The sequence below is a fragment of the Protomyctophum parallelum genome, assembly GCF_964188405.1.
Source record: "Protomyctophum parallelum genome assembly, chromosome: 1".
NCBI lineage: Eukaryota > Metazoa > Chordata > Actinopteri > Myctophiformes > Myctophidae > Protomyctophum > Protomyctophum parallelum.
Genome location: NC_139697.1, coordinates 98475061 through 98547149, shown reverse-complemented (window position 1 = coordinate 98547149; position 72089 = coordinate 98475061). Strand labels below are relative to the sequence as shown.

The window sequence follows — 72089 nt, the reverse complement described above, 5'->3', positions numbered from 1 at the left end:
TTGGGTTTAGTCACCTGGAATGTCTTAGTGTCAAGTCTAGTTTTAGTCGACTAAATATCATAGGATTTTTATTAGTCGACTAAATCTACAGGTGATTTAGTCGACTAAAATGTGGGCCTTGATGCCGTCGTAATGACTGTTTTTTACACTTGCTGAAAATAGCCGATCTACAAGCTATTTCCAGCATGCAACCAAGTGTAAAGTGACTTAACGGTATACTGGATCTCTTGTCCACTAGTCCCTTCCTAACATTTTAGTCTAGTTTTTATTTGTTGACGAAATTGTCAGTATATTTAGTCATAGTTTTAGTCATCGTAGCTTAGTTTTCATTTGGTTTCCATTTAGTTTTTGTCAGTGAAAAAAGGTTAGTCGATTTTTCGTCTTGATTTTAGTCGATGAAAACAACACTGTATTGCTGTTGCATGTTGGCTCACTGCTGTTGTGCAACCTTAATTAGTAGCCTATCATTGGTAACACCTTTGTTTACCGTTTACCCTAGTATTTACAATGTAGGCATGTAGTGTTGGGGTCATGCCTATGTTCCCTCAGCCCTATGTTCCCTCAGCCCTATGTTCCCTCAGCCCTATGTTCCCTCAGCCCTAGAGCAGAGGTTCCCCACCACGGTGTTACTTGGAGAGCCAAATATATTCTGAGGTGGTACTTCAGTATAAAAAGCTTGGGAACCAATGGTGTATAGGGTTGGATCAGACTTTGAAGATATGGGGGCACGGTGGCACAGTTGGTAGTGCTGTCGCCTCACAGCACTACCTCCTGGTCCTGGGTTCGATTCCCGCTCGGGACGCTGTGGGTGCTGGCGGCGTGTTTCCTCCTCCGCGTCATCAGTGCCCATACCTGAAGGCGGGGTTGGCGAAAGGGCCTTTCTGTGTGGAGTTTGCATGTTCTCCCCGTGTCCCCTAGGGTAGGTACCCTCACAAAAAACATGCAGTAATCCTGGTCACTAAACTGCCTCCCCCTGGCCAGCCGGGGTGCCTGATGGAGGGGAAAGGAACTGGTTGGAATAACGTATTCCTTCCAAGCGCTACGTCCAACCAGGGAAACTCCCCCCTGTCAGGTGTAAAGGAGCAACTTGGACACTCAGGCATGAAGGAAGCATGAGTTCAAGTCCGTTGCTCTCCCCTTGTCCCCCATATATGGGGACTAGGTTGGCGGAGGGTGTGTAGAGCCCAGGATCACATTAGATGATTGACACAGGGGTGAAAAATGGGTTACAAAATCGTGGGATAAAAAAATATATATATAAAAAAAGACTTTGAAGATATAAGGGTGCCATATACCTTTGGTTGCTTTGTAGGCCAACATTAGTGTATTCATTGTGTTTAATTTGACGTGTATTTCATGTCAATATGGCTACCATGATGAAGGCATGAAAAGTGTTGGTCTGTTGCGTTATGTCCTTGTAGCTATATTATAGTGACCCCTGCTGGTCGGTTCGGCCATCTGTACAAGCAGAGAGGCCAACTGGGAGAGAGTGGGTGAACCTATCCAATAGAAAGTGCTCACTGTGTGAACCTATATCCAATAGAAAGTGCTCACTGTGTGAACCTATATCCAATAGAAAGTGCTCACTGTGTGAACCTATATCCAATAGAAAGTGCTCACTGTGTGAGCCTATATCCAATAGAAAGTGCTCACTGTGTGAACCTATATCCAATAGAAAGTGATCTCTGTGTGAACCTATATCCAATAGAAAGTGCTCACTGTGTGAACCTATATCCAATAGAAAGTGCTCACTGTGTGAACCTATATCCAATAGAAAGTGCTCACTGTGTGAACCTATCCAATAGAAAGTGATCTCTGTGTGAACCTATATCCAATAGAAAGTGCTCTCTGTGTGAACCTATATCCAATAGAAAGTGCTCTCTGTGTGAACCTATATCCAATAGAAAGTGCTCTCTGTGTGAGCCTATATCCAATAGAAAGTGCTCACTGTGTGAACCTATATCCAATAGAAAGTGCTGGCTGTGTGAACCTATATCCAATAGAAAGTGCTCTCTGTGTGAACCTATATCCAATAGAAAGTGCTCACTGTGTGAACCTATATCCAATAGAAAGTGCTCACTGTGTGAACCTATATCCAATAGAAAGTGCTCTCTGTGTGAACCTATATCCAATAGAAAGTGCTGGCTGTGTGAACCTATATCCAATAGAAAGTGCTCACTGTGTGAACCTATATCCAATAGAAAGTGCTCTCTGTGTGAACCTATATCCAATAGAAAGTGCTCTCTGTGTGAACCTATATCCAATAGAAAGTGCTCTGTGTGAACCTATATCCAATAGAAAGTGCTCTCTGTGTGAACCTATATCCAATAGAAAGTGCTCTCTGTGTGAACCTATATCCAATAGAAAGTGCTCTGTGTGAACCTATATCCAATAGAAAGTGCTCTCTGTGTGAACCTATATCCAATAGAAAGTGCTCTGTGTGAACCTATATCCAATAGAAAGTGCTCACTGTGTGAACCTATATCCAATAGAAAGTGCTGGCTGTGTGAACCTATATCCAATAGAAAGTGCTCTCTGTGTGAACCTATATCCAATAGAAAGTGCTCTCTGTGTGAACCTATATCCAATAGAAAGTGCTCTCTGTGTGAACCTATATCCAATAGAAAGTGCTCTCTGTGTGAACCTATATCCAATAGAAAGTGCTCTCTGTGTGAACCTATATCCAATAGAAAGTGCTGGCTGTGTGAACCTATCCAATAGAAAGTGCTCACTGTGTGAACCTATATCCAATAGAAAGTGCTCACTGTGTGAACCTATCCAATAGAAAGTGCTCTCTGTGTGAACCTATATCCAATAGAAAGTGCTCTCTGTGTGAACCTATATCCAATAGAAAGTGCTCACTGTGTGAACCTATATCCAATAGAAAGTGCTCTCTGTGTGAACCTATATCCAATAGAAAGTGCTGGCTGTGTGAACCTATCCAATAGAAAGTGCTCACTGTGTGAACCTATATCCAATAGAAAGTGCTCACTGTGTGAACCTATATCCAATAGAAAGTGCTCTCTGTGTGAACCTATATCCAATAGAAAGTGCTCTCTGTGTGAACCTATATCCAATAGAAAGTGCTCACTGTGTGAACCTATATCCAATAGAAAGTGCTCACTGTGTGAACCTATATCCAATAGAAAGTGCTCACTGTGTGAACCTATCCAATAGAAAGTGCTCTCTGTGTGAACCTATATCCAATAGAAAGTGCTCACTGTGTGAACCTATATCCAATAGAAAGTGCTCTCTGTGTGAACCTATATCCAATAGAAAGTGCTCACTGTGTGAACCTATATCCAATAGAAAGTGCTCACTGTGTGAACCTATATCCAATAGAAAGTGCTGGCTGTGTGAACCTATATCCAATAGAAAGTGCTCTCTGTGTGAACCTATATCCAATAGAAAGTGCTCTCTGTGTGAACCTATATCCAATAGAAAGTGCTCACTGTGTGAACCTATATCCAATAGAAAGTGCTCTCTGTGTGAACCTATATCCAATAGAAAGTGCTCACTGTGTGAACCTATCCAATAGAAAGTGCTCACTGTGTGAACCTATATCCAATAGAAAGTGCTCACTGTGTGAACCTATATCCAATAGAAAGTGCTCACTGTGTGAACCTATATCCAATAGAAAGTGCTCTCTGTGTGAACCTATATCCAATAGAAAGTGCTCTCTGTGTGAACCTATATCCAATAGAAAGTGCTCACTGTGTGAACCTATATCCAATAGAAAGTGCTCTCTGTGTGAACCTATATCCAATAGAAAGTGCTCACTGTGTGAACCTATATCCAATAGAAAGTGCTCTCTGTGTGAACCTATATCCAATAGAAAGTGCTCTCTGTGTGAACCTATATCCAATAGAAAGTGCTCACTGTGTGAACCTATATCCAATAGAAAGTGCTCTCTGTGTGAACCTATATCCAATAGAAAGTGCTCTCTGTGTGAACCTATATCCAATAGAAAGTGCTCTCTGTGTGAACCTATATCCAATAGAAAGTGCTCTCTGTGTGAACCTATATCCAATAGAAAGTGCTCTCTGTGTGAACCTATATCCAATAGAAAGTGCTCTCTGTGTGAACCTATATCCAATAGAAAGTGCTCTCTGTGTGAACCTATATCCAATAGAAAGTGCTCTCTGTGTGAACCTATATCCAATAGAAAGTGCTCTCTGTGTGAACCTATATCCAATAGAAAGTGCTCTCTGTGTGAACCTATATCCAATAGAAAGTGCTCACTGTGTGAACCTATATCCAATAGAAAGTGCTCACTGTGTGAACCTATATCCAAGATCTGCTATTTTCAGCATGCAACCAAAGTGTAAAATATGTCATTACAACAACATCAAGGCCTGTCAAAACACATTTTAGTCGACTAAATCAACTGTAGATTTTGACGACTAAAATCGTATGACATTTAGTCGACTAAAACTAGACTAAACACTAGAACATTCCAGGTGACTAAAATGTGACTAAAACCAAGTGAAAACTATTCAAGAGACAACGACTAAAACTAAAATAGAAATTTGCTGCCAAAAACAACACTGTTCCCCAGTTACTTTAGGTATGTCAATATACTCCAATTCCCTGTAACATAGATAAGATAGATATATTGTTTACCACAGTACAGATTAACTCCTATCTTTAGGGCGTACACACACTTGACTAAACGCTCCAGCTGTGCAGCTCAGGGTCAGATGCTATTTCTGTGCATTTCAAGTTTCCTCTTGGAGGTCACTGACACTCACACACCATCCACATGGAAAGGTAGACGCCTCCTTCGGGCTCTGAGACGTCTGTGTCTCACAGGGAGGGCATAGCTTGCCAAGCTTCCGCATGCGTCACAGAAGGAAGGGGACATTTGGTATAGGTTCCCAAGTTGGACCCCCAAGTTGACACCAATCAGCCCCGCCGCGGACCCCCATTTGAAAACATAATTAACCCATTCTGACCTGAGATCAGATTCTAAAAATGTCTTCTACATCCTGACAGTTTTCCATTCTGACCTGAGATCAGATTCTAAAAATGTCTTCTACATCCTGACAGTTTTCTGAAAAAGCTATGTTTCTAAATGTCAGTCGTTCTTCTTATTTTTCAAAAATAGCAGACCCACAAGCTCGTAGCGCGCCACTCGGTGGCGCGCTATGAGCTTGTAGATCTGCTATTTTTCTATAGCTAAAGCATAACCTAATGCTAACACCAAAAGGGGTTCTCGCCCAAAATGGGTTATGAAAGGGACCCCCCATAAGAGGAGATTTTTACGGCTCTAGCAGTGATTCTCAACCCATTTAATTTCAAGGACCCCCATGAGTTTGACATGCATGCATATTAGTATACGGACCCCCATTGAGTGGCATTTCTATCTCTGAAACCTCAAATGATATTGTAAAATCAAAGTTAATTAAACTTTGAGAGTGTACACATGGAACCATATGGAACACATTGGTTCCATGTGTACACTCTCAGAGTTACAGACCCATAAGGGTCTGTTTGGTTCCAAACTATCATTTAGCTGCGGGACCCCCTGGAACTCCCTCAAGGACCCCTGGGGGTCCCCGGACCCCATTTTGGGAACCACTGGTATAGGGCCAATCAGAGGCAATTTGTTTTCTCATTCCGAATAAAGCTCACAAAAGTATCACTCGAGTATAACAGATCTACAAGCTAGAAATGCAGTGCCAAGATTTAGAATTTGAATCCTATAAAAAGTAACAGTTTGTAGGACATAATGAGACTCCCAGAGACGATACATGTTCAACCGTATCCAGGTATAGTGGTGTCACATATAGGCTAGTGGTCGCACATCACAATTTGCATTGCATGTTGCGTTTGCTCTTTCAGCAAATCAAAAATGGATTTGGATTAATCAATATGCACAATATACATGAAATGAACAGTTGATTACAAGTGTAATTAATGCTTTATCGGTGCGTCGTCGTCCACAGTAACAGTCTTTGTATTGAGTTGTGCCATCATGTGAAACGTACCCATTCTGCAAACAGTTAATAAACACTTCAATCAATCACAATTAAGTCCAACAGTTTCTTCCCCCAAACCATCAGGACACTGAACGCTCGCCACATATTATGCCCCCATAAAGTCCTGAGATTAAAAGGCCTCTTTTTAATGTGTCTATTGTTTTTAAATGTGAAGCATCATGAGTTGTGGAGAACGATATTTTGCTCCCCTGTATGCCCAGTGTATATTGTGGAAGTGACAATAACATCTGATTGATTGATTGATTTATTGATTCAATCAAACCCTATGCTAACTGTTAGGAGCAGCTCAGGGACACTTCGACAAATTGTTTGGGGGGGAAAGAAAACACTGGCTGAAGGAGTCAGCTAAGAATATATACCGTCTCTGTCGGGTGAAAACCTGTCCAAAACTGTTACTGTTCAGGTCAGGGGTCAACATTCAAAAGCAGCAGATCTACAGGTTCGAAACGCATTTATTCGCGCCGCGTTTACAGCTTGTAGATCTGCTACTTCTGGTGGGTTTTAGTGTGGTGCTGTATATGATCGAGTATCGGGCATTCATTTTACAAAGAAAAGAAAAAAAGACAAAAACACAAATGTTCTTATTGGCAATGTAAAACGTATGTTTGCACTAGTGTTTGCACTAGTGTAAAGCAGTAGCTCCCAAAGTGTGGTCCGGGGACCCCCAGGGGTCTTTGAGGGAGTTCCAGGGGGTCCCCCAGCTAAATGATAGTTTGGAACCAAATGGACCCTTATGGGTCTGTAACTCTGAGAGTGTACAAATGGACCCTATAACAGGTCCATTTGGTTCCATATGTGTACACTCTCAGAGTTAAACTAACATTGATTTTACAACATACATTGGGGGTCCCAGAGATAGAAATGCCATTAAATAGGGGTCCGCGTAGACTAATGCATGTCAAAACTGGGGGTCCTTGGAATTAAAACGGGTTGAGATTGAGAATCTCTGCTAGAGCCGTAGAAAATCTTCTCACATGGGGGTCCCTGGCATAACTTTTAAATTGGGGGTCCGCAGGGCTGATTAGTGTCAATATGGAGGTCCTTTTGGGAACCACTATAGTGTAAGAATGCAGGGGGTGGAGGGTTGGGCTGGGGGGGGTGGAGGGTTGGGCTGGGGGGGTAGTGTGATGCCTGATGCTTTGTATGGACACAGTGATGTCATGTCCTTTTCCTTCACGGCCGCAGAAAGAGAGCTTTGTTTTGGAGCCGCGAGGCCAGGATGCCCTGGTGGTCTGGTCATCATGTTCTGTTCCATGTGACATTTAGAACAACGTCTATTTAAGACGCAAGCAGAAAAATGGTCGCCACTGTTTAACCCAATTTAGACCTGATTTAGACGATTTCTACAAATGTCTTCTAAATCATGACAGTTTTCTGAAAAACCCCCATTTTTCTATATTATGTCAGTCGTTCTCAACCTTTTTCATGTCAAGGACCCCCAAAAATATATGTATTTGGCCGCCGAGCCCCATCTGAAAATATGTCGTTCCAGGGACCCCCCCAGAAGCTAATATTTGAGTAAAAATGTGTTCGCTCTGAAAGAATAATAATATATATTCAAAGATTTGCACCACATTTTCACGATTTTTCAAAAATAGCAGACCTATACAAGCTCGAAAAAGTCTTCATTGAAGCATTAGAAGTATTTGTATTGTTGAACAGCTCCGACGAGAGATATACATGTAGTTTAGAAGCTTGTAAACGCTGTGAGGTGAAATTCTATAGCGGAGAGAACCATTATAAATGTAGTACTCCTACCACAGGGCTGTTAACAGCGCACACACACACACACACACACACACACACACACACACACACACACACACACACACACACACACACACACACACACACACACACACACACACACACACACACACACACACACACACACACACACACACACACACACACACACACACACACACACACACACACACAGAGTTTAGGTTTGCCTTTTCTCCCCCAAGGTCAGGCACGTTTATTGGCAAGACTTAAGAGGCTCTGAAAAGACTTGGAACACGAGGAAAAACTAGATACTGTATATAAGGACATAGAAAGCAACGGCCGGGCAATTAATAGATCATTTTGAACGCCGGACATTCAAATCATGTGGAGAAAAAGAAAAAAGTTATAATTTGGTATTCTTCATTAATAATGATGTATACATTTTGAAACATCCGTTCTTGAACAACTAGACCCCCCCCTGCCGCCCCCACATTTCCCATCCTCAAGCCTGTGATGTCATGTCATGTGTACACTACTCATCCAAGCTTCATATATAAACAAAGTACTGCAAGGACAGTTACACAACGTACACAGTTATGTAAATATATAAACAAGTACAAGGACAGTTACACAACGTACACAGTTATGTAAATATATAAACAAGTACAAGGACAGTTACACAACGTACACAGTTATGTAAATATATAAACAAGTACAAGGACAGTTACACAACGTACACAGTTATGTAAATATATAAACAAGTACAAGGACAGTTACACAACGTACACAGTTATGTAAATATATAAACAAGTACAAGGACAGTTACACAACGTACACAGTTATGTAAATATATAAACAAGTACAAGGACAGTTACACAATGTACACAGTTATATAAATATATAAACAAGTACAAGGACAGTTACACAATGTACACAGTTATATAAATATATAAACAAGTACAAGGACAGTTACACAATGTACACAGTTATGTAAATACATAAACAAGTACAAGGACAGTTACACAATGTACACAGTTATGTAAATACATAAACAAGTACAAGGACAGTTACACAATGTACACAGTTATGTAAATACATAAACAAGTACAAGGACAGTTACACAATGTACACAGTTATGTAAATACATAAACAAGTACAAGGACAGTTACACAATGTACACAGTTATGTAAATACATAAACAAGTACAAGGACAGTTACACAATGTACACAGTTATGTAAATACATAAACAAGTACAAGGACAGTTACACAATGTACACAGTTATGTAAATACATAAACAAGTACAAGGACAGTTACACAATGTACACAGTTATGTAAATACATAAACAAGTACAAGGACAGTTACACAATGTACACAGTTATGTAAATACATAAACAAGTACAAGGACAGTTACACAATGTTATATAAATATATAAACAAGTACAAGGACAGTTACACAATGTACACGGTTATGTAAATATATAAACAAGTACAAGGACAGTTACACAATGTTATGTAAATATATAAACAAGTACAAGGACAGTTACACAATGTTATGTAAATATATAAACAAGTACAAGGACAGTTACACAATGTTATGTAAATATATAAACAAGTACAAGGACAGTTACACAATGTTATATAAATATATAAACAAGTACAAGGACAGTTACACAATGTACAGAGTTATGTAAATATATAAACAAGTACAAGGACAGTTACACAATGTACACAGTTATGTAAATATATAAACAAGTACAAGGACAGTTACACAATGTACACAGTTATGTAAATATATAAACAAGTACAAGGACAGTTACACAATGTACACAGTTATGTGAATATATAAACAAGTACAAGGACAGTTACACAATGTACAGAGTTATGTAAATATATAAACAAGTACAAGGACAGTTACACAATGTACACAGTTATGTAAATACATAAACAAGTACAAGGACAGTTACACAATGTACACAGTTATGTGAATATATAAACAAGTACAAGGACAGTTACACAACGTACAGAGTTATGTAAATATATAAACAAGTAAGTACAAGGACAGTTACACAATGTACACAGTTATGTAAATATATAAACAAGTACAAGGACAGTTACACAATGTACACATAAATATATAAACAAGTACAAGGACAGTTACACAATGTACACAGTTACACGTTTAGTTAGGATCATTGGGTCCTTTTGAGCTGCATCTCATACATATCTGGCACACAAAAACAAAGGCTTTAACCCATTCTGACCTGAGATCAGATTCATAACGAGGTTTCCACTGGACACACACTGGTCTGATTAACCCATTCTGACCTGAGATCAGATTCTAGAAATGTCAGTCGCTCTTCGATTTTTCAAAAATAGCAGACCTACAAGCTCATATCGCGCCACTCGGTGGCGCGATATGAGCTTGTAGATCTGCTATATTTCAATAGCTAAAGCATAACATGATGCTGACACCAAAATGGGTGCCCATTCAGAATAGGTTAAAGGAGAATTCCATACTAAAAGGCTTTCTTACCTTTCTTTGTAGTTGTTACGTCCCCACCAAAGAGGTCCAGGTGTTATTTTGTGCAAAAGCTCCTTATTGGCTATTTCCCCTACCATAAGCCCTCAATGAATTGCATTGAATGGGAATTGAATGGGGCTATGGGGTGTTGTGCTAATTCGCTTATTTCCATCGCTCAAAATTATAATTTCTTTGTATATATCCTCTCTTCATAATGTAAATAATATCCCAAGCGGCACACTTTACTACTTCTTTCGATGGAAATAAGCGAACTAGCATAACACCCCATAGCCCCATTCAATTCCCATTCAATGCAATGCAATTCATTGAGGGCTTATGGTAGGGAAAATAGCCAATAAGGAGTTTTTGCACAAAAAAACACCTGGACCTCTTTGGTGGGGACGTAACAACTACAAAGAAAGGTAAGAAAGATAAGAAAGCATTCTAGCATGGAATTCTCCTTTAAGCAACTAGTTGACTATTCAACTAGTCGACTATAGTACATACACTAGTCGACCTTGGTGGTACTAGTTTTTGTAGGCCTCAAGATCAGCTAGATTATAGTTATAGTCACCAATGTACACCGTTTGTAAATGTACAACTAAAAATAAAATAAAAGGTATAGGCCTAGGACACACTTTACTCAGACCAGCAAACGTTTTCATGTCAACGACTCCCAGATTGATTTGTTAGGCCACGGACCCCCATTTCAAAAGATATGCCACATTGCAGGGACCGCCCCCCCCCCCCATATTTTTTATCTCTGGGGCCCCAATTTATATTGTGTAATCACTGTTAATTTAATTCCATTTGTTTCCATTTGTTGACTCTCTGAGTTCCTATCTCTAGCTATCGCAACAGTGTTGTTTTCGTCGACTGTCTAAAACTAAGACGAAAAATGTTCGTCGACTACCTTTTTCCACTGGCAAAAAACGAAATGGAAACTACATGAAAACTAAGCTATGACTAAAACTAAGACTAAATATACTGACGATTTCGTCAACAAATAAAAAGTAGACTAAAATGTTAGGAAGGGACTATATAGTGGACAAGAGATCCAGTACAAGTCATTTTACACTTGGTTGCATGCTGAAAATAGCTGATCTACAAGCTTGTAGATCTGCTATTTTCAGCAAGTGAAAATAAACTGTAGATTTAGTCGACTAAAATCTCATGATATTTAGTCGACTAAAACTAAAAACATTCCAGGTGACTAAAATGTGACTAAAAACTAAATGAAAACTATATTCAAGAGACTATGACTAAAACCTGCTGCCAAAAACAACAGTGTATTAATTGCAACCCCCTGGAACTCGCTCAAGTAGGTCATCAGCGCTGGAAGGGGGGTGCGGAGGGTGCTCCAGCACCCCCTGCTGGTGGAGGAGACATGTCTGTCAGAGCGTGCTGAATGCAGAATGCACAGCAAGTGAGTTGACAGATAGACACAACATGACGAGACAGCAAAAACCTATTGTAGTTTTACTTTCACCTGCACCAGGTTTAAAGAAATCAAACCCAAACAACAACACAATAAGAGTCACATACTGTTATTATGATTAACTCGGTTAACTAGGTCCTAAATAAGTAATTATTAGGCCAATTATACCCGAATAAGACCCGAAATGTATCCCTCCCACCCTTCAGCTCCCCCTGGTATAAATACCTTCCAGCGCCCCTGAAGTAGGTATACCCATATAGGGGTCCCCGGACCGCACTTTGAGAACCAATTTGAGAGACAATACAAAAGACAAACAAACGCTTTACAAGACAAACAAACGCTTGTTGTCGCACGCCGCCAGGCCACAGAAAACGCCCTTTGCATGCAATAAATCACCGTGCAAAACTGCAAAACAATGGCTGACACACGCACGGTGGTGCACTGGTGTCTCAGTCAGGACTAGTGGTGTGGCCCGGGTGGCATCAGAGAATGGGTGTGTCGACATGATGGGACCAGATAATGTCCCCCTTTGCGTGGAACAGCTATATAGTCCCTCATTTCCAAGACTTTTTATTTAACCCAATCTGACCTGAGATCAGATTCATACGAGGTTTCCACTGGACACGCACTGGTCTGATTTACCCATTCTGACCTGAGATCAGATTCTAAAAATGTCAGTCGTTCTTCGATTTTTCAAAAATAGCAGACCTACAAGCTGGGTAAACATAGTACCTTTCCTTTCCTTTTGTCTGTTGTAAAGGTCTCAAATCAAATACAGTAGTTTCCTGCACAAGTGCACATGTTTGTACCACTTGTATTTTTTTGTTTGTTAGACGGGATCGTATCAAAGGTCGAGTCCTTCCTAAGCCATGAGGCACATTTGATCGAAATGTCCCACGGCAGATCTACAAGCTTCACAACGTGTCTCGACAGACATGACGAAGCAGTGTGGGCTTGTAGATCTGCCGATTCCCTCCGAGAAAGAGATTTGATGTCGAGCGGATGAAAGGAAAGCCCCCCCCCCCCTCCCCCTCGGCCCCAAGTAGCCTAGATAGCATAGATACCGGCCCCTGGGGAACCCCGTTTGCTCAACAAATATAGGCCTATATAGGCTTTAAGTGGCTAAAACTCAGCAGTATACAGTGAGTGAGGGACGTCAAATACTACACAAACCATCAATCTCTCAGCGTCCACTTTCCACATCCTCTTAATCCTCTTTGAAGCGACCGATATGAGCCAATGTTTTGGCCTGCAGTGTTTGGTGTGTACGGTGTCGTGGTATGTGGTCCGGCTTAAAGCAAGAGAGGGATAGAGAACTCTGCAAGCAGTTAGTAACAAGAACCATGTGTCAAACCTCCACCCCACACCCCTCACTCTCCCCCCAAACCCACCCCATCCCCCCACTTCCCATCTGTGCCCTTCAGGCCCTCTCTCTCTCTCTCTCTCTCTCTCTCTCTCTCTCTCTCCCTCCATATGCAGTTGCCTCCCTCCCACTTCCTTCTTCCTCCCGAACAGAACCAGAGAGCCTGTTATTGTTTTTCGCGAGTTCTCCTGCTACAGGAAATTGTGTACTTTGGGGAAGCATTCAGGAAGGCAGCGTTGAGCAAGCTGCTTTTTCCCCTACAGGGAAATGTAGAAGGCCCAGTTTTATTGCCAGCAGAGAGAGAGAGAGAGAGAGAGAGAGAGAGAGAGAGAGAGAGAGAGAGAGAGAGAGAGAGAGAGAGAGAGAGAGAGAGAGAGAGAGAGAGAGAGAGAGAGAGAGAGAGAGAGAGAGAGAGAGAGATGGATGAAAGGGGTCAGACATTTCTAAACCTAGCGAGAGAATCAGAAGTCAGCTGTTCACCCTCCTATAGTCCCACACACACACACACACACACACACACACACACACACACACACACACACACACACACACACACACACACACACACACACACACACACACACACACCACACACACACACACACACACACACACACACACACACACACACACACACACACACACACACACACAGGCCCCTAAAAGAAAATAAGTCATGGTCCTGAGATAATGTGCTTCAGTCCACTTGATGCATGCATGTTTTTTTAGGAGGACGGGGGGGGGGGGGGGGGAACGGTGAAGGAGTCAGTGAAAGGGGTGACTGTCTGTGTGTGTGCGTGCGTGTGCGTGTGCGCGTGTGTGTCTGTGTGTGCGTGTGTGACTGTGTGTGTGTCTGAAAAAAGACGGGCTGGGGTCGAGAAAAAAAAAAAACCCCAACAGGAAACCACCAGGCAGGCAATGCTGATGCTGTTTCTACACAGCCTGGAGAGATAACACGCCAGTCGGTCTGTGTGCGTGTACGTGTGTGCGTGTGCGTGTGCGTGTGCGTGTGCGTGTACGTGTACGTGTGTGTGTGCGTGTGTGTGTGTGTGTGTGTGTGCTTGGACACTCCTCTTGCGCTTCAGCTGTTACACGAGGACTCTATAGAAACATCGTCTCCTTCTTCGATAACTCGGCATCTCTTTGGGAAAGACTTGAAAAGATATTTTTCCCCCTTCTTGTAAATGTAGTTTTGTTTCCCACAGTGACGTCATTTCTTGCTCTCTCTCTCTTTACACAAGCCTTTTTTCTTTCCCCTCCTCCTCGCCTCTCGGCCGTGCGTCAGTCAGTCACTCAGTGTGGGGGTTCGGCAAGATGTGAGCGGATGCGAGGAGATCTTTGGGAGTTCTCTGTGTGCGTTGGTCGGTTGCTCTTTGGCCTGTCTGTCTGTCTGTCTGTGTGTGTGTCTGTGTGTGTGTGTCTGTCTGTATGTATGTACAGTATGTCTGTGTGTCTGTCTGTGCGTGTGTGTCTGTGATCTGACTGCCTTCTCGGAGGTCATGTGGATCGATCGCTGCCTTCATCATCTTCCAGGATTTTGTCTCTTTTGGAATACTATCACTGGGACCTACTATCAATCCACATGAAGAATAAAGGCAACAAGCAGACGAGGGCCAACAAGAAGAAGGAGAAGAGCGACAATGTGTTTGGATGTGACCTGACAGAACACCTCCAGAGCTCAGGAACCCATGGTAAATGTTATGTTATGTTCTTAGAGCTCAGGACACTATGATACATGTTGTTATGTTATGTTCTTAGAACTCAGGACACCATGGTAAATGTTATGTTATGTTCTTATATGGATGTGACCTGACAGAACACCTCCATAGCTCAGGACACTATGGTAAATGTTATGTTATGTTCTTATATGGATGTGACCTGACAGAACACCTCCATAGCTCAGGACACTATGGTAAATGTTATGTTATGTTCTTATATGGATGTGACCTGACAGAACACCTCCATAGCTCAGGACACTATGGTAAATGTTATGTTATGTTCTTATATGGATGTGACCTGACAGAACACCTCCATAGCTCAGGACACTATGGTAAATGTTATGTTATGTTCTTATATGGATGTGACCTGACAGAACACCTCCATAGCTCAGGACACCATGGTAAATGTTATGTTATGTTCTTATATGGATGTGACCTGACAGAACACCTCCATAGCTCAAGACACCATGATACATGTTGTTGTTGCCGTTATGAATGAAATGACAAAAAAACACTCCCTCACATACATGTATATACCTCACATACATGTATATACCTCGTATACATGTATAGCTGTCCTGTTAAAAGTATAGAGCTCTCAAAACTATATACACACACACCGGCTTACATCCTGTGTTCACGGCTGGACGAACGGACACACACACACACACACACACACACACACACACACACACACACACACACACACACACACACACACACACACACACACACACACACACACACACACACACACACACACACACACACACACACACACACACACACACACACACACTATATAGCTGGGCGCCCCCCCCCCCCCCCCCCCCCCCTCCTGTTTTTAACTCTAAACACCAAAACAGCGTTACTGAAAATATAGCTAATATCTACTCACGACATGTCTGTCGCCTTGTTGAGCCCTTGTAGACCTTGTAGATTTCTTTTTTTTTTTTTGCCTAATGTTTGCCACCCAGAATAGACTATATAGGCTAGGGGGGGGGGGGGGGGGTTCCTTCCTTGGCTAATTTCCCAGAATACCCACACGGGAGACGGGGCGACATCATATTAACTTGGTAACGTAAGCAAACGTGATGAAAATGTCAGAGAGGGTTAGCATCGCAAAGGCTTTTATCCGGTATAACAACCGATGAATTGAGTGCTGTTATAGCCTACATGTATTGGGGGTTTTTTGGGGGGGGGGTTTTGGGAGGGGGGGGGGGGGGGTTTGTTGCATGAAGTAAAACAAGTCATTGTTCCATTGCCTCTATAAAAGAGGGAATTGTGACTCGGGGTGTGGCTGGCAGTGTAGACTCTTTTTTTCTGGTCAATTTCCCTGCCTCGGTCACTGACTGCAACAACTTTTTATTTTTTCTCTTCTTGGAGAGGAAAGGATGGGCGGGTGCTGCAACAGAGAGAACAGACACTGTAATGAGCGCCACTACAGTCTATACTCTCGTAAAAGGAACCAAAAACAAAAAGACGAAATGTTTAGAAGTCAGTGTTTATGTTTACACGTATAAAAGTTGTGAAACGAACACAATAAGAGGCTTTCGTTTCTTTTTTTGTTTTCCCCCGCCTGCTGCCACCCCATCCTGTTTATATTTCCCTTTGGGGTTTATTCTCGTTCCGTCTCTCTCTCTCTCTCTGTCTCTCTCTCTCTCTCTCCCTACAATATTCTGACAAGATAGAACATGGTTGTTTGGACCACATGCAGAGCTGATGTGGGCACTGGGCATCCCACATCATGTGAAGGTTGACATTAACCCTAACCCACTGGGCATCCCACATAGCTGCATGTGAAGGTTGACATTAACCCTAACCCACTGGGCATCCCACACAGCTGCATGTGAAGGTTGACATTAACCCTAACCCACTGGGCATCCCACATAGCTGCATGTGAAGGTTGACATTAACCCTAACCCACTGGGCATCCCACATAGCTGCATGTGAAGGTTGACATTAACCCTAACCCACTGGGCATCCCACACAGCTGCATGTGAAGGTTGACATTAACCCTAACCCACTGGGCATCCCACATAGATGCATGTGAAGGTTGACATTAACCCTAACCCACTGGGCATCCCACACAGCTGCATGTGAAGGTTGACATTAACCCTAACCCACTGGGCATCCCACATAGCTGCATGTGAAGGTTGGCATTAGCCCTAACCCACTGGGCATCCCACATAGCTGCATGTGAAGGTTGGCATTAGCCCTAACCCACTGGGCATCCCACATAGCTGCATGTGAAGGTTGACATTAACCCTAACCCACTGGGCATCCCACATAGCTGCATGTGAAGGTTGACATTAACCCTAACCCACTGGACATCCCACATAGCTGCATGTGAAGGTTGACATTAGCCCTAACCCACTGGGCATCCCACATAGCTGCATGTGAAGGTTGACATTAACCCTAACCCACTGGGCATCCCACATAGCTGCATGTGAAGGTTGGCATTAGCCCTAACCCACTGGGCATCCCACATAGCTGCATGTGAAGGTTGACATTAACCCTAACCCACTGGGCATCCCACACAGCTGCATGTGAAGGTTGACATTAACCCTAACCCACTGGGCATCCCACACAGCTGCATGTGAAGGTTGACATTAGCCCTAACCCACTGGGCATCCCACATAGCTGCATGTGAAGGTTGACATTAGCCCTAACCCACTGGGCATCCCACATAGCTGCATGTGAAGGTTGACATTAGCCCTAACCCACTGGGCATCCCACATAGCTGCATGTGAAGGTTGACATTAGCCCTAACCCACTGGGCATCCCACATAGCTGCATGTGAAGGTTGACATTAACCCTAACCCACTGGGCATCCCACATAGCTGCATGTGAAGGTTGACATTAACCCTAACCCACTGGGCATCCCTATAGCTGCATGTGAAGGTTGACATTAGCCCTAACCCACTGGGCATCCCACACAGCTGCATGTGAAGGTTGACATTAACCCTAACCCACTGGGCATCCCACATAGCTGCATGTGAAGGTTGACATTAGCCCTAACCCACTGGGCATCCCACATAGCTGCATGTGAAGGTTGACATTAACCCTAACCCACTGGGCATCCCTATAGCTGCATGTGAAGGTTGACATTAACCCTAACCCACTGGGCATCCCACATAGCTGCATGTGAAGGTTGACATTAACCCTAACCCACTGGGCATCCCTATAGCTGCATGTGAAGGTTGACATTAACCCTAACCCACTGGGCATCCCACATAGCTGCATGTGAAGGTTGACATTAACCCTAACCCACTGGGCATCCCACATAGCTGCATGTGAAGGTTGACATTAACCCTAACCCACTGGGCATCCCACATAGCTGCATGTGAAGGTTGACATTAACCCTAACCCACTGGGCATCCCACATAGCTGCATGTGAAGGTTGACATTAACCCTAACCCACTGGGCATCCCACATAGCTGCATGTGAAGGTTGACATTAACCCTAACCCACTGGGCATCCCACATAGCTGCATGTGAAGGTTGACATTAACCCTAACCCACTGGGCATCCCTATAGCTGCATGTGAAGGTTGACATTAACCCTAACCCACTGGGCATCCCACATAGCTGCATGTGAAGGTTGACATTAACCCTAACCCACTGGGCATCCCACATAGCTGCATGTGAAGGTTGACATTAACCCTAACCCACTGGGCATCCCACATAGCTGCATGTGAAGGTTGACATTAGCCCTAACCCACTGGGCATCCCACATAGCTGCATGTGAAGGTTGACATTAGCCCTAACCCACTGGGCATCCCACATAGCTGCATGTGAAGGTTGACATTAGCCCTAACCCACTGGGCATCCCACATAGCTGCATGTGAAGGTTGACATTAACCCTAACCCACTGGGCATCCCACATAGCTGCATGTGAAGGTTGACATTAACCCTAACCCACTGGGCATCCCACATAGCTGCATGTGAAGGTTGACATTAACCCTAACCCACTGGGCATCCCACATAGCTGCATGTGAAGGTTGACATTAACCCTAACCCACTGGGCATCCCTATAGCTGCATGTGAAGGTTGACATTAACCCTAACCCACTGGGCATCCCACATAGCTGCATGTGAAGGTTGACATTAACCCTAACCCACTGGGCATCCCACATAGCTGCATGTGAAGGTTGACATTAACCCTAACCCACTGGGCATCCCACATAGCTGCATGTGAAGGTTGACATTAGCCCTAACCCACTGGGCATCCCACATAGCTGCATGTGAAGGTTGACATTAGCCCTAACCCACTGGGCATCCCACATAGCTGCATGTGAAGGTTGACATTAGCCCTAACCCACTGGGCATCCCACATAGCTGCATGTGAAGGTTGACATTAACCCTAACCCACTGGGCATCCCACATAGCTGCATGTGAAGGTTGACATTACGGACAGCTTTGGGTGCAGTGGTGGAAAAGTATAGAACTAAGTGCTCGAGAGTATACTGTACTTAATCCATTCTGCGGGCGGGAACCCCCTTTTGGTGTTTTAAGCATTACGTTATAGTTTAGCTATTGAAAAATAGCAGATCTACAAGCTCGTAGCGCGGCACTCTGTGCCGAGATTGTAGGTCTGCTATTTTTGAAAGATCGTGAAAATGTGGTGCAAATCATTGAATATAATTATATCCTTTCAGAGCGAACGTTTTTAACTCAAATATTTGCTTCTGGGGAGGTCCCTGGAACAACATATTTTCAGATGGGGGTCAGCGACCAAATACATATATTTTTGGGGGTCCTTGACATGAAATAGTTTGAGAACGACTGACATAGAAACATGGGTTTTTTCTGAAAACTGTCAGGATTTAGAAGACATTTTGTAGAATCGTCCTCAGGTCTAAAGTACAATTAGAGGTACTTTTACTATAGATTTTACAGATCATTTTATACATCTATATACTTCACACCTCAGAGGCAAATACTGCACTCTCTTTTTACTCCACTATAATTATTTGACAGCTCTAGTTTGCTTATTTGGCTATTTAAAAAGAAATACCCTAATCTACAAACTCACAACGCGAAGCAATGCGACGTGTCGTGAGCTTGTAGATCGACATTTAGGCCTATACACACATTTTGTTTAAAATGTGTGAAATGGGACATTCTGCATAATGAATACTTTAATACCTTTCGATGACCAACACGTTTGAATGTTTTTGCTCAAGTAAAAGTTAATTTGAATACAGAACTTTCACCTGTAACGGAGTATTTTGTACTTTTTCTACTTTTTACTCATAAGTAAAACGTCTGTGTACTTCTTCCAGCAGTGGTTCCCTTTTGGTGTTTTAAACATTATGTTATGCTTTAGCTATTGAAAAATAGCAGATCTACAAGCTCATAGCGCGCCACCGAGTGGCGCGCTACGAGCTTGTAGTTCTGCTATTTTTGAAAAATCAAGAAAATATTTATTTAAGAAAACTGGAGGATTTAGAAGATTCTTTTAAAATTCCGAGGTCAGGCCTAAATGGGTTAAGTGCAGCATCCAGTGAAGGATGTCCAACGTACTCATAGAAATGTCCAGGAGACAAACAGCAGCTTTAGATTGGAGGAATGTTAATACTGATCATACTTGCTTGTCAAGCACTATAGGTGCTGTAATGCAGTGGTTCCCAAAGTGTGGTCCGAGGACCCCACTGGGGTCTTTGAGAGAGTTCCAGGGGGTCCCCAGCTAAATGATAATTAGGAACCAAATGGACCCTTATGGGTCTGTAACTCAGAGAGTGTACAAATGGTACCAAATGGACCCTTATGGGTCTGTAACTCAGAGTGTACAAATGGAACCAAATGGACCCTTATGGGTCTGTAACTCAGAGTGTACAAATGGAACCAAATGGACCCTTATGGGTCTGTAACTCAGAGAGTGTACAAATGGAACCAAATGGACCCTTATGGGTCTGTAACTCAGAGAGTGTACAAATGGAACCAAATGGACCCTTATGGGTCTGTAACTCAGAGAGTGTACAAATGGAACCAAATGGACCCTTATGGGTCTGTAACTTAGATAGTGTACAAATGGAACCAATTGTGGACCCTTATGGGTCTGTAACTCAGAGAGTGTACAAATGGTACCAAATGGACCCTTATGGGTCTGTAACTCAGAGCGTACAAATGGAACCAAATGGACCCTTATGGGTCTGTAACTCAGAGAGTGTACAAATGGTACCAAATGGACCCTTATGGGTCTGTAACTCAGATAGTGTACAAATGGAACCAAATGGACCCTTATGGGTCTGTAAGTCAAAGAGTGTACAAATGGAACCAAATGGACCCTTATGGGTCTGTAACTCAGAGAGTGTACAAATGGAACCAAATGGACCCTTATGGGTCTGTAACTTAGATAGTGTACAAATGGAACCAAATGGACCCTTATGGGTCTGTAACTTAGATAGTGTACAAATGGAACCAAATGGACCCTTATGGGTCTGTAACTTAGATAGTGTACAAATGGAACCAAATGGACCCTTATGGCTATAGGGTCTCAGAGTTAAACTAGAGAAAGTGCCCCTCGGGGCACAGGTCTCCACCAGGGCAGGTCAGGCTGTGGCCTCCTGGTGGCGCTATAATAGGACAGGTCTCCACCAGGGCAGGTCAGGCTGTGGCCTCCTGGTGGCGCTATAATTATGCCAATGTGACGTATGCCAATGTTACGCCTTGGATGGAAATTGGATGATATGATGCATTTTGTTCCACAAATGTGTTTTGCAAAAATCCACCTGTTGGTGGCGCTATAACAGGCCAATGTGAAAAGGGTGGGATATATTCCTCAGCCTAGTAGGAACGTCCGTGAAAGACTTCACATAAATTGCACAATGCGTTCTTGATGGACTGCCTTCCATCAAGGACACTGCGCACAACCGCTGTCTGTCTAGGGCCAACAACATGAGGAATGACCCCACCCACCCACACCAGGGACTGTTCACTCTGTTGCCTTCTGGCAGAAGGTATCGAAGCATTGGAAGTAAAACAGCAAGATTTTCCAAGAGCTTTTTCCCCCAAGCCATCAGACTTTTGAACAAGTGCAATATCCCCTAACCTTTCCCCCTATATGCTGCTATAAGGACTCCTGTTGTGCAATATCTGTCTCTAATTTATTTGTTTTTAAAAGTTGATTTTAGATTTTAAAAGTATTTTAGCTCTTTTAACTAGCATACTAAAAGCCAGTGAAACGACATTTCGTTCTCTTATGCATTTTATGTATCTGCTGAATGACAATAAAGCTATCTATCTATCTATTTGAGGCTTTTTGTTCAAAAAGGGGCCAATCCAGCAAACTTTGAAAGCCAATGTTAGCCAAATAGGATGAAATATCGGACAGATCCGTCTTGAACACAGGACTATAGAGATAGTGTGTAACGATTTGTGGGATCTTTGGACAGAATCTGGAGGAGTAATATCAAACAATGTGTTTTACAAAAGTCAGTGGCGCTATAACAGGCCGTTCTGGAAAGTTTGGGGGCAGAGGTTCATCATTGGCCTCCAGGGAGTGTGCGTGCAAAGTTTGGCACCGACCGGGTTAACGGTGCCAGAGATTAGCTTGTAACAGACGGATGGACACACACACACACACACACACACACACACACACACACACACACACACACACACACACACACACACACACACACACACACACACACACACACACACACACACACACACACACACACACACACACACACACACACACACACACACACACACACACACACACACACACACACACACACACTCCCCCCATGCCTTCGGCCTGGTGGAGACAATTAACTTTGCTTTTACAATATACATTGAGGGTCCCAGAGATAGAAATGCCATTAAATGCGGGACCGTAGCCCCTAATTCAGGTCAAACCCGGGGGGTCCTTGAAATTAAATCTTCTCTTATGGGGGTCCGCAGGCTAATGAGTGTCAAATTCATTAAAAAGAAGTTTGAGAACCAGTGCTGTAGTAGAGTACAAGCCTGCACAAGGGCTTATAGTTACATCAAATCTTTCATATTTAGCCAGTTACTGTATTTGGGGAGGGGGAGTGCAGGGGGAAACCCAGGTATGTGTGCCTCAACATTCTAAACATGCTGTCAAGCCAAGAGAAACACATTTGTTTGCCTTTGCATATCCCTCTGCAGGCGCACACGCACGCACGCACGTACACACGCACGCACGCACACACGCACACCATCCGATATAAATGTCATCACAGAGGTTACTTATGTTTCCACCTGGATGAGTAACCACACATCTCAGCCAATGGGAGAAGCCCGGCCTCCTGTCAGTCACCCCCTCCTCCTGATCAGCCAATGGGAGGAGCCCCCTGTCAGTCACCCCCTCCTCCTGAATCCGCCAACTCACACAGCACACTAACTCCACATCGCAACCTTAGATATACTCTAAGATCGCAACGCATTGGCAAGATTTTAGAACAGCTATTTTTGCATTCAAAATCAAAAAGTATTGGCAGGTACCATTCTGTACATTTCACCACGGGAGTACAGCCCCATGAGTACAAACAGTTAGCCGTATACACGGGAGTACAGCCCCATGAGTACAAACAGTTAGCCGTATACACGGGAGTACAGCCCCATGAGTACAAACAGTTAGCCGTATACAGGTACCATTCTGTACACTTCACCACGGGAGTAGAGCCCCATGAGTACAAACAGTTAGCCGTATACATTCCATTGCAATGCTGACCTGACATTCCATATGTTGAACTGACTTAATCAAACCCTGTACACTCAAGCCCCTTAGAGTATATATGAATAGAGACGGCACCCAGAGGAAAACCTGAGGCCAAATGGACATAGTGGCCGAATGAAGGTATTGCAGCCTGGCCCCAAACACATGAACGCGCTGTCCGTTGACTATCATTGTACACGTTCACGACGGACGACGCTCGTGCGCGTTCAACGGCAGCGCGTTCATGTGTTTGGGGGCCACTCACCATTGCAATCCGTCCCAGAATGCACTCTGTTCCTACCAGGAAGGAGGAGTGAATCCGCCTCATGCGCTTTTGAGCAACTTAATGCAAGTGGATGGGAGGAGAACTCGGGTGTCTTCTCTATTCATATATACTCTAAGCTCAAGCCACGCTCCATATCCTATATGGCCAGTACAGAATTCATTCCTTCCCATGCCAAAACGCCAGCGTTCGCCCAGCAGTCTGCCGTCACCCAGGCGGATAGCCCTCACGCCTCACGTCTTACTGGTATTATAGAATATTATATACAGTATTATTTATGATTACATTATATCTCTGCTGTTTATTTTTCTGAAAATGACAAAATATACATTTTTCAGGAAACTGAAGAAAATCGTATATTTTCAAAACAAAGCAATACTGCCTCGTCAATGTTGGTGTTGTGACTCTATATAGTTTATATACCATAGTGTCAATGACTTGCATGAGAGGGGGAGAGGTGGTGGAGTTAGTTGCTTTATTAGCAGACAGTTTGAGGGTCCAATGGAGTTAAGAGGTTTTGTCCGAAGCGTTTTTTTTTATACTTTGCATTGGTTCAATATATTTTTACCGACACAAAAGGGTGTTCAATAACCACTGATTTATGCAATTATGGAGTTAGGCGGTTTCCTCCCAACAGCAACGACGGATTATGGATTATGTCACTTGGCTGCATTGCATTGCTGCACCGCCGAATCGCGATGCATTTCTGAATCTCACTGAGGAATCCAACTCAGACATTTGGGAGAGTCATGATGTGACTAACATCGGGTTATAGTAACGTTTCGAACACCGATCTGGAATCGAACCACGCCAAGAGAAGCTAGCTCCCTTGGAGGAGCAAGCTACGCCTGGGTCTTTTTTTCAGGTTGGTTACGTCGTACACTACCCCCTCCTTTCTGAAGCACGCTCCCCTCAGGTTGGTTACGTCGTACACTACCCCCTCCTTTCTGAAGCACGCTCCCCTCAGGTTGGTTACGTCGTACACTACCCCCTCCTTTCTGAAGCACGCTCCCCTCAGGTTGGTTACGTCGTACACTACCCCCTCCTTTCTGAAGCACGCTCCCCTCAGGTTGGTTACGTCGTACACTACCCCCTCCTTTCTGAAGCACGCTCCCCTCAGGTCCGTTACGTCGTACACTACCCCCTCCTTTCTGAAGCACGCTCCCCTCAGGTTGGTTACGTCGTACACTACCCCCTCCTTTCTGAAGCACGCTCCCCTCAGGTTGGTTACGTCGTACACTACCCCCTCCTTTCTGAAGCACGCTCCCCTCAGGTTCGTTACGTCGTACACTACCCCCTCCTTTCTGAAGCACGCTCCCCTCAGGTTCGTTACGTCGTACACTACCCCCTCCTTTCTGAAGCACGCTCCCCTCAGGTCCGTTACGTCGTACACTACCCCCTCCTTTCTGAAGCACGCTCCCCTCAGGTTCGTTACGTCGTACACTACCCCCTCCTTTCTGAAGCACGCTCCCCTCAGGTCCGTTACGTCGTACACTACCCCCTCCTTTCTGAAGCACGCTCCCCTCAGGTTCGTTACGTCGTACACTACCCCCTCCTTTCTGAAGCACGCTCCCCTCAGGTCCGTTACGTCGTACACTACCCCCTCCTTTCTGAAGCACGCTCCCCTCAGGTTGGTTACGTCGTACACTACCCCCTCCTTTCTGAAGCACGCTCCCCTCAGGTTGGTTACGTCGTACACTACCCCCTCCTTTCTGAAGCACGCTCCCCTCAGGTCCGTTACGTCGTACACTACCCCCTCCTTTCTGAAGCACGCTCCCCTCAGGTCCGTTACGTCGTACACTACCCCCTCCTTTCTGAAGCACGCTCCCCTCAGGTTGGTTACGTCGTACACTACCCCCTCCTTTCTGAAGCACGCTCCCCTCGCGCTTCTCCATTCACTCCTGGAGTCCCTCACGTCCCTCCAGTGTTGTTTATGGCAGCAAATTTAGATTTTAGTTTTTGTCACATAGGGCCGCTCCATCTTGCGTCCACCTCCAGGTATCCTGTTCCCTGGAATAGTCTAATCTAGTGATGCTCGAGTCTTTTCGTTTCAGACAGCCAGTTACGTACATTATAGGCCACACTAAGCTAAGTTCAGGGTTAAAATGTGCTCAGAGTTACAGACCTACAAGGGTCCATTTGGTTCCCAACTGTCCGTTATTTAGCTGGGAGTTTTGAAAACAGCCAGAGAGAGAGAGAGAGAGAGAGAGAGAGAGCACAGTTGAGTGGTGTTGTGATATAGCAGTTTGAATTGAAACCTTTAGTTGTTCTCAAAAAGAGCATTGTGAGGTTTACCCCTCATTTGCAACGCTGTCGAAATTACACACGCATACAAAACCAACAATTAAGACGCATGCAGATCTAAAAACACAAACAACCAAATGAGACCAATAATATAAGACAACTAGTAGGTTAAAAACAGTTACATGGCGAGGTTAGGGAGGGTTTAAGAGCAGGTTATTAAATTGTCCATGGCATATGAGGGCATTAATTTGTAGCGCGAGTTGTAGATTGTTCCACGAAAATGCAGGAGCATCGTAGCAGAAAGCGGACTTTCCCAGTTTAGACTGGACAAGTGGAACCTCTAGTGTAAGGCAGGCCAGTTGTTTGAGCGAAGTTAAAGGACCACTTCACCACTTTTCAACCTATCTTCATATAATAGGTCCTCACTAATAATCATGAAGAAATTCGGTCTGTGTCTCATAGGAGGGATGTGGGCAGTTCAGAAACCGTCTTCCAGTGACATCATCGATGGGGAATACAAGTTAATAGAAACTAGTCCTGAAAAGTTGCAATGCGAAAATGGAAGCCATCGTTCTCACGATAAAGAAAATCTAAACATTTTTGTAAAAAATCTTGTTTAAAAAAAAATCTGCCTAATCATGATGTCACTGGAAGACAGTTTCTAAACTGCCCACAGCCCTCCTATGAGACACAGACTGAGTAGAACAAAATCATGCCATTTTATCATGATTATTAGTGAGGACTGAAGATGGGTTGAAAAGTGATGAAGTGGTTCTTTAACCATGCCACGCAACAGTGTTGATTTAGTCGACTTCAAACTAAGACGAAAAAGCTTGGAGATCAGCTATTTTCAGCAGGTGTAAAAATGTCATTAAATGCATTCAAATGCATCAAGGCCCGCCAAAATGCATTTGAATCGACTAAATCAACTGTAGATTTAGTCGACTAAAATCTTATGATATTTAGTCGACTGAAACTATACCAACCCTAAAACATTCCGGGTGACTAAAATGTGACTAAAACTAAATGAAAACTGTTTGAGACTAAAAACTGAAATCTAAATTTGAAAATTTGAAAAAAAATTATGAAATGTTTCTTTAAGAAGCATTACATAAGGAAACATATTGTGAAACAGAAACTATAGTCAGTGTAAAGTGAGGTCAATAATGTACTAGCATTTAAAACTTTGGCCATCAGCGAAACACACAAGAAGAATGTATTGTGGTTTGCTTTCTCACAGCAGTATACAGTTTCAGGGAGTTTTCACATATCCCTTAAGTTTGTGTACACTTTCACCAATCCAACTCCTTGAATCACCTTGCAACATACTGTACAAGCAACTCCTTGCAACACCTTGCAGCTTACTGTAGGCTACTTGCAACCATTATCCCCAATGACAGTTGCGACTAGCCTAACACTAAGGGTTTTCTTGTGCAAGACTTACTTTGACTTAATCCTCTTTAGCCCGTCGAGGGGCATAGGGCGTCCACCAGAGCTCTCCATCTCACTCTCTTCTGTTTCCTCTTCCCCTGTGGAAGAGAAGAGCGTAAGAGAACATGTTAACTACCATAGCAACTATTTTCACAACGTTTGCCTCTTTCGTATATTATTTGACATGAGTGTTTGATCCGTTTTTACGGTGCTAGAGCGGTGCCCGGCTGTAGAGCACAGCGTCGGTACCGATGGAAGTCTGGAGATCCATGACCCACCCGGGCTATGCAATACCCGTTGTACCCGTGTCAGAGTACCCTGCATTCCACCCTTTTATGCCCATACGTATATGGAGATTTCTGTATCTGTCTCTCTGTCAGGCATGCCCAAATATGGAGTGTTGTGATGTCAGAACAGGCCAGCTCCATTAATTTATGGAGCCTGGGCAGGGGCCCTATAGCTGTCCCCGAGCCCGGACAGGGGCCTTCTGTGGCGGGTCTGGACAACCGTGGGTCCGACCGACTCGACAACCGGGCACTGCACCCCCTGTGGTGGGGTGGAACGTGCGTGTGGAATTTGAGTTATACGTGCATCACAGCCGTACACACGTACTGTACGTACAGACGTTCCAAGATTTGAGTTAACCCATTCTGACCTGAGATCAGATTCATATGAGGTTTCCACTGGACACACACTGGTCTGATTAACCCATTCTGACCTGAGATCAGATGCTAAAAATGTCAGTCGTTCTTCGATTTTTCAAAAATAGCAGACCTACAAGCTCGTAGCGCGCCACTCGGTGGCGCGCTATGAGCTTGTAGATCTGCTATTTTTCAATAGCTAAAGCATAGCATAATGCTAACACCAAAAGGGGTTCCCGCCTGAATGGGTTAAAACGTTTGCTCTGAAAGAATATATATATTCAAAGATTTGCGCCCAACAAATTACATACAATTTTCTGGGGTCCTTGACATGAAATATTGAGCACCAGACTAGAGAGCATTTTATTAGATACTGTAGTTTGTTGATTACTTTTGATGCTTTTCAGATAAAGTTCCGCAAGCGACCGTTTGAGACTGCTCTATACACACACACACACACCATGTCACTGCTGACTAATACTTTGACTTCTCATGTATTACTGTAACTAATACTTGTAATCAGAACACATCGCCCATTGATGAAGTGGAATGCTCCGTACAGTACATGGTGGTTAAAATGTAATCCATCAAGTGAGAGAGAGAGAGAGAGAGAGAGAGAGAGAGAGAGAGAGAGAGAGAGAGGTCCTAAACAAGCAGAAGCATTGGGCTCAAAGTAAACCAGTGACTGTGAGAGAGTCCCCCCCACCATGTCACCACAGGCATGCTTGCAGCCCAGAATGCCTCTGAAGGTCTTAACCATGAGAACCAGGGGAATGTTGTGTTTCATACATCTCATTATGCACACGCATAATGATTTGTCTGTTTTAAAGTATAAACGCCTTTAACCACGCCATAGCCCTCGGTGTTTATACCTTCAGGAATTCTTCAGAAATAGTGAAAATAGCTCTCGTGCATGCAGAAAGCTTGTAAATTGGTTTGTGTTTTTTTTTTTAGCTATTTAGGAAGATTCTCGAAATGTTTTGCAAATTATTTTGACAAATATTTAGGAGTTTTTTTTAGAGAATTGGAATGACATAGCCAAAATAAGGAGGGATGCCAGGTTGGAAGTGCTTAACATTAAGACCTGAGGCCGATTCTACAAATCTCTTCTAAATGTGTTTTCCGATAAACCTATATGTAATGTTTCTATATCAGTGGTGCTCAAACCTATTCATGTCAAGGACCCCCAATTGTGTTTGGCAAAATAATTGTTCCAGGGACTCCACAGAAGCAAATATCTTTGTTAAAACTTTCGACTTTAAAATAATATATACTCAAATATTTGCACACATTTTCAAGATTTTTCAAAAAATAGTAGATCAACAAGCTCATAATAGTCCAGCACAAAATGAACACGCTATGAGCTAATAGCCAAAAATAATGCTTTTTAAAATCTAAATCTAAAATGGCACAGATGGTCTTAATGGGTTAAGTAGCCAATTTGTTCACATTTCACCATTTGCACTAAACACACATTTGGGTGCCACTGGGGACATTTAAAAGTCATTTAAAAACCTAACAACAAAAACACACAAGTTGTTTGTTTACTCGGTGTGAAATTACGAGCTCATCTTGGCCGAGTGTGGAACAAAACCTTGACGCCTGCGTTTTCCTGAGCAGCAGGAACATGACATTACTGTCAAGCTATGCAGACTGAGAGAGAGGCAGTGGAAAAGACTGGACGCTCGCTGCGTAAACACACATACCACACACACACACACACACGCACACACCCTCACACACACACACACACACACACACACACACACACACAGTCCGATACACCGTGCTGTGCGCGTCACCATGAGACCGTTTGGGATGATAGTAGGCCTACGCTCACTATCCCACTGTCCCAGACGTTTTTATTTCCAGGGGTCGAGTCCACTTCAATTCGGCATACAGTAGCACAAACGTCGCTCACTTTGCACCCTTGTTAAATTGACGCACACACGTACAGTACACACACACACACACACACACACACACACACACACACACACACACACACACACACACACACACACACACACACACACACACACACACACACACACACACACACACACACACACACACACACACACACACACACACACACACACACACACACACTCCTCTCTCTCTCTCCGTTAGTCTCATGTCATGCAGCTGTGTGTAGTTTTTCTACTGTCAATGCGCCGGCTCCCTCGATGGAGCCGGGTTTGGAGACAATTATCCTCCTTTAAGCAATTGTGTGGTGGACAAAGAACTCAACTCCTGTACTTGAGTCAAAGCGGAGATACTCCTGGTCAAACATTATACTCAACTACAAAGTGAAAAGTTGCTTTATAGTCAGATTTGTAATTGAGTTTGGAGGGTCCTTTAATTTCAAGTAACCCAGTTTGATGTGTATCATATCAGGCCCTGGACCTGGACCATTTGAAACCTTTCCTACCCTAATCTACACTGTGTTAATTTAGCTCAGAGTTACAGGCCTGTAAGGGTCCATTTGGTAACATTTGAAACACTCTCAGAGTTGCAGGCCTGTAAGGGTCCATTTGGTAACATTCGTAACAGTAAAATTTTGGGGATCCCATGCCCAGGTTTTGGAACCACTGGTGTCGGACAAGCAGTGCCTGAAGATCATAAGACCAATGATTGGTTGGTTGATTGATTGATTGATTGATTGATTGATTGTTCTTTGTGGTAAAGAACCATGTGTTAGAATCCTGGGTAGGTTATGAAAACAGCTTTGATGCTTACATGCTTTGATGGGAGACACATCTGTCTCAGAGGTAATACTATCAACCCTCTATGGACCGTAGATTTAGAAAGCTCTTCTGCAAGTTTATTTTGTTCATTATATTATATATTATTATCTATAATTATACAATTTCCCTTCGGAATAATTCCTTCACACTTTGCACGTCATTTATCTAACAGACTAAAACAATGGGGTCTCTCAGACACGGCCAGGGTTGTGGATGGTGCTCTGGAAAGAATGCTAGTGAAAGGGATTCTTATAAAGTTATCCGTCATGTGGATGCATGCATTCACACGCCTCTGCAGCGCGCACACGCACACACACACACACACACACACACACACACACACACACACACACACACACACACACACACACACACACACACACACACACACACACTAGGGCTTTCACTTTTTTAATAGTTGTTTAACTAGGCCTACCCATTATGTATGTATTTTTAAATATTAGTATGTACATTTAAAACTGTCTACATTGGTGACTATAACTAACTATAATCTACCTGATCTTGAGGCCTACAAAATCTAAAAAAGAAAAGAAAAATCGTATCAACTAGTACTACCAACAAGGTCGACTAGTGGATTAGTCGACTAGTTGCTTAAAGCTTTAACGCGCACACGCGCACACGCACACACACACACACACAAGCGACGTTAAAAAAAAAGCCTTTGACATTTTTGTCCTTTGATTTGTGTGAAGTATGTGATTTTTATTCACTTTACTGCCCGAGCTATACAACCGAGTGCGTGTGTGCGTAATACGCGGATAGGCAAGCGGCCCCTACATATACGCAGACTTTAAAAATAGGACTGGATTTCAAAAGCCTGGTGTGTGTGTGTGTGTGTGTGTGTGTGTGTGTGTGTGTGTGTGTGTGTGTGTGTGTGTGTGTGTGTGTGTGTGTGTGTGTGTGTGTGTGTGTGTGTGTGTGTGTAGCTGGGCTGTTATGTGGTTGGTTTGATGCGGTCTGGTAACGGCCGGTAACCACATGCTGTGAAAGCCATGGTTCATTGTTGTTTAAAGATGGAGTGCCACTTTTTTTCCCACCCTAAAACATGATCATCAGGTATTATTACAATATAAGGGAGAAGAACTTTTTCCAAAAAGTGTACAGTATTTGTTAAAATCATGCTTTTATGTGGACACGCCCACCACTTCATTAAGTATGCCTGGTTTGCCTGGTGGGTGGTGATGGGTGGCGATCCACCTGAACTGAAGCCGCACCCACAGCTGTAGTTGTATGATAAAGGGGGAGGGGTTAGGGGAGGGGCTGATAGTGTGGTGTCACTATATTACTGTTTATTTCATTGGCCCGTTTGACTGTCAAGGGTTCAGCCTCCAGGAAGAAACCCTAAATACAAAGTCAATAGAGCGTCACAGTCCCTCCCCCTTTCAGAACAACGAGTGGCCCAGGAAATGGTTCTCCATTCATTTTCACCATACAGTAGGCGATTCCTAAATTATCTATTTAAAGACGGTTACGCCGCGGACAAAGCCAACTCGGATCGTGACAAATCATGACAATGAACACAATGTTTTGGGGCCGATGAAATAATTTATAAGAAGAAAAATAACAAAAAAAAGTGTTGTAACCTGCCGTTTTTTTCTACTTTCTAATTATTTGTTTGGCCCAAAACATTGTGTTCATTGTCATGATTTGTCACGATCCGAGTTGGCTTTGTCCGCGGCGTAACCGTCTTTAAATAAATAATTTAGGAATCGCCTACTGTATGGTGAAAATTAATGGAGAACCATTTCCTGGGCCACTCGTTGTTCTGAAAGGGGGAGGGACTGCGACGCTCTATACACCAGTCAGTGCACATAAAAACAACTCCAGGGTGTCTAATGAAGTAGGACTGTCACCTCATAGACACATGAAAAACTGGAAAAATACACAAATTGTGGCACTCCATCTTTAAGTACATGTGAAATAACACTGGGATCATAAAGCAACAGTGTGCATTTCACTATATCAGTGCTTCTCAGGCTTTCCAGGCCGTGACCCCTTTAAAAAAAGGCATCTGCCACTTGAATTAAGGCGACTTGACTTTTGACATCAAAATGGGCCTGTCAGCTCAAACCCACAATGCAACAATATCTATGTTTTCAAAAGTGTTGCGCACAAACCTCAGTAGCATTACAAAGTTATATAGGCCTACTAAAAAAAAAAACCAATTCCATTTCCACCCTTCTATTATTATATATTATATTATGTGACATCAACGCCACTATTCCAAACAGTGGCGTGCACAGACATTTAGAGGGGCAGGTGCTCAAGTGAAAAAAAGGGCACCTTGTGCAGCGCATTTTCGGGCTGGAACCCATTTTGGTGCTTTAGCTATTGAAAAATAGCAGATCTACAAGCTCATAGCGCGCCACCGAGTGGCGCGCTACGAGCTTGTAGGTCTGCTATTTTTCTTTAATCGAAGAACCACTGACATAGAAACATAGCTTTAGATTGTGGGGGGCCTAAATAATATAGTGGAAGCGTTTTTTATCAAGATTTGATCAATGTCACCGCATGGTCCACACACTACAAATTAAGAAAAATAATTTAAGAGCAAAATTGCCAAGAGGGCCTAGTGTCTATCTGTGCACGCCACTGATTCCAAAGGTACTTTAAAAAAAAAACTATTTTCAGCAAGATATTTTGGGGGATTTTTCCGTTTAGCTTGGCATTTTGAAGGTAGCTCTCAAGTCAAAGAAGTGTGGGCGGCTCTGATCTAAACCATGGCATACAACATAAGCTGGTCTCACCACCGTCACCTAATACATCAAACAGTGGCGTGCACAGATAGACACTAGGGGGTGCTAGAGCACACCCTGGCCTTTTGGCAATTTTGCTCTTACCATGGTGACATTGATCAAATCTTGATCAAAAACTACTATATTATTTAGGCCCCCACAATCTAAAGCTATGTTTCTATGTCAGTGGTTATTCGATTAAAATAAAATAGCAGACCTACAAGCTCGTAGCGCGCCACTGCTATTTTTCAATAGCTATAAAGCACCAAAATGGGTTCCCGCCCCAAAATGCGCTGCATAAGGTGCCCTTTTTTTCACTTGAGCACCTGCCCCTCTAAATGTCTGTGCACGGCTGCACGCCACTGCTAACATCCATCTAACAGTAGAATATCTGTACAATTAAACTATAAGTACAGAATATAGACTATAGAATGCCATGTCTACATAAAACGCTATCTAACTAAATGTAGCCATTGTATATATATATGCCTGCAAGTTCATCGAGGATATCTACAAGCTCACAATGCCTCGCAATGCTTATAACCACAATACTTGACAGTATACCCCAGGTCCACTCCCTTTTCCCCTCGACACCAAACCCCTGTGCTGAGATTATCTGATCTACAGGCTCACAGCGCTATGTGGCGTTTCAATATGCAAACATTGGAATCCAACAACGACTAATTAGAAGTTGGTTTTGGAGCAACTTCTAAACTGCATATATCCAATATCAAAGTATCAAAGTATAACTCTTCTGCTGCTTGAGAATAACATATTCAATTGCTCAAAAACACTACTGCCCGTGAAACTGCTAGTCTTTAGTAATTCAACTTGTGATCATTTGTATCCTTAAAGGGGGTTTAAGTGTTTGTTTTTTAATCCATTCATGCAGGATGGGAACCCCTTTTGGTGTTTTACGCATTATGTTATACTTTAGCTATTGAAAAACAGCAGATCACGTATGAAACAGCGTTCACGTGTCATCATGAACGTGCGCAATGATAGTCAACGGACCAGCACGTTCATGTGTTTGGGCCCAGCGCTGCAATGCCAAATTCGGCCACTATGTCCATTTCGCCTCAGGGTTTCCTCCGGGACCTGTCTCTATTCATATATACTCTAACTGCGGGGCTCCACCGGGCGCGTTGCGTCTCTGTCGCATGCGTCAAAAAAAGAACTGGGGCAATTTGAATGCAGTCACGCAGTGGAGGGCAGTGGAGCCACCACTATTAAAAAGGGAACATTCCCTGACGGTGACGGAGACGCGACGCTGGCGCGCCCGGTGGAGCCCCGGTGTTAGGTTAGCACCTTACCAGTAACTTATATGGTAAGATGGCCGCGGTCTGCATATGGAGAATAGGGTCTCTCATGTGGTTTGACTTATCTCAGGACATCTTTTATGGGCCAGATTAGCGGCTTTTAGCAGTCAACAACATACAAAGCAGCAGAAAACATACGCGAGCTTTAGCTATAAGCACTGCTGTTTTTGGCATCAAAATTTGATTGAAGTTTTAGTCATAGTCTCTTGAATATAATAGTTTTAATTTAGTTTTAGTCACATTTTAGTCACCTGGAATGTCTCAGTGTTAGTCTAGTTTTAGTCGACTAAATGGCATGAGATTTTAGTCGACTAAATCTACGGTTGATTTAGTCGGCTAAAATGTATCTGCGACGCGTTGTGGGCTTGTAGATCGGCTATTCTCAGCATGCAACCAAGTGTGAACTGACTTATACTGGATCTCTGGTCCACTAGTCCCTTCCTAACATTTTAGCCTAGTTTTGAATCTGTTGACTAAATTGTCAATACATTTAGTCTTAGTTTTAGTTAGTTTCCATTTAGTTTTCGTCAGTGAAAAAAGGTAGTCGACGCACATTTTTCGTCTTAAGACAAAAGCAACACTGTATAGCCAAGGGCCAGCAGACGGACAGGCGGTGTATAGTCTGGGTGGTCACATTTCATGAGACCTTCTTCTATTAGAGGAAATGTTGCAAGTAATACCCCCCACTACAAGGACAATACCCCCCCACTACAAGGACTATGGGTGTGTCAGCCTTTTCCTCTGAAACAAACAAACCATTTTTAACTTCCTGTTGAATTCCACCTTCTCAGTAAAGCCAGCCATGCAGTGGAATACAGAGCACTATAGCTAGCCGCCCCGCCATGCAGTGTGGAATACAGAGCACTATAGCTAGCCGCACCGCCATGCAGTGTGGAGTACAGAGCACTATAGCTAGCCGCCCCGCCATGCAGTGTGGAATACAGAGCACTATAGCTAGCCGCACCGCCATGCAGTGTGGAGTACAGAGCACTATAGCTAGCCGCCCCGCCATGCAGTGTGGAATACAGAGCACTATAGCTAGCCGCCCCGCCATGCAGTGTGGAATACAGAGCACTATAGCTAGCCGCCCCGCCATGCAGTGTGGAGTACAGAGCACTATAGCTAGCCGCCCCGCCATGCAGTGTGGAATACAGAGCACTATAGCTAGCCGCCCGCCATGCAGTGTGGAATACAGAGCACTATAGCTAGCCGCCCGCCATGCAGTGTGGAATACAGAGCACTATAGCTAGCCGCCCCGCCATGCAGTGTGGAATACAGAGCACTATAGCTAGCCGCCCGCCATGCAGTGTGGAATACAGAGCACTATAGCTAGCCGCCCCGCCATGCAGTGTGGAGTACAAAGCACTATAGCTAGCCGCCCCGCCACACTGCAGCGCTCTATGCTCATGTTGTGTTGCAGTGAGTGCAGCGTATGCACGCACACACAAAGGCGTTTTCTCATACACTTACGGACCCCCCATTTCATGGCATTTCTATCTCTGGGACCCCCACATTTATATTGTATAATCAATGTTAACAAAGTAATTTTAAAGATCTGGATATTGATATCCTTGATATTTCAGTGATATTATGGAGGCTGCCTTTTAGTTCATGTCACATTTGTTATTCTTTCTTTTTTTCTGTTACTTTTTAGCAAAGATAATGTGTGATATATTGCATTTAGTAATGAAACACTGTGCGTACAGTACAGTACAGTACAGTACAGTACAGTACAGTACAGTACAGTACAGTACAGTACAGTACAGTACAGTACAGTACAGTACAGTACAGTACAGTACAGTACAGTACAGTACAGTACAGTACAGTACAGTACAGTGCATGTAAAGATAAGCTGATGCTGGCATCATAACAACACAATTATTTCATCTCAGTCCCTCAGGTTCTGAAGAAATGTGCAGAGTTTATCGAACAGCATGGAGTTGTGGATGGAATATACAGACTGTCTGGGGTCACCTCCAACATCCAACGCCTCAGGTAAGAACATACAGACTGTCTGGGGTCACCTCCAACATCCAACGCCTCAGGTAAGAATAATTACCGACTGTCTGGGGTCACCTCCAACATCCAACGCCTCAGGTAAGAATATACAGACTGTCTGGGGTCACCTCCAACATCCAACGCCTCAGGTAAGAATAATTACCGACTGTCTGGGGTCACCTCCAACATCCAACGCCTCAGGTAAGAATATACAGACTGTCTGGGGTCACCTCCAACATCCAACGCCTCAGGTAAGAATATACAGACTGTCTGGGGTCACCTCCAACATCCAACGCCTCAGGTAAGAATAATTACAGACTGTCTGGGGTCACCTCCAACATCCAATGCCTCAGGTAAGAATATACAGACTGTCTGGGGTCACCTCCAACATCCAACGCCTCAGGTAAGAACATACAGACTGTCTGGGGTCACCTCCAACATCCAACGCCTCAGGTAAGAATAATACAGACTGTCTGGGGTCACCTCCAACATCCAACGCCTCAGGTAACAATAATACAGACTGTCTGGGGTCACCTCCAACATCCAACGCCTCAGGTAAGAATATACAGACTGTCTGGGGTCACCTCCAACATCCAACGCCTCAGGTAAGAATATACAGACTGTCTGGGGTCACCTCCAACATCCAACGCCTCAGGTAAGAATATACAGACTGTCTGGGGTCACCTCCAACATCCAACGCCTCAGGTAAGAACATACAGACTGTCTGGGGTCACCTCCAACATCCAACGCCTCAGGTAAGAACATACAGACTGTCTGGGGTCACCTCCAACATCCAACGCCTCAGGTAAGAATATACAGACTGTCTGGGGTCACCTCCAACATCCAACGCCTCAGGTAAGAATATACAGACTGTCTGGGGTCACCTCCAACATCCAACGCCTCAGGTAAGAACATACAGACTGTCTGGGGTCACCTCCAACATCCAACGCCTCAGGTAAGAATATACAGACTGTCTGGGGTCACCTCCAACATCCAACGCCTCAGGTAAGAATAATTACAGACTGTCTGGGGTCACCTCCAACATCCAACGCCTCAGGTAAGAATATACAGACTGTCTGGGGTCACCTCCAACATCCAACGCCTCAGGTAACAATTAGGAGTGTTCTTTTATTTTATTTCATGTTAACCTTTGTCTTACATTGACCCATTTTGGGCAGGAACCCCTTTTGGTGTTTTAAGCATTGTGTTATACAAGCTCATATGCCGCGTTTTAGGCATAATTTACTTTAGGAATAGCAGGCTGTGCCGCCGGCTGTACGCCTGGGGCGAGTTGTTACAAGAGGTGAGTTTTTTTGGTATTCTGAAGGAAGCCAAACTAAAATAAGTTTTACTCTTAATGTACCTGTACACAAGATGCAACAATAAAGTACAACCTTGAACCAACTTACAGCGTGGCACAAAAGCATCAAAAGTAGCAGATCTGCAGGCTCAAAAGTTTGAGTTTGTGTAGATCTGCGTCTTTCGCTATTTTTGCTATTTGAATCCTGAAGTTTTTTGGAACCAAAAACAGAGACGATATTTTGAAGCCCCAAACTTTCTACACGATGCTGGAGAAATACTCGGTTAAGAAGTAAAGGCCCAGCATTGCATAATCCTACACTGTGAATCCTTTTCTATTAACACTTACAGCACGTAGGACGCCTGAGAACGTCATAGGATAGAGTAGAGTAGAGTTCTAAGGACGTGTGAGGACGTCCTAGCGACATCCCAGCGATGCGGGGCGAGATATTAATATTCAGAATTTTTCCTATTTATTTTTTTGGCATTTCGCTTTTCGCTTGCCGTATGCTAACGCTCAGTGCAACTATTAGCTTGTCATTGACTCCCACGTTAGCGAGACGGAAAGAATGACTCGTAGCTCCTAATCCAGGGCGCTCTCCGTGGTGATAAATAGAGCGATATGCTGGCGCTTCATTTCTGCTCCTCATCCGTCTCTCCCGCAAAATATGAACGCTTTTTGGAGCGTAAAACAATATATTAAGATGATCGGGGATGTTGAGGTCACTTTGTAAAGTCAACTTTTTTAGGAAAGTGTTTCCGGTTCATGGCTTTCAAAGTAAAAGCGATCAGACACCTCCGGTATTCTATAGCCTATATTTTGAAGGCAGTCGGCGTACTCAATGTGTTAAAACGAGCGGGTTTAGTTGAGATGGGATTATGTGTGGTTGGTCGAGGCCTGCAGTGGACTAATATAATAATAATAATAATAATACTGTAATGCACCGCTTTCATAATAATCCTCCTAAGATAAATGTTTGAGTCACTCAAAGTCCAAAGCGTGACCTTTTTTTCGTCCAATTTTGATTCCACCGAAATAAATTAAAACGCTGACAAGCCTATCATTGTCCCTCATCGCTTTAACCCATTTAGGCCTGACGACATTTAAAAAATGTTTTAACTTTCTTCTGGAAAAACATCATGTTTCTATATCAGTGGTTCTTAATATTTCATGTCAAGGACCCCCAAAGTTATATGTAATATGCCGCCGACCGCCATCTGAAAATATGTTGTTCCAGTGACCTCCCAGAAGCAAAGATTTGAGTTTAAAAACTGAAACTCTGATATTCAAAGATTTGAGGCACATTTTCACGATTTTTCCAAAATAGCAGACCTACAAGTTCATAGCGCGGCACCGAGTGCTTGTAGATCTGCTATTTTTCAATAGCATAAAGTATAACATAATGCTTTTAAAACACCAAAAGGGTGTTCCCGTCCAGAATGCATTAAACACGTCGACCTATTTATGGAAAAGCACTTTGGAGAGCGTGTTTTTGCATATGTGTGGTCGACTGAGTCCCTAATCCTCTGGGCTGGGAGTCGGAGCCAAACCCCAGCTGTTGATGTGCACACTGCACAGGGAATCACCACAGTATCTGCTGTGGAAAGTACTGGAACTATAGAAGTACTCAAGTATACTGTACTTTTTGGTGTTTTAAGCAATTGTGTTATACTTTAGCTATTGAAAAACAGCAGATCTACTGTACAAGCTCGTAGCGCGGCACTCGCTTGTAGGTCTGTTGTTTTTTTTTTAATCGTGAAAATGCGTCGCAAATCATTGAATATGATATTCTTTCAGAGTGAACGTTTTTAACTCAAATCTTTGCTTCTTGGGGGGTCCCTGAAACTACATATTTTCAGATGGGGGTCGGCGGCCAATTACATGTATTTTTGGGGGTCCTTGACATGAAAATGTTTGAGAACCACTGGTATAGAAACAGGGTTTTCAGAAAAGAAAAAAAAAACTCATGATTTAGAAGACATTAAGTAGAATCAGCCTCAGGTCTAAATGGGTTATTATTAAGTACAATTTTGAGGGACTTTTACTTTACTAGAGTATTTCCACTTTCCAATACTTTCACTTCTACTCCACTACATCTCGGATCCATCTCGAGAACATATTTTTTTTGTTTTACTCCACTACGCTTATTTGAAAACTAACATGTCTTTTGATTATTGTTACAAAACATACATTGCTTCAGCCCCGTATATATTTCGGCCATTTGAAAATAGCCGATCTACAAGTTCACAACATTCTGAGCTCCTATAGATCTGCCATATTCAAAAGATTGTTTTTATACATAATAGTAAACTTTCCTTTTTGGTACTTTAGGTGGTTAAACGGTTCTATTCACTGTGTGTAAGTATAGTTGAAAGTAGAATTATGCAGTTAAGGCTCATTTATGCTGTGGCAGAAAAAAGTGTTGCATCGACTCTTTTCTTTTCAGGTGAAAATATGTCATTTTGACATTTTTTCAACAGTGCATAAGAGAGTGTTTCCGCACCATGCAGAGATTATATTTGCAGTGGTGGAAAAAGTATACTCACTTTTTCTTAAAGCGCAAATAACATGCATTTTAAAACTGCTTTTAATATTTAATAATCATATGGTCTATGTCCCTCAAAGTTATTTCTAATGGTTTGAGCCTCAATCACCACTCTGATATAACCAGGCCTTTCTTTCTGGACTTTGAAAGCAGTTTTAGCTGCAGTACCACAATGTCCTGAGGTGGAGAGGGTGCTGATATGCAGATTATTTAATATTTGAGTCATTATAATACTGACGCTAGATAAAACCAGGCTTGTTTCCAATCCATGCCAGTTTGGAAAATCAACAATGGTGGACATTGTAAACAAAGTGGAAATGCAAATTTGGAACTCAAGACTGAAGAAGAGGAGGAATTATACAAAGTAGGGTGACATTGATGACATCACGATGAGGCCAAAATCAGTTGAGCTGTTCCTGAGAGCAATTTCCATTAAAACACCCGTATGACATGAAGGCCTGATTGTTCAAAATTGGTTATTTGTGGGGATAGAAAACACACATGGGAGCCCCAAAAAGGGGTCATTTAAGTAAGTAAAAGTATATCAATAGTGCATTGTAGGCCCAGGCGGTGGTGTAACCGTCTGGGCACCCGACTGGTAATCCAGTCGCAGTGTGCCGCGGGTTCGACTCCCGAGCCCCACACGGCCTTTACTGCATGTCATCCCCCATCTCCTGTCAGCCTACTGTCTGTCCCTTCAAAAAAACAATAAAAGGCGTAAGCCGCAAAAAGATATATTAAAAAAAAAATAGTGCATTGTAGAAATAAAAGTAAAAGTCCAGCATTCTAAATGTACTTGAGAAAAAGTACAAAAGTACTTGCATCAAAATGTACTTAATTAGATTCTATTTCAATTTATTGTCACTGCACAGAGTATACAAATACTTAGACAATGAAATGAAAAAAGCTGCTATAAGCAATAATATGTCAACATTCTAATTACCTTTGTTTAGTTTTTGTTTGTTTTTGTGGACAGCCATGCAGCAATGAGTAAAACGCTCCCAAAAACAACATAGTCTCTGTGACACATCATGGGGCCACAATCTGCATTCAAAGATGTTCCAAAGATGAAGCTTTGTCATTTGTTGGCGGGGGAAAAAACGGTCGAAATGACTAACCAATCAGGAAGTAGACAGGCCAATCGACCAATGACAAAGCTTCTAGGAACATCTTTGAATGCAGATTGTGGCCTCTAGATGTGTCTTTTTGGGAGCGTTTTACTCATTGCTGGCTGTCTGGATACCAAAAGAAACTGAAAAAAGGTAAATAATTATTATTGCTGATAGCAGCTTTAACCCATTCTGACCTGAGATCAGATTCATACGAGGTTTCCACTGGAGACACACTGGTCTGATGAACCCATTCTGACCTGAGATCAGATTCTAAAAATGTCAGTCGTTCTTCGATTTTTCAAAAATAGCAGATCTACAAGCTCGTAGAGTGGCGCGCTATGAGCTTGTAGATCTGCTATTTTTCAATAGCTAAAGCATAACATGATGCCAACACCAAAATGGGTTCCCGCCCAGAATAGGTTAAGCCCTACATTGGCTAATTCAACTCTAATAGCCGATCTAAAAGCTCATCACAATGAGTTATAATCTGTGTATTTAAACGTGTCACATTACTCACAATACAATTTACTGTTCAGAATTAGTATTTATTATCCCATTCAGGGCGGGAACCCCTTTTTGGTGTTTTACTTTTAAGCATTATGTTATACTTTAGATCTACAAGCTCGTAGCGAGGCACTCGCGCTACGAGCTTGTAAAATCAGCTTGAAAAATCGTGGAAATGTGGCACAAATCTTATATCTGAATATATATTCTTTTATAACGTTGTTTTACTCATATCTTTGCTTCTGCATGGTGGAACAACATATTTTCAGGTGGGGGGCCGGCGGACAATTACATATCATTTTTGGGGTCCTTCTTGCCATGAAATAGTTTGAAAACCACTGACATAGTAGGAGACATTTGTAAAATTAATCTCACTTTATTTTCAGATCTTTTTGTTTAATGTTTTATCTGTCAGTGAATGGTTACTGATGTCACACAAAACAAGACAAACTGCAGGTTGATGTTTGCTGTTAGTTTCCACCTGACGCTATACTTTTCTTGATGTCTTTGCTTTGTATAATAGTTGTAACATATCTTTGTATAATAGTTGTAACATATCTTTGTATATTAGTTGTAACATATCTACTAGTGGCCTAGCTGCGCCTACGGCACTTAAGTAGCATGGAGGAGAGAGTTATGTTATGATTCACACACACCATCTTACGACCAAGTATACTGTAAATAAGCTTTTACACAATCAATTCATTCAGAGTGTGTGTGTGTGTGTGTGTGTGTGTGTGTGTGTGTGTGTGTGTGTGTGTGTGTGTGTGTGTGTGTGTGTGTGTGTGTGCGTGCTTGTGTCTATAAACAGGCAGGAATTCAGCTCGGAGGCGAGCCTTGACCTCACGAAGGAAGTGTACCTCCAGGACATCCACTGTGTGGGCTCCTTGTGCAAGCTCTACTTCAGAGAGCTGCCCATCCCCCTGCTCACCTACCAGCTGTACAGCAACTTCACTGTGAGTATACAGTACATTAATGTATATATATATATATATATATATATATATATATACACACACAAATCCCCCTGCTCACCTACCAGCTGTACAACAACTTCACTGTGAGTATACACACTATATATACATATATACACACACATCCCCCTGCTCACCTACCAGCTGTACAACAACTTCACTGTGAGTATACACTATATATATATATACACACACACACATCCCCCTGCTCACCTACCAGCTGTACAGCAACTTCACTGTGAGTATACAGTACATTAATGTATGTATATATATATATATATATATATATATATATATATACACACACACACACACACATCCCCCTGCTCACCTACCAGCTGTACAGCAACTTCACTGTGAGTATACAGTACATTAATGTATATATATATATATATATATACACACACACACATCCCCCTGCTCACCTACCAGCTGTACAGCAACTTCACTGTGAGTATACATTAAATGTATATATATATATATATATATATATATATATATATATATACATACATACACACACATCCCCCTGCTCACCTACCAGCTGTACACCAACTTCACTGTGAGTATACTTATCTCTGCTGCGTATCTCTTAGTATACTTATCTCTGCTGCGTATCTCTTAGTATACTTATCTCTGCTGCATATCTCTTAGTATACTTATCTCTGCTGCGTATCTCTTAGAATACTTATCTTTGCTCCAAAACGTTCCACGAGCTGGGAGAGAGGTGGTGGAGTTAGCTGCTTTAGCAGACGTTTGAGGGTCCAAATGGAGATAAGGGGTTTTGTCCAAAGCACTTTTTACTACTTTCCATTGGTTCGATATTTTCAAAACAACACACAGACGTAAAGGGTGTTCAATAGCACTGATTTATGAAACAACACACAGACGTAAAGGGTGTTCAATAGCACTGATTTATGAAACAACACACAGACGTAAAGGGTGTTCAATAAGCACTGATTTATGAACCAACACACAGACGTAAAGGGTGTTCAATAGCACTGATTTATGAAACAACACACAGACGTAATGGGTGTTCAATAGCACTGATTTATGAAACAACACACAGACGTAAAGGGTGTCCAATAGCACTGATTTATGAAACAACACACAGACGTAAAGGGTGTTCAATAGCACTGATTTAAGCAAAAGAAAAAACCTAAAAAAATTAGTTATGAGGTTTCCTCCTGACAGCAAAAATATATAATAATAATAATTTTATATATGTATATATATATATATATATATATATATATACACACACACACATCCCTCTGCTCACCAGGGACGTGCACACATAGACATCAAAGGGGGCTCCAGCCCCTGCCCTTTTACCCATCCGAAAAACAACTGCCCTTTCCAGACCACAAATGCAGCATTTACTACATGGTGGAAGAAATGCAAATGCCCTGCACTCCTTTCCACGCCCATACCGGAAGGCATGCAGCATTCAGGACAATTGCTTTTTTTTCCTGAAGTCTCCGGAACTTGAATGCAGCATATGTTGCGTTGAACAAATTTGTTTAGTAATCCATGTTGTTACACCGCACCTCCACTAGCTAAAAGAGTGCTGGGTTGCGGCCCGAAAATAGCTGATCTACAAGCTTTTTAGAATTCTTTAGAATTCCTTCGAGAATCGGGCCGACTGCGAGTATACTTTTACATAGATTTATGTAAGCTAGTCTCACTAGCTTACTGTGAGTATACTTTTACATAGATTTATGTAAGCTAGAGCTATACAACAAATTCACTGTGAGTAGCAGTGTTGTTTTTGGCAGCAAATTTCTATTTTAGTTTTAGTCATAGTCTCCTGAATAGTTTTCACTTAGTCTTAGTCACATTAGTCACCTGGTCATAAGATTTTAGTCGACTAAATCTACAGGTGATTTAGTCGACTAAAATGTATTTTTGCGGGCCTTGTTGCCGTCATAATGACTTATTTTACACTTGCTGAAAATAGCCGATCTAGCTTGTAGATCTGCTATTTTCAGCATGCAACCAAGTGTAAAATGACTTATACTGGATCTGTTGTCCACTAGTCCCTTCCTAACATTTTAGTCTAGTTTTTATTTGTTGACGAAATTGGCAGTATATTTAGTCTTAGTTTTAGTCACCATAGCATAGTTTTAATTTAGTTTCCATTTAGTTTTCTTCAGTGGAAAAGGTAGTTTTAGTCGACGAAAACAACACTGCAGTGAGTATACTTTTACATAGATTTATGTAAGCTAGATCTATACAACACATTCACTGTGAGTTTACTTTTATAGAGAGACACCAAAATGCTTGCAACGCTACCGTCGATCCCACAATGCAGAGGGCTTTATACTGGCCCACATGAGGAGGAGAGAAGAGACAGCAAAGAGAGACGTCTGCACTCAGAAATAATAATGCTTTCACTGTTTTACTAGCCTCACCGGGGAACACACAGCAGACACATTTGGACTCAGACAGAGTCACTCTAAAGTCTAAACGATCCCATTGTGTGTCCCGTAGAGGCAAATAAAACATGCAGGGTCTACAACACTGTATACCAAAGTTGCGATCATCACCATGGGTCCAAAATGGACCCTTACAGGCCTGAGTGTATACAATGGAACCAAATGTGGACCCTTACATGTTGTACACTGTCAGAGTTACTGACCTCTAAGGGGTCCATTTTGTTCCATTTGTACACTCTCAGAGAGTTACTGATCTGTAAGGGTCCATTTGGTTCCATTTGTACACCCTTAAGGGCCATGCATACTCCAGTTTTAGGTGGTGGTTGGAATACTACAACATCGACGAGCTGTGTGATAAGAGACTAGTGCTCACCCAAACACATGTTTTTACTAAAACTATGACGTCACAGAGCCGCGGTGGTAAGAGACTCACCGCTCACCCAAACACTTCTCTGTTTTGACGTCACAGAGCCGCGGTGGTAAGAGACTCACTGCTTGCTCACCCAAACACATCTTTGTTTTTTACTAAAACTACAACATGACGTCACTGAGCCACTGTGGTAAGCGACTCACCGCTCACCCAAACACTTCTTTGTTTTTTACTAAAACTACAACATGACGTCACTGAGCCGCTGTGGTAAGCGACTCACCCCAGCACTTCTCTGTTTTTACTAACCACCGTCTCGCTCATGAGGGAGGCGGGGCCCTCCTAAACCACTGTTTAGGTGATGGACTATATGAGTGCCTAGTATCAGAACCACTGTTTAGGTGATGGACTATATGAGTGCCTATAGTATCAGAACCACTGTTTAGGTGATGGACTATATGAGTGCCTAGTATCAGAACCACTGTTTAGGTGATGGACTATATGAGTGCCTAGTATCAGAACCACTGTTTAGGTGATGGACTATATGAGTGCCTAGTATCAAAACCACTGTTTAGGTGATGGACTATATGAGTGCCTAGTATCAGAACCACTGTTTAGGTGATGGACTATATGAGTGCCTAGTATCAAAACCACTGTTTAGGTGATGGACTATATAGTGCCTAGTATCAAAACCACTGTTTAGGTGATGGACTATATGAGTGCCTAGTATCAGAACCACTGTTTAGGTGATGGACTATATGAGTGCCTAGTATCAGAACCACTGTTTAGGTGATGGACTATAGGGGGAGAGAGAGAGAGGGGAGTTGCACCACTCGGTTCACACGGGTGTGATTTTTAAACCTGGAGCTACTGTACAAATCCATACGTTTTATGTTCCCCGCCCAACCGAGAGAGAATGCAATAATGTCCAGTAAAGATCTAGTCTTCTTATAGTGTCCAAATGGTCTGCTTCAAATAACGTTGTTGACATTGTCAACCATGTCCTATACTCAGAGGGCGAGTACAGACCACCTCCAACAGCTGCACATGCAGGCTATAGTATAATATTAACATGGCAGTTATAAGTTAACTAACGTTAACTTATGTCAAGTACTGTACTTTGCACTGCAGTTGTATAATTAAGCTTTATCATTAGACTGGAACTCACCTATGCTTTCTATGGCATAGGCAGCTCCCGGTAGGATCCGCCGGGAGAAACTAGGCACAGCTGCTGGACATGAGACTACCGTAATTACTTAGAGCGACAGAGAGAGAGAGAGAGAGAGAGGAGTGTGTGTGTGTGTGTGTGTGTGTGTGTGTGTGTGTGTGTGTGTTTACGTGTGTGCGTCAATTTAACAAAGATGCAGACAATCAGAAATCAATTAATCAACAGAGTGAGCGACGTTTGCGCTACTCTATGCCGAATTGAAGTGGACTCGGCCCCCTAGACTTATTTTTTTTCTCCCTATAGAAAAAAAACAAAAAACGTCTGGGTTTCCGAGGCTGCTTTATCATTACCTCACCCTAAATAAATAGTCTGGCACAATAAAGCACCGTTGTCGAGTCAGTGTAATCATTTCCTCTTCCTTCTACGTCTACTTCCTTCCTGTCCACACAGGAAGCTGTGTCCATCCAGGACGACCATGAGAAGCTGCTACGTATTCAGGGAGCCATCAAGGAGCTGCCCGTGCCCCACTTCAGGTGAATGAACCCCTCAACTCTCAATCCATTCTGACCTGAGATCAGATTCTAAAAATGTCTACTACATCCTGACAGTTTTCCATTCTGACCTGAGATCAGATTCTAAAAATGTCAACTACATCCTGACAGTTTTCATTCTGACCTGAGATCAGATTCTAAAAATGTCTTCTACAATCTACATCCTGACAGTTTTCATTCTGACCTGAGATCAGATTCTAAAAATGTCTCCTTCATGTCAGTCGATTTTTAAAAAATAGCAGACCTACAAGCTCATAGCGCGCCACTCTGTGGCGCGCTATGAGCTTGTAGATCTGCTATTTTTCAATAACTAAAGCACAACGTAATGCTAACACCAAAATGGGTTAATATGCTAGCTGGTTCCCAAACTGTTTCATGTCAAGGACCCCCAAATTGACATTCATTAGCCCCCATTTGAAAACATATGCCAGGGACCCCCATAAGAGAAGGTTTGTACGGCTCTAGCAGTGATTCAAGGCCCCCCTAGTTTGATATGCAATAGGGTACACGGACCCCCATTGAATGACATTTCTATCTCTGAGACCCCAATTCATATTGTAAGACCAAAGTTGATTTAACTCGGGAGGTCGTACAAATGGAACCAAATGGACCCTTATGGGTCTGTAACTCAGAGTGTACAAATGGAACCAAATGGACCCTTATGGGTCTGTAACTCAGAGAGTGTACAAATGGAACCAAATGGACCCTTATGGGTCTGTAACTCAGAGAGTGTACAAATGGAACCAAATGGACCCTTATGGGTCTGTAACTCAAAGTGTGAACACAGCATTTTGCATTGAACACATTTGTTTATAAATCCATGTCGTTAGACCGCACCTCCACTAGATAAAGAGTGCTGGGTTGAGCCCCGAAAAGAGCTGATCTACAAGCTCTCAACGCATCAGAGCTGGGCGACGCGTTGAGAGCTTGTAGATCTGCTATATTTTTGTCCAAAAGTGCCCTCTTACGGAATGTCAGCCCCCTGCCTCTCTAACACTCTCTACTTAGTTCCATTCCAGCACAGAGAAACCGTAGCAGAATGTTTTATCTGTGTGAATTCTTCTCTCCCCATGTTGCCATGCAGGACTCTGGAGGTCCTGGCCAAACATCTGGCCCACCTGGCCACCCTGAGCTCCCAGACCAACATGCACGCACGCAACCTGGCTCTGGTGTGGGCGCCCAACCTGCTCAGGTCAGTGCACTAAATACCAGCACTTAAGTTCTGAAAGCGCGGTCTGGGGAGTCAGCTAGGTCGGGAGGTAACAGGGGGTGCACGGCCCAAGAACTAAGACGTTTGGGGGCCGCTGCGATCTGATAGTAATGGTTGTTTTGAGTGTTTTAACAGTGGTCTCCCCATCTCTCCATCTCTTCAACACTTAGTATATTAAAACAATTGCCGATATACACGCTCATAGCTCGGCACGATGCCACAGGTTGTGAGCTTATTATATTTCGAAATGTTGTGGAAAAATCTTGAAAGATTATGAAATGTCTTCTCTTGGCACAATTTTTCGGATGGGGGCTCCACAGCCAAAAATACATATTGACATTTGACATTGACTTGAAAATGATGTCAACATGTTATGCAACACTGGATAAACACATGATGCCAAATCACTACAAACATTCCTTCATAAAATCATAGTACGGTTCAGTCAATCAATATAATATTCAATTTCTAGCTTTTGTGTAATAAAACAAAAGCTATACTCTAGAACAGTGGTTTTATTTATTCATCATTTGAGCCACAGACCACACGCCTCTCAGACCCAGGATTCAAACTCGGGTCCCCCGTGTGAAAGTCTAATATCTTAACCACTAGACCAAAGGGATATGCCTATGGACTGGAGCACGGGAGATATATCTACATTGTTGTCTCCACCAGGCCGAAGGCATGTGGGGAGAGTATGTTTTGCACTCCGTCCGTCCGTTTGTGTGTCCGTCCGTGTGTCCGTCCGTGTGTCCGTGAACAGCTAATCTCGGCCACCGTTAACCCGGTCGATGCCAAATTTTGCACACACACTCCCTGGATGCCAACCATGAACCTCTGCCCCAAACTTTCCAGAACGGCCTGTTATAGCGCCACCAGGAGGCCGCTTTGTGCAAAACAACCCGGTCGATGCCAAATTTTGCACACACACTCCCTGGATGCCAAGATGAACCTCTGCCCCAAACTTTCCAGAACGGCCTGTTATAGCGCCACCAGGAGGCCGCTTTGTGCAAAACAAGTTTTTGCACAGTACACCTACAGATTTTGTCCAAACATCACGCAAATTGGTACACAGTCTCTCTAGAGCCATTCAACGAAACCGGTCTTTCAGATTTCTCAGACTCCATCCTGATTGGTTAAGATTGGCTTCCAAAGTTCACAGGAGTGCTCAGTTTCAAACAAAATGCTGCAAATCATGAACACATCGCGTGATTTCCGTGAAATTGTGCACCCACATTCCCACTAGGCCGAGGACGAAATGCCACATGAACAATTTCAACTCAGCCTCAAGGTGGCGCTATAACTGGCCGAAAAGTGTTTTTACCTCTAACTGCACGGATCTGTGGATAACCTGGTGGAGACCTGTGCCCGGAAGGGCACTTTTTCTAGTTTTTCATTACATCAGCGCTCGCACACTGACTTCTACATCCAATTTATAGTTTATTCTCAGTACATTAAATCATCCACAGATTATTCATTGCGGTCGCAGCATTGGGTGTGGTTTAGTACTACGGTATTAGTGATTTACACACATGTATTACACAACAACTTTCTGTCACTCGGTAGAAATGTGCGTTGGTGACGTTGTGTTATAGGAGAATATGAACACACCGCCAGCAATAGCAAACTGCACAGGAACGGTGGTGGAAAAATGTACTCACATGGTTTACTAAAGTAAAAGTATCAATACTGCAATGTAGAAATACTATACAAATACATAGTGTGGAATACAAAATTCACTCGAGTAAAAAAGTACAAAAGTATTGGCATCAAAAGGTATTCTACCTATATGGGAAGCGAGCTGTTTGCTTCCATTTGCGGATTTCTGTTAACCCATTCTGACCTGAGATCAGATTCTAAAAATGTCTTCTACATCCTGACAGTTTTCCATTCTGACCTGAGATCAGATTCATACGAGGTTTCCACTGGACACACACTGGTCTGATTAAACCATTCTGACCTGAGATCAGATTCTAAAAATGTCAGTCGATTTTTCAAAAATAGCAGACCTACAAGCTCGTAGCGCGCCACTCGGTGGCGCACTATGAGCTTGTAGATCTGCTATTTTTAAATAGCTAAAGCATAACGTAATGCTAACACCAAAATGGGTTCCCGCGCAAAATGGGTTAAAAAATGAAATAAAATAATCACTCCATTCCCATTGACAATGACATGCATTGGCAGAATCCATCCTCATAGGTAGAATAAATGTGCGGTGTGAGCCTGCCCTTTCAAAAGTTTTCAAAATGTATAAAATATCTTTTGAAAATAGCAGATCTACAAGCTCACAGCAGCCTCACAATCGCGACCCATTGCGAGCGTGACGAAATGTCGGCTGATGTGTGTTTAGTAATAATAATCAAAATCTACAAAGTAAAGAAGTGACGTAAGTTTTAAAATAACTGTTTTGGAGTCAAAGTATAATATTTGCCTCTGAGATGTAGTGGAGTACATGAATTAAAAACCCAGGTCTAATCATTGTACAGTAAATGTACTTTTGAAATGTAAAGAAACTAGGTGTCTAACGTGACCAGCCGTCCATGTTGTTGTTGCTCATCTGTGAATATTGTACGCACACACACACACACACACACACACACACACACACACACACACACACACACACACACACACACACACACACACACACACACACACACACACACACACACACACACACACACACACACACACACACACACACACACACACACACACAGAGAATGCCTAGAGAATTGTTAAAAAATATGCTAGTGGTCCAGAGCTAAGAAAAGACAAAAACCTTACATCATACAAAAGACTAACACAGATCACACGTTATATTCAGCGTTCCTCTCACTTAACCCATTTTGTGCGGAACCCCTTTTGGTGTTAGCATTATGTTATGCTTTAGCTATTGAAAAATAGCAGATCTACAAGCTCATAGCGCGCCACCGAGTGGTGCGCTATGAGCTTGTAGGTCTGCTATTTTTGAAAAATCGAAGAACGACTGACATAGAAACATAGCCTTTTCAGAAAACTGTCAGGAAGTAGAAGACATTTTTAGAATCGGATCTCAGGTCAAAATGGGTTGAAAAGAACACCATCTCTTCTTCCTTTCATGTTTTTCTTTCTTTTCTTGCAGATCTAAAAGTATCGAGGGTCCGTCGTGCAACGGAGACATGGCTTTCCAGGAGGTCCGAATACAACAGTCTGTGGTGGAGTTTATCCTCAACCACACAGAGCAGATCTTCAACCACGCCACCATGACACCCAGACCCAACGGAGGTAATACATATCAGATCTTCAACCACGCCACCATGACACCCAGACCCAACGGAGGTAATACATATCAGATCTTCAACCAATGCCACCATGACACCCAGACCCAACGGAGGTAATACATATCAGATCTTCAACCATGACACCCAGACCCAACGGAGGTAATACATATCAGATCTTCAACCACGCCACCATGACACCCAGACCCAACGGAGGTAATACATATCAGATCTTCAACCATGACACCCAGACCCAACGGAGGTAATACATATCAGATCTTCAACCATGACACCCAGACCCAACGGAGGTAATACATATCAGATCTTCAACCATGACACCCAGACCCAACGGAGGTAATACAGATCAGATCTTCAACCATCTGTGCCGAGAGAGTCACCACATGGATTTGCTTTGACAAAATGACATCCTCGCGCATATACTATTAACCCATTCTGACCGGGCACCCATTTTGGTTTCAGCATCATGTTATGCTTTAGCTATTTAAAAATAGCAGATCTACAAGCTCATATCGCGCCACCGAGTGGCGCGATACGAGCTTGTAGGTCTGCTATTTTTTGAAAAATCGAAGAACGACTGACATTTTTAGAATCTGATCTCAGGTCAGAATGGGTTAATCAGACCAGTGTGTGTCCAGCGGAAACCTCGTATGAATCTGATCTCAGGTCAGAATGGGTTAAATCATTGCTGTCGGACAGAAACTTCTTATCACCCATTATTTTATGTTTTTTTTAAATTCCGTAAATGAACGCCCTGCTTGATCATAACAGCATCAGGAATAGCAGATCTGGCATGCTCGAAATGTGTCACAAAGTGCCGCGGTTTGAGCTTGTAGATCTGCTACTTTTGATGTTTTTTTGAAAAGCAACCGTTTTGGGCCTCTGAGGTTTCCACCCGACAGAGACGATATACCGGTATGCAAACACAGGGTGCCTAAACTCAACTTATCAGGAGTTTTATTTTTATTTTTAAACAACTGGTTGCCTCGTTCTCTCTGTATGAATGAATGTGTTTAATAATAATGAAACTGTCAGGATGTAATAGACATTTTTAGAATCTGATCTCAGGTCAGAATGGGTTAATAATAATGAAACTGTCAGGATGTAATAGACATTTTTAGAATCTGATCTCAGGTCAGAATGGGTTAATAATAATGAAACTGTCAGGATGTAATAGACATTTTTAGAATCTGATCTCAGGTCAGAATGGGTTAATAATAATGAAACTGTCAGGATGTAATAGACATTTTTAGAATCTGATCTCAGGTCAGAATGGGTTAATAATAATGAAACTGTCAGGATGTAATAGACATTTTTAGAATCTGATCTCAGGTCAGAATGGGTTAATAATAATGAAACTGTCAGGATGTAATAGACATTTTTAGAATCTGATCTCAGGTCAGAATGGGTTAATAATAATGAAACTGTCAGGATGTCATAGACATTTTTAGAATCTGATCTCAGGTCAGAATGGGTTAATAATAATGAAACTGTCAGAATGTCATAGACATTTTTAGAATCTGATCTCAGGTCAGAATGGGTTAATAATAATGAAACTGTCAGGATGTAATAGACATTTTTAGAATCTGATCTCAGGTCAGAATGGGTTAATAATAATGAAACTGTCAGGATGTAATAGACATTTTTAGAATCTGATCTCAGGTCAGAATGGGTTAATAATAATGAAACTGTCAGGATGTAATAGACATTTTTAGAATCTGATCTCAGGTCAGAATGGGTTAATAATAATGAAACTGTCAGGATGTAATAGACATTTTTTGAATCTGATCTCAGGTCAGAATGGGTTAATAATAATGAAACTGTCAGGATGTAATAGACATTTTTAGAATCTGATCTCAGGTCAGAATGGGTTAATAATAATGAAACTGTCAGGATGTAATAGACATTTTTAGAATCTGATCTCAGGTCAGAATGGGTTAATAATAATGAAACTGTCAGGATGTAATAGACATTTTTAGAATCTGATCTCAGGTCAGAATGGGTTAATAATAATGAAACTGTCAGGATGTAATAGACATTTTTAGAATCTGATCTCAGGTCAGAATGGGTTAATAATAATGAAACTGTCAGGATGTAATAGACATTTTTAGAATCTGATCTCAGGTCAGAATGTGTTTAATAACACTGATCCTTCCATAGGACCGGGTGTTGGTGGTGGTGGTGTTGGTGTTGGCGGCGTGGTGGCGTCATGCGGGGGGGAGAAGTACGCCACCCTGCCCCTCACCGCGGTGGGCCTGATGGGTGGACCCATGAAGCTGATGAGCCTGGAGGAGGCCCAGGCCCGCTCCCTGAGCCCCAACCACCCTCTGCACCGGGAGAGACAGAGAGAGAACAGTCTGCCCGACACCAGCAAGGCCCTGCTCTACCACACTGTCATCGACATAGGAGACAGCAAGTAAGACCACACTGTCATCGACATAGGAGACAGCAAGTAAGACCCCACTGTCATCGACATAGGAGACAGCAAGTAAGACCCCACTGTCATCGACATAGGAGACAGCAAGTAAGACCACACTGTCATCGACATAGGAGACAGCAAGTAAGACCACACTGTCATCGACATAGGAGACAGCAAGTAAGACCACACTGTCATCGACATAGGAGACAGCAAGTAAGACCACACTGTCATCGACATAGGAGACAGCAAGTAAGACCACACTGTCATCGACATAGGAGACAGCAAGTAAGACCACACTGTCATCGACATAGGAGACAGCAAGTAAGACCACACTGTCATCTACATAGGAGACAGCAAGTAAGACCACACTGTCATCTACATAGGAGACAGCAAGTAAGACCACACTGTCATCTACATAGGAGACAGCAAGTAAGACCACACTGTCATCGACATAGGAGACAGCAAGTAAGACCACACTGTCATCGACATAGGAGACAGCAAGTAAGACCACACTGTCATCGACATAGGAGACAGCAAGTAAGACAGCTGTAATGCAGATGTTTAACAAGAGCGTAACGTAAAATGAAACCAAATGGACCCATTAGGGTCTCTCAAGAGTTAAAGATAAGGGTCCATTTGGTTACAAACCCCCCTTCATTTAGCTGGAACACCGTAAAGGACCACCGGACAACTGGTTGAAAACCACGGCTTTAGTTATACATTTTCAGGACAGGTTCGTATGTTCAGGAGAGGAAACTCATACCGGATATAAGAATAAAGAGCAGACAAAATTGGGACTTGAACACTATCAAATTGAAGCTGACAAATAGGTTCTCTATATATGGATGAGATTGATGTCCCATCTGAGAATGTATCTTCTGTTTACTAAAGAGTTGGAGAAATAGGGAGACCAATACGAAACAAACACTAGATGACTGAATATGATCTGAATATACAGCTTTAACTTAAAAAAGGCTTAAAAAATCACTTACACCGATCTCTGAAAATAGCTGATCTACAAGCTGTACACCAAATCTCTTCAGTGACAACAGCAGATCTGCAACACGGTGTGTGAGCTTGTAGCTCTGTTTCTGCCAAATGTTGGCCTGTTACGACATGCTGCAGAGCAGGGACGTTATAGGGTTAAACATTCTGAATCTGTCTTCAGTGTAGGGCTTTAAGCAACTAGTCCACTATTCAACTAGTCAACTAGTAAATCAACTAGTTGACCTTGCTGGTACTAGTTGACTAGTTGATAAGGTTTTGTTTTTTTAAGATCAGCTAGAATGCTAGATTATAGTCACCAATGTACAGTTTTTAAATGCATTTACATAATGGGTAGTTAAACAACTAGTTGACTAGTAAACTAGGCAACTTGTCAACTAGTAAAAATCACTAGAAGTGAAAGCCCTACTTCAGTGTAGTGTGGCGCTTGTGAGAAACACCAGTATCACCTTACAATACATTTGCCAGTATTGTGTAAGGTTTAACTCACTATAGAATGGAAGTCATTTCAGAGAGATAAATACAAGGTAAAACGTAATAAATACACATGACAGGAACTGTGTGTGTGTCTTGTGTATTCTTGATTTTCCCAGATCCAGTAAAAAAATAATAATTCATGATTTCAGGCATTGGACCTATACCTCTAGTTCTCAGGATAAGAATGATTTCAACATTAATTGTTATTGCGATGCAAGTGTGCACGTCTTAACGTTGTCTTCGTCAGTGGTTTTCAACCTTTTTCATATCAAGGTCCGTTATTTATTCTGCATTTGAGCCACGGACCACCATTTGATGACATTTAGCCTCTAGACCCTAGACAGTAAGACTGAAGAATATTTTGTTGTCGTGAGATACGATTTTGTCCACAATTCCATGGTGTATTGATACGGTACGTCGGTACCATATGGTAACAGGCAAACGTTGATCAAAATAACATTTATTCTACATTCTCTAATTGTGTAGACTTCTTGTAAATGACGTTATGCCTCGCGCCGACGAGAATTAAAGCCTGGTATCGAGGCTACGTCATACCTATGTTTAACAATAATGTAACTCTCCATCATTAACCCATTTTGAGCGGTAACCCTTTTTGGTGTTAGCAATATGTTATGCTTTAGCTATTGAAAAATAACAGATCTACAAGCTCATAGCGCGCCACAGAGTGGCGCGCTACGAGCTTGTAGGTCTGCTATTTTTGAACAATCAAAGAACGACTGACATAGAAACATAGCTTTTTCAGAAAACTGTCAGGATGTAGAAGACATTTTTAGAATCTGGTCAAGATGGGTTAAGCTGGGGACCATCTGGACCCCACTAAAGGTTGAGGACCACATGGTTGAAATTAAACCTCTGGTCTACTTAAGGGTGTTAATCTCTCTCTCTCTGATCTGTTGTTCTAGGAGAAAGTTTTCTGGTAAATCAAAGTGGAAGTCCATCTTCAACCTGGGCAAGTCTGTGGGGGAGTCTAAAGGCAAGCTGAGCCGGAACGGCAGCGTTCTCATACGAGGACTGAACGTCACAGGTAGGCTAAACCTCGACGCAGAGGTGGTATCAATATTGCAGTACAGAAATACTATGTTTCAATTCAAAGTCTGCATAGTCGAGTAAAAGTATTGCCATCAAAATATATACAAAAGTGCCAAAACTATACTAGTTATGCAGAATGTCCGTTCTAAAATGTGTAAGTCTTTTGAAAGTAGTAAAACATAAATAAATAGGGCTTTGTTGTAATGATAATAACCGTAATCTACGTACTAGTAACTAAAGTTTTCAAATAATCGTAGTGGAGTAAAAGTACAATATTTGGATCTGAGACGTAGCGGAGTAGAAGTAAAAACGTATTGGAAATTGGACATAATATACTCAACTAAAGTACAAAATACCATGGCATATCCAAGCAGGGCGGCATTGGCCACAAGAGGGCGACATTGACTGCCATCTGCAGTGCAGACAGACTTTGCATGTCTTCAACTTGTTAATGTAATGTTACCTAGCTGGTGGTGGTGTTCAAATACCAAACCAAGAGAGGAATCTGCGAGCTAATTGAAGCCACATTCATTCTGTTTTGCACGAGCTGAGCAGGGCAGGGCAGGGCAGGCCACACGTAACATGGATGATTAAAACACCATGTCGTGACTTACAGAATGACATCATGTACATTCCCTTGCTCATTTTGTTTTAGAATGTTAATTGTTTAGGCTTAAACGATACCGGGGCAGCAGGTGAAGACTATTATCCAATACGTCAGATGTACGTGTTTTCTACTTTTCCTTTTAAGAAAACAACAATACCATGATTAGAAATGTCTTAAAACGTATTAAGAGCATGCTTAGAGACTGGCGAATAGTGATCTCGTCTGATCTCTTGGCTTACATGTTTTAAATGAAGAATATCAACTGTTGCCCTCCATGAGGCGGTTTAGAGTATAAGAAAAACAGACTAAAAAACTATTTTAAACTAACGTCGTTAATTAAACCAGAGGATATCTCTGATATCTCTGCTCCAAACATTTTTTTTTCAGGAAAAGAATTTTTTTTTTTAATAAAACCTTATAATTTTTTAAACGATGCAATTAAAGATCATTAAAGTTGGTGTTGTGACTTTAGATATTGTCAATTACTTGCATGAGAAGGAGAGAGGTGGTGGAGTTAGCTGTTTTAGCAGACAGTTTGAGGGTCCAATGGAGTTAAGAGGTTTTGTCCAAAGCGTTATTTTTTAACTACTTTCCATTGGTTCAATATTCTCGAATACAGACGTAAAGGGTGTTCAATAGCACTGATTCATGGAATAAAATCAAAAACCTCAAAAATGGAGTTATGAGGTTTCCTCCCGACAGCGACGAAATGATTATGTTCTTGTTCCTTTCCATGTCTTTGTCTCGTCTGTATCTTGAACGGTGACGTCATGGACACAAAACTAATGTCAGTGCAAGCTGACAATAACGTCGGATCGTATTCTCTCAGAAACAACATTTCACCTTTACATCTATATCATCTTTTCAAATGAACTGGCCAACGGCTCCGCTCAGGAGTGGATTAGCGAACGGGCAGGGGCATGCCGGGGGCCTCACTCACTGCACTCACTCACTCAGCCCAGGGGCCCAAGAGGAAGACAGCTAGGGGGGGCCCCTATAAGCCAGTGCCTTTGCAGAAACTGTCGCAGTTATTACATTTGCATTTTCTTGTCAAAGAACGTAGTCAGTCATGTCAATAACAGAGAGCCCCCAAAGCTCCTTCTATGAACCCTTTGGAGGAAGGAATGAGTCTCAAACATATTCATGTCAACAGAGCCCCCCCCCCCCCCCCCCCCCATCCGAAAAGCTGTTGTGCCAGCGGAGACCCCCGTGAAAAATGTGTTCCCGTTTTCACGATATTTTCAATTAAACCAATATCGAGGCTATAACTAATTTAGCAGGGGACCCCTTGGAACCCCCTCAAGGACTCCTGCAGGGGGTCCCCGCCCGGACACCACTTTGTGAACTTGACTTATACGTCATCATACGACAGGACCCCCCCCCCCCCACCCCCACATGCATGATGCCTGTGAGCTTTTAGACTTTTGAACACGCTGAAACAGTATTTCTATTCTATCCTAACATAAATAAGACATGATTTAATTATGCTTTAGCAGTTATTTCTGTGTGTGTTGTGTCGTGCTGTTTGGTGTAGTCATTGTGCTGTTGGCTGCCTGCAGCAGTGTGGGGGGCCTGTTCGGGTCCCTGCCCACTAATATACCCAAGGGGGCCCTTGGGGGCCCGGCAGTGAAGTGTCATTATCCTCCTATATGAGCTCCACCACCTCCGTATAACTTCATTCACAACTTTTATGAACACACATGGCACTGTGGGATGATTGACAGGCCTGTGAGAAAGCACGCTGCAGTGCATTGGATTTAAAGTCATTCAAGTGTCCCTTTTTTCTCCCCCTCACAGAAAAGGCAGCTCTTCGACCGTCCCGAAGTATGGAGTCGCTGTGCTCTCTACCAACAGGTATACGACTGAAAATGAAATGTGTTGAAATAGGAACAGTGCATGGGTTCACCAAAACACCAACACCAAAACAATCTAACGTTGTAAACTCATCTCCACAAAGTATGGACATTCTAAGCTTCTCTGTCGCATTTGAGGATGGAAACATATAGCAGTTTGGGTTGTGTAGTTAGCTACCTTGTTTTTTAATGTGAGTAACTGTTGAACTATTAGTGGCAACATATCTTGCTCTGTTGATATTCCAAAAATAGACTCCCAAAGTCGATCTTTTAGCACAAAATCAAACTGGTTGACACAAAATCAAACTGGTTGATTTTGTCAATGAACTGTGTAATATCACAAAGCCCAGTAGGCCTGCGCACACAAAAAAGTCCTACAGTAGGTAAACTTCTTGTTGATTTTCTTGAGTCTTTCTTCCTAATACAAATAGCTTAATGATCATGGTTGAATCTGCTTTGTTGCATTTTGTTTGTCACAACTTCAGAATTTAGAGTGACTTTGAGACCCGTTTCCCCATGCAATGTATAAGACAAAGTAATGATGACACTGTTGGACTTCTCAATGTTATCATGACAAGGTATAACTACACAACTTAAAGCTCTACCAAAGTGTCATTGTATACTTGATGGAAGTGCTCCAATCGATCGGCCACCGATCGGTGATCCACCGATATTCACTCCATCGACGAACAGCAATTTACCCGATCTGGAGAAACTGATCTTTTATATAATTTATTAAAGTGGTATAAAAGTCAATCCGATGCATAGTATATACTATCGTTTTGCATCTCTGTGACAGGCCTAAACATTCTCCCCTTCCCCCCCCCCCCCACACACACAGGAACGTGGGTTTTGATTTTGGAAATATTAAACTTTTACCCTTACGCACAAGATCGGTATATCGTCCGATCGTGAGAAAAACAGTCCCAAGAAACCTGATAGGAGCACCTCTGGCACTTTTTGTTACATTATGTTATACTTTAACTATTGAAAAATAGCAGATCTACAAGCTCATAGCGCGGCACCGAGTGCCGCGCTACGAGCTTGTAGGTCCGCTATTTTTTGAAAAATCGTGAAAATGTGGTTGAAATCTTTGAATATATATATTCTTTCAGAGTGAACGTTTTTAACTCGAATCTTTGCTTCTGGGGGGGAGGGGTCCCCTGGAACAACATATTTTCAGATGGGGGTCGGCGGGCAAATACACATATTTTTTGGAGTCCTTGACATGAAATTATTTGAGAACGACTGACATATAGAAACATGTATTTCAGAAAACTGTCAGGATTTAGACAACATTTTTTTTAATTTCGACGTTAGGCCTAAATGGGTTAATCAGACCAGTGTGTGTCCAGTGGAAACCTCGTATGAATCAGATCTCAGGTCAGAATGGGTTAATCAGAACAGTGTGTGTCCAGTGGAAACCTCGTAGGAATCTGATCTCAGGTCAGAATGGGTTAATCAGACCAGTGTGTGTCCAGTGGAAACCTCGTATGAATCTGATCTCAGGTCAGAATGGGTGAAACTCTCGTTAATCTGCCTCTTAATTTTTTTTCCAGACGACGACAGAACAGGAACGGGGTCGGGGGGGAGCGCTTCCAGCGGCGCCAACGCCAACAACGGCTCGGTTCTGGCGGCGCCGGGCCAGAAGTCCAGGACGCTGGGCTCCGACTCACTGTACGACCTGAGCGAGCAGGACCACGACGAGTGGGCCGGGTTCAAAGGGAGGGGCGAGGGGGAGGGGGCGACAGGAGGCTGCAGCAGCCCCGGGGGCGCCAGTCAGAGGGGTGGTGGTGGGGGTCCCGCGGCCTCGTCGTCGTCGTCGTCTCTGCCGTCCCAGAATAAAGCCCTCCCGGAGCAGCTGAAGGTCTTCAAGGGAGACGACCTCCTCCTCCGCGGCCACAAGCCCACCTCCCCTAAGAGCCGCCGGATGCTGTACTCTGGGTCCTCCTCACACCAGCCCAGGTTACTACAGTGTGTGTGTGTGTGTGTGTGTGTGTGTGTGTGTGTGTGTGTGTGTGTGTGTGTGTGTGTGTGTGTGTGTGTGTGTGTGTGTGTGTGTGCGTGCGTGTGCGTGTGCGTGTGCGTGTGCGTGTGTGTGTGTGTGTGTGCATGTTCCAGGGTATTTTCTTGTTTGTTTGTTTATTGTTTATTTTATTATTATTATTATTATTATTATTATTATTATTATTTAACCTATTTTGACCTGAGATCAGATTAAAAAAATGTCTTCTAGATCCTGACAGTTTTCTGAAAAAGCCTATGTTTCTATGTCAGTGGTTCTTCGATTTTTCAAAAATAGCAGACCTACAAGCTCGTAGCGCGCCACTCGGTGGCGCGCTATGAGCTTGTAGGTCTGCTATTTTTCAATAGCTAAAGCATAACATGATGCTAACACCAAAATGGGTTCCCGCACAAAATGGGTTAATGGGGGATTTCATATCATATCCACCCAAAATATTACGCTTATGAAATATTGACATATCTTGACTTGCCTTGCTTATACTTGACTTAACTTGCCTTATCTTTATCCCTATAAACTTCACCATTTTTCTTTTTTTTACTATTTCTTAAACCTTTTTTTATTTATTTCAAATAGCCGATCTACAAGCTCACAGCGTGTCAAGGTAGATACGGCTAGTTGAACAATTTCAAAAAAGTTTCTTTTTCAAAATTGTAAAATTTGGCTACCAAGTTTTTACGGTTTAAGGCGGCCTAAGATAGGGCCCTAAAACCAAGAACATGTTCTCTATAAGTTTTAGTTATTTGTGTACACAGTACACACACACACACACACACACACACACACACACACACACACACACACACACACACACACACACACACACACACACACACACACACAATACAGTATCATCATCATCATCATCATCATCATACTATAATTCTAACAATGTCTGTCTGTCTGTCGGTCTGTGTGTGTCAGAAACACCGCCGTAGCTCCTTACTGCCTGCACCAATCACTCACACAGGCATTGACCATATGAATATGGAGGGCGTAACGAAGACCTTTTTTCGATTTGACACATTAATGATTATTTATTAATTTATTAGTCAATTACAAACGCACCCAGGCAAATATCTCACAACGGGTAAGGGCTAGTAGTAACAAATAAATAAAGAAATCAATTCTAGTTTTCAACTATTTTGTTATGTTTTTCTGACGACACACACAGCTCCTCCTGCAGGCCTTCGTTCCCGGGGAGGATCTTCCCTCTGGAGTCGTCCCCGAGGCACCAGCGGAAGGCCGTCAACATCTCAGAGCCGTTCGCCGTGTCCGTGCCGCTGCGCGTGTCCGCCGTCATCAGCTCCAACAGCACCCCCTGCAGGGGGCCGGGGAAGGACAGCAAGCCCACGGCGGCCGCGGCGCCCGCCACGGCCGCGCTGAAGCCCGCCAGGGAAGCCGCCGCGGCCGCTCTCTCGGAGCGTGATGACGGCGGTGGCGCAGTGCCACCGGGGAGAGAGAACCAAGGGTCGTCCGAGGAAAAGAGCACGAGAGGCAGGCAGGAGGGTATGGCGCAGTGTTGTTTTTGGCAGCAAATCTCTATTTTAGTTTTAGTCATAGTCTCTTCAATAGTTTTCACTTAGTTTTAGTCACATTTTAGTCACCTGGAATGTTCTAATGTTTAGTCTAGTTTTAGTCGACTAAATGTCATATGATTTTAGTCGACTAAATCTACAGTTGATTTAGTCGACTAAAATGTGTTTTGACAGGCCTTGATGTCGTTGTAATGACATATTTTACACTTTGGTTGCATGCTGAAAATAGCAGATATACAATCTTGCAACGCGTCGCAGCGCGTTGATAAAACTGGATCTCTTGTCCACTAGTCCCTTCCTAACATTTTAGTCTAGTTTTTATTTGTTGACGAAATTGTCAGTATATTTAGTCTTAGTTTTAGTCATCATAGATTCGTTTTTATTTCGTTTTTATTTCGTTTTAGTCAGTGAAAAAAGGTAGTCGACAGACATTTTTCGTCTTAGTTTTAGTCGACGAAAACAACACTGGTATGGCGTGTTCTTTTTGTTTACTATAGTTGTTGTTCAGTGGCCTTGTGGTCAGAGCGTCCGCCCTGATGTTGGGAGGTCGGGGTTCGATCATACCAAAAGAAAACTGCAGCGTAGGGTTGGATTGGGGGTTAAGTATAAGTCCCTGCGACATACTAGCGTCATGTCCGGGGAAAAGAGGCGTACTTGTACATCATGTCCAGGGGATACACTTGTACATTAAGCTGCCTCACGCTAAATATAGCAACAGGAGATTTGCTCCTGTGTGCCACATGGCTCACCATTGTTTGTTGTGTTGCATTCATGGTGGTGAATCGCAGTGACATTCCTTTGCAGTTCTGCAAAAAGTGCAAAAGAATAACACCCGGTTTGTGTCTCTCTCTCTTAGATTGGAGTGGAGACATGCAGGAGGCTCAGAGAGGGCGGACGGACGCTGCTGAACTGGAACCGTCTTCCATTTCAAGTCCAAGAGAAGACAAAGACACAGCGCCATCTCCTGGGAAAGCGCTGCATAACCAGCCCATGGAAACACAACTGGTAAGCCCCTCACCAGCACATTACCTTTTTTTTAGAATGACTGTAGATAATAACATTGGTTTACTATTTTTACTATAAAATAATTCATAATAAATATATGTATACTCTATTCCGTCCTCCCAGGAAAAGGGATCGTCCCATAGCGGGAATGAATTATGGTCTGATGATCACCACCAAGAGCTGAAAATCACTGAACCTGAACTTGACATACTGGAAGAGACATTCAAGCCTGTGTTCGGTTCCTCGACCACCTGGGAGGACGTCCGCCTGAAGCCAAACGTCCACCCGAAGAGACGGTGCAGCTCTCCGACCCTCTCTCTGTTTTACAGAGAACAGGCTTCCGGTGCCACCACTGCCGATCTCTTCCCGTCCGCCGGAGCGCACCCTGCCAGAAAACAGCACTCGGAGTCCGATATCCTATTTTCATTTGACAAAGAGTTTGAGTTCCCGCTTGATGAAAACACACAGAAACCTCAGCCTTGTCCTCTCGATTCCAATGATAAGAAAGAGGACGAGCTGCATCGCGTTTCTCCAAATATTCCACCTCAGAAAATGGACAGAGCTGTCGATACCACACACTGGAAAGATGTCCCTGCTGCGCGCACCGGTTTAGAACTTCCCTCAGAAAGTCACGTCGTAGAAGCTCTGCCGACGGAAAACGCTAGCGCAGATACAGAGCCGTCGACCGCCGCCACGATCCCGGAGGAACCAGGGAAATGTGAAGTTCCTCAGGCAGACAAAACGTCCCCCGGCGAGACGCCAAAGAAAGACGCGACTCCCGAGATCGTGAAAGGAGTTCAGAGGCTATCGCTGCGTTTGAAGGACAGGCCCAGGACCTTATTGCTACACAACCTCGACGATGAAGACGTGCGGCGGAGTGTGGGGAACTTGGAAGAGTTGGACTTTGTGGAGTCCTGGGAGGATCTGAGCTCCACCAAACAGTGGGTCACCAGTCCCCTCCACGAACCTACAATAAGTGAATTGTTTGCTAATGTGCTCGCGGCGGAAGGTCTGAGCTCAAAGGAGGGAAGTGCCTCGCTCCCCTCATCGACATGCAACAAAGAACCTTACAAACCATGTCCTGCTAAGTGTACAGAACTGGTGTTGGGAAGCAATTCGCTCGCTTCCGGTGGAAAACCTGAGATTAAAGGGACCCCTTCGCAGCCTGAGATTAAAGGGACCCCTTCGCAGCCCTTACCCACCAGACTCGGAGCGGCCGCCGGTAACGCCACACAGACGCACGCGGCCAAGCTGAAACCTACGCCGGCATCGTCATCATCGCAGAGATTTCACAGACAGGCGTCTCACGAGGCGGCGTCTCCCTCCGAGAGAAGACCGGAGAACTGCCCGACGGCCAAACACAGGCCGACTTCCCTCAACTTGGACTTGGGCCACCGATGCATCCGAGACATCTCCAACCAGCAGAGCCACAGTCCCTCCAACCTCACCTCCTGCCAGCGAGGCTCGCTGACCCCGTCCGGGACCGGCACCGGCGGCGGCGACGGCTTTCCCCCGGAGCTGGAGCTGTTCCTGGGCGACCGGCAGGCGCCGCTGCGCCGGAACTCCGCGCCGCCGGTCAGCGTGGCGTCGGTGAGGACGGCGTACATGATAAAGACGTGCCAGGCCAAGGCGGTGCCCGTCATACCCCCCAAGGTGCAGTACAGTCAGATACCTCACTCCAGACACGAGAAGGACGCGGTCGACACGGGACAGACGAAGGGACAGGAGAAGGAACGCCCCAAAGTAAGCGCCGCCGCGGAGAAGAAGAAACCCAACAACAACAACGTGCCGCCGCCGCCGCCTCGGACCGCCGCGGACCTGAAGGAGGAGCTGGAGAACAAAGAGCCCGCCAAACAACAACAACAACAAAGGCAGGCGAGCAGCGCGGAGAAGACGGCGGAGGCTGCGGCGAAGACAATGGCGTTGTCGTCGTCGTTTCCCGCTCCGGAGCTCCCGGTGATGAGGAGGAAAAACAACAACAACACCCCGAAGGTGGACGTGTTCGTGGACTGCCCCGCCAGAGCCAACCGAGCCAACCTCCTGCAGAGGCCGTCCTTCAGGAACAGGCAGAGGCCTCAGAGTCTCATCCTGCTCAGCCCGCCCTTCCCCATCATGGACTACCCGTCTTCGCTCGGCGGGGACGACCACCACCACCACCACGGCGGCAAGACGCCCCTCTCGCCCATCAAGAGCCTGCCCGACCCGTCGGTCTTCTCCAGGGAGATGGCGGAGAACCTCAGGACGCCGGAGAACAAAATGACCATTCCAAAGAGTGGACAGAGGCTGGAGACGTCGACGAGCTGCTTCTACCAGCCACAGAGGAGATCCATGATCTTTGACAGCAGGAGCCACAGGCAGATTGAGTGAAGGGAGCAGGAGATCAGTGTAAATACATGTATAAGTGGAAGCGGTTGATTGAAAGAATAGCGTGGATGTTGTGTTGGCATGTTTTACCAATCCAAAAATGAATTTATATTTTGAATCGCTTAGAAAAATAAAAGAAAAAAACATACTAATGAAGACATCAAAGATCCAAGACGGGACTTGATGGCAAAGAGAGACACATTGAAGTCCGACTTCGTCTTTTTCTGGAACGTCGTGAATTCCTTCGTGGAGTTTGCATTCTTTTTGCTAAAGCTGTAAACTTTATTTATTCTTTTAATAACTGACATGTTATATGACGTGAACTTGACTCTTATACCATACAATGTATGCATTGGCACTGTGATCTACAAGTGGCGCGCGCTCTCCACTATTTAAAATGAAAGGAAATTGCGCTATATTTTATTGTACTTGTTTCAGTCGTGGAACTGATAGTATTCTATACACGAGATTCTAATTAACATGTATCGTTGTTTTCATTTATTCTTTTTTTTTAATGTTTTACTGCAAGTCGTGTCACGACTCACGACGCATTGTGAGCTCTCTCTCTGCGTAGAGATTTGGTTTAGACATCACATATAGTCTCACGTCGTAGCCACAGACAATCAGCAGTGGCGTGCACAGATAGACACTAGGGGGTGCTAGAGCACCCCCTGCCCTTTTGGCAATTTTGCTCTTAAAAAGAAAAGAAAAAATCTTTTTTTTTTCTTAATTTGTAGTGTGTGGACCATTGATCAAATCTTGATAAAAAAACGCTTCTACTATATTATTTAGGCCCCCACACAATCTAAAGCTATGTTTCTATATGTCAGTGCGGTTCTTCGATTAAAGTAAAATAGCAGACCTACAAGCTCATAGCGCGCCACTCGGTGGCGCTACGAGCTTGTAGATCTGCTATTTTTTTCTGCTGCTTGAGCACCTGCCCCTCTAAATGTCTGTGCACGCCACAGACAATCAGAGACCTCCAACCTATATGGATAATAATTATGTCTGGGAAATGTAAAGTATTCAGTGAATGAGCTCAAACTGGGTGGAAACAATTCAGAAATATGTAACATGACTGCATCGCAGAACCATTGCAAAGACCACCGGGCAGTCCTTCATACATACTGGGTCAGCATCAGGATTGTCTTTCAAAGTATCAGAGGCATAGGTTCGTCAGCAGCCATCTTCCGCCGCTGTTAAATAAATAGGTAAACGGTGCATTCATATAGCGCCTTTATTCTAGCCTCACGTGGCCAAGACACAGACACAGACACACACACAGACACACACACACACACACACACACACACACACACACACACGCTCATCGGGAGCAATTAGGGGTTCAGAGTCTTGCTCAAGGACACTTACTTTTTTTTTTTTTTTTAAGATATTTTTTTGCGGCTTACGCCTTTTATTTATTTTTTAAGGGACAGATAGTAGGCTGACAGGAAACGGGAGAGAGATGGGGGGATGACATGCGGTAAAGGCCGTGTCGGGTCCGGGAGTCGAACCCGCGGCACACCGCGACTGGATCACCAGTCCGGTGCCCAGACCGTTACGCTACGGCCTGGGCCTGGGACACTTACTTTGACACTAACTCTGGGGGAGCCCACAGGGTTGGAACTAGGAACCAGTGATTCCCCCAGACCAGGAACTAGGAACCAGTGATTCCCCCAGACCAGGAACTAGGAACCAGTGATTCCCCCAGACCAGGAACTAGGAACCAGTGATTCCCCCAGACCAGGAACTAGGAACCAGTGATTCCCCCAGACCAGGAACTAGGAACCAGTGATTCCCCCAGACCAGGAACTAGGAACCAGTGATTCCCCCAGACCAGTATTGAACTAGGAACCAGTGATTCCCCCAGACCAGTATTGAACTAGGAACCAGTGATTCCCCCAGACCAGTATTGAACTAGGAACCAGTGATTCCCCCAGACCAGTATTGAGGGGGGGAAAGGAGAGGACCTTTATACATCTCTGGGGGAGCCCACAGGGTTGGAACTATAGGAACCAGTGATTCCCCCAGAGCAGTGTTGAGGGGGGAAAAGGAGAGGACCAGGTCTACATCTCTGGGGGACTCCAGTCAACGAAGTATTATATAAGTTGAAGTGGTTAATGAATCCATTGACAGTAAATGGGAGAATGACACCCTGCCTCCAATGTGATTTGCTGTTGACTTTAAATACTGTGTGTATTTTGGTTTAGCACTGTTGTGGTTTCATTAAATATCAAGGTGCAATTCCAAAAGTCAACGAGGTTCAAGCCAGCGTGGCGATATATGTCCTGGTTTTGTCTCAGGACAACTATGGATTGGCTGATCTCCATTTTATTATATTTTATCTCTTTGCCTTTGTATTGTATAGTCTAAGACGTAATGTAAATACAGGTATTCCAGTAGCTACTGCTGTTACAACCACAAAGTTATGATAGAGAAGACAACAATAGTACGATACTGTAGCACAGTATGCAATCAAACCATGAATAGTTGAATACACGATAAAGAATAATGAAGATAAAGAAAAAAGGGATAATTCACATTGTTTAGAAAACAGAGACATTGGTCATTGTTTTCGCTGATTCCCCCCCCCCCCCCCCAGTCAAATCACTGCCACACCAGATTGTCGTGAGGACGAGTATGCAGCACCATCATATTATGTATTATAAAGACAGTATTTGTATAATGTATGAGCAAAAGCAGCATAATATCAGTATTAAATGTCGCAAGACGGACCTTTTGTATTTTTCTTTTGTGTTCACAATACATATCACCTTACAAAGGGATCGCTTTGCCGCTCAGTCTCATCAGTGCATATCATTACAGTGAAGACTAAGATTGTGATAACTTAGTATAGTTTCTTCTCTTTTTCTGAAGAACATCTCAGAGTTGATTGTACAAAGAAAAACACTCTCAAGTCCGGCCTCGGACACTCTCAAGTCCGCACCCAGTTCACTCGAGTCACTACGATGCAATGAAATACATGGATTATACCCATATTATGAGGAGCCCATTCACATTAAAATGATAAGAGGAGTGTCTGGGCCGGGGCTTATTATAGACAGCTATCTTGTTGTTAAGTAACGGAGTGTGGCTGACGTGCCTGCCTGCTCTCGTAGTGTTTTCTGTATACCTATCAAATGAGAAAAGAGACAGAAAATAAACTTGGTCTCGGTCACGATTTGGCTCCCGTCGGTCTCGACTTGGACTCGAGCCCCTCCCACATGCACTCGGTCTCGACTTGGGCTCGCTTTTAACCCATTCAGGCCTGACGTCGAAATTAAAAAAACGTTCGCTCTGAAAGAATAATATATTCAAAGATTTGTGCCGCATTATTACGATTTAAAAAAAATAGCAGACCTACAAGCTCATAGCGCGCCACTCGGTGGCGCGCTATGAGCTTGTAGATCTGCCCAAAATGGGTTAAGGTGCACTCGACTACCGTATATACAGCGTTGTAAAGCATCAACTGAGCACTCGGCTCAGACTACACGGCGTAAATAATGAATCAAGCACGTTTAAATTACAACAAATTAACAGCTACAACATGGTTTACAACTGTTCTTTTTCTTCCCAATGCAGTATTATACCATCATCAGTTATGTGGTTGTTGTTTAATGACAAATTGTGTATTAGCCAATTCCATGGACATATTTTCCTGACATTGGCAATAAAAAAACGAGATGATTTCTTATCATAAAGTCATATGATCATTGTGTGCTTGTTGTTACAGTATGGGGAATGTGTGGAATGGTACAACTTAAACCAGCGGTACTGTTACAGTATGTGGAATGTGTGGAATGGTACAACGTGGGGTCCAGTGAGGGTGTCCCCAAATGGACCGTTACGGGTCTGTAACTCTGAGAGTGTTCCAAGTGGAACCAGGGTCCATTTGGTTCCATTTGTAACACTGTCAGAGTTACAGGTGTCCTTGAAATAAAATAAAGATTCACACTCGTGTGAAGTGAGGGGCGCTCTTATACATCATAATACAACTGCCCAATCACAATCTGCGTCCTCACTAATTGCCCAATCACAATCTGCATCCTCACTAACTGCCCAATCACAATCTGCATCCTCACTAACTGCCCAATCACAATCTGCGTCCTCACTGTCATCAATGTTTGTGTTTACAGACAGACCCTCAAAGCTGGAAATAGGAGAGGCTAGCGCCCTTTCAAAAGATCACACTTGTGTGAAGTGAGGGGCGCTCTCATCACACATCACATTCCGTGCCTATAGCCAACCAGCTGAGCACATTCCGTGCTCATACACACAAAACTGTGCATTCCGGGCCCATTCCGCGCGCACACACACACACACACACATTTGAAATGCTTATTTATGTCCACATAATGAGAAGTACAGGAATACGTTGTACAAAGGACATTGACAGTGGGAGAGCGGCCAGTTACAACGTGCATGGACGGCAAAGCATCGTTACATACAGTACAGCTGACATGTCGGACACAGGGCAGCATCGTTACATACAGTACAGCTGACATGTCGGACACAGGGCAGCATCGTTACATACAGTACAGCTGACATGTCGGACACAGGACAGCAGACATAAATCATGGATAAAGGAAACAACGCCTCCTCCAAATTGAGCGGCTTCCTATAATGGCTGAAACTGAGCAATACTTCGCAAACTGCTTGGCTCTCCTTTTGGAAAGGCCGGCCGCATTTGTAAGCCCCTCACAACCAACTTATGCACATGCCCTAGGCTGCCAAAGATAAAAACTAAAAGTTTACATCTGTAGCCTAGCTGGAGGCACACACACACACACACACAGAGTATGACTGACCGGATGGCGCGGGTGCAGCCTGGACATAGTCGTGGTATCCCGGGTTCGATTCCGGCTGTGTGGAGATCGCGTCGTGATGCTTCATGTCCTTCCTCTCTCTTCCTGCCTGTCTCTTCTTCTGTTCTGGAATCATAAACACCTGTTGAAAATAAAACTATACGTTAGGATCTTAAATATTGCAAGAGTTTCACTCTTTTTCCAAGCATCAGCAAAATGCCTGAAATGTAAATATGTGAAATATGCATATTCCTAATGGATCATATCGTTCAGTGCAGACAGAGAGGGGAGCGGACCAGGCAGGTTGCCTTGCCTTTGTCTCAAAGTGTGGCTCTCTGTCATTCTAAAGAACCCTTTTATTATAGTGTTGAGCATACCTATACCTGACTGTAATAGTTCGGTTACCACACATCAAGAATATGACTATTGTTAGGATGAGATTGATTGATTATTATTTTTCCATGTACTGCACACAAAGGGTCCCATTTAATATCTTTTTTTTTTCCTTTTTTGAAAAACATTGAGTAGTTCAAATAGCCGATTTGACACAATGTGTCGATGTAGATTGCCTAGTTGAACAATTTTAAATTTTAAATATATATTTTA

The 72089-nt window shown here is 43.4% G+C and overlaps 1 protein-coding gene across 1 annotated transcript; it reads left to right on the top strand.

Moving 5' to 3' along the window:
• Nucleotides 1–14112: 14112 nt before the first annotated feature.
• On the top strand, nucleotides 14113–67461 carry arhgap31 (Rho GTPase activating protein 31). Its single transcript, XM_083760991.1, has 13 exons — nucleotides 14113–14746; nucleotides 36782–36884; nucleotides 43160–43304; nucleotides 47746–47828; nucleotides 48931–49038; nucleotides 52181–52323; nucleotides 54495–54750; nucleotides 57159–57280; nucleotides 59690–59746; nucleotides 61305–61710; nucleotides 62943–63277; nucleotides 64163–64311; nucleotides 64435–67461. Exons 1-13 carry the CDS (start codon nucleotides 14638–14640, stop codon nucleotides 66676–66678), a joined length of 4260 nt encoding a protein of 1419 aa, XP_083617117.1. The 5' UTR covers nucleotides 14113–14637; the 3' UTR covers nucleotides 66679–67461.
• Nucleotides 67462–72089: the final 4628 nt, after the last annotated feature.

Bases quoted from the DNA above. Each gene is read 5' to 3' on its own strand.
- arhgap31 (XM_083760991.1), top strand. From the start codon at position 14,638: ATGAAGAATAAAGGCAACAAGCAGACGAGGGCCAACAAGAAGAAGGAG. The intron at 57,281-59,689 runs GTAGGCTAAACC...TCCCCCTCACAG, and splicing joins ACGAGGACTGAACGTCACAG to AAAAGGCAGCTCTTCGACCG. The intron at 59,747-61,304 runs GTATACGACTGA...TTTTTTTTCCAG, and splicing joins GCTGTGCTCTCTACCAACAG to ACGACGACAGAACAGGAACG.